At 38.2% G+C, this 72,089-nt stretch overlaps 1 protein-coding gene and 1 long non-coding RNA gene across 2 annotated transcripts; both read right to left on the bottom strand.

The window, feature by feature from the left end:
* Positions 1–8,256: 8,256 nt before the first annotated feature.
* On the bottom strand, positions 8,257–9,359 carry LOC121969936. The gene is made up of 4 exons (XR_006108739.1): positions 9,200–9,359; positions 8,560–8,735; positions 8,371–8,469; positions 8,257–8,285 (listed from the first exon to the last, which is right to left on the bottom strand). It is a non-coding gene; the product is annotated as an uncharacterized LOC121969936 (long non-coding RNA).
* A 20,542-nt stretch (positions 9,360–29,901) lies between these two features.
* On the bottom strand, positions 29,902–59,844 carry LOC121973312 (late embryogenis abundant protein 41-like). Its single transcript, XM_042524821.1, has 3 exons — positions 59,719–59,844; positions 59,399–59,622; positions 29,902–30,107 (listed from the first exon to the last, which is right to left on the bottom strand). Exons 1-2 carry the CDS (start codon positions 59,775–59,777, stop codon positions 59,400–59,402), a joined length of 282 nt encoding a protein of 93 aa, XP_042380755.1. The 5' UTR covers positions 59,778–59,844; the 3' UTR covers positions 29,902–30,107; position 59,399.
* Positions 59,845–72,089: the final 12,245 nt, after the last annotated feature.

Raw genomic sequence — 72,089 nt, 5'->3', positions numbered from 1 at the left:
GATCTGGATCAAAACTTCTGGATCTTCATCAATGGCTTAGATCTGCTCCCCATTAGGTTGGATCGGCCAGATCTTCAATGGATGGTCCAGATCTGTCCTATTCTTGATGAATGACCCATAATGCTCCAAAGCTTGATCTTCTTGTTTGAACTCCGATTCGAGCCCAATTTCGGTCCAAATAGATCCAAATTCAAGATTCTTTGATGCCTACAAAATAAGAATCAAATATTAGCATCAAATAATATAAAAATAAAGTAATTTGTAATTAAGTCCAAAAATACACACAATGCACAAAATGTGATGTAACCATGATTTTAACCTATGAAATCAACATCAACATATATGAATCAAAATAATGCAGTAAAATCATGGTTATCAAATCCCCCACACTTAGTCTTGAACGTCCCGTGAAAGTAAAGAAAACTCAAAATCATCTCCATAGAAAATTCCCTAGCAATATCTAAAAGATAGTAAAAAGAATTTAACTAAGACCATCTAAAGATCACTAACAATTATGAATACAATACAAACAATAATCAGTATGTATGGTAGTTTCAATCCAATTGAAAAATTAAGCAAGATGCAATCTCACAAGGGATTTATCTAATCTATCTCTCACACTCAAGCATGTGTATAAGTGGAGCTCACTCAATGCAACTCACAACATTTCACTACCATAAGTTTGCTCATTTTCTAATTCTCCACCACTATAAAACATAGCATACATGAATCAAAAGGAATTTATCATGAAGAATTGAAATGGAAGCAAAAAGAACAAGTGAAATGTATAAAATAGGCAAAAGAAAAGGCATAAATGAAGAAATTTAGGAGATGAGAGTATTGGAGGAGTGTACTTGATGAGTTGACCATTTTGATGTAAAAAGCGATGAATACCATTTGTTTTTATCAATTCAAAAGACCAAGCTAACCTCCTCTTCAATTTAATAGCAAACCGAAAATCTTGATACTCTTTTGATACACTCTTTTGATGTGCCATTTTTCTCTTCTCTTCTTCACTGTTTTTTTTCCTATCACTGTTCTTCCACTTCAATTCTAGCATTTGAAGGAAAAAACAAACTCACATTAGCTAATGGAAAATAGATCCCTCCCCCACACTTAAAATTTGGCCGTCTCGGACAATAAAGAACAACATGCTTTCCAATTCTTAACACACTTTAAAATCACTGTTTTCATTTACTTTCCAACAGAAATTTCAGAATTAAGGTTGCTTTCAAAAATCCTGGTTTCGATCTGAGTTCCCAAACTCAACATCATCATTTTACATTCTCCAATCATGATCAAGTGTTAAACAAAATGAACAACAAGCCAAAATCCTATTGGTAACTCAAAATCAGATCTGCAAAGACAGCAACCTTGTAGTAAAAAGTTTCAGAATCTGTAAGGGAAAGGAATTCAGCTTATGACATGGAGATTCCAACATATCAAACACTCCCATTTATCACTGAGATAATAAAAGGTTGATTTCTAACTTAGGCTATTCAGAATCAACAAATTAACTTGACAATAAACAGGGCTTGGAGCTAAGAACTGCTGCAATTGATTTCAGAATCAGATTCTAGGTTTAATTGTGCCATTGCAGAGATTCAGAGTTAGAGGAACTTGGCACGCAAACTGTTGACACTTCAGTTTCTACCGGTTCTTGATACCTCTTCTCTGTTTCAGTGACTCCTCACATCTTTTACAATAACAACTGAAGTGAAGTAACAGATTCAGTTCAACCTTTTCAGATTCAGTTCAATTCTTAACACACTTTGAAAACCACTGTTTACTCTGTTACTACTGCAGAATTCTTTACTTTCTCTGCATATCCGAATACAACATGAACAAATAACATTACAAATTGGGCATTTAACTTGGATTAGTCACTGTCCAAGAAGTACATAAGAGAAGGTGGCACAATCTTTACTCCTCAAGGGCAGGACAACACAAAACTGACTATTCCTGCACTTGTAGTACTGAAATTCTGAACAAGTGTTCAAACATCAGAAATAATTTCTTGCATTTCCAATTCTAACAATAGCAAGAACAATAACTTGATTCATCTGTTCATACTTCTCTTGGAATCAACATCTTTAGCTCCAAATAATTATGAAGTCAAGCTTCAATGAATACATCCAGCAGTAAGAACAGATATGACTTCCTGATTCAAGTTCTAGATTTTTACAGTTAAGACAGTTTCAGCTTGTATCATGGAGAATTCAGTTTAACATAGAATGAATAAGAAGTTCAATTTCATTTACTGCTGATCAAAATCCACACAAAATTGGCACTAAACAGTGCAGTGCAATTTGACAACTCCAGATTCAACATCTTCGGAAATGCATGCTCTACATCATGGTACTGGTTCTGAAATTCCTTAGAAGAAATGTAGGAGCATCCTCTTAAAGTATTAGTATCAAAATTACAAAAACATTTGATTGCAGCTCTTAAACTCCAACTCCAGCAATTTGATTTAGCTGCAGTTCCCAGATTTCAATTTCATAATTCTGTTTAAGCAATTAGAATTCTGTCCAATCCAATTCCCGGAAAAATATGAAATCTTTGTTGATAGTGTGATTTCTGCGCAATCTGGGTATTCAAATTGTTGGAATTCTTATTCTTTGATAGCTGTAATGAACTCAATTCCTGCTTGGTTACTTTAGTTCCAAAAGAATAAAAAATAGAGAAAATATAACCTACAGCAGAAAAGACATAGCTTCCAATTTTTCAGTGAATTCCATATATTATGAGAACTTTATGACTTAATTTCGTTCATCAATTAGCTCTCCATGTGTCTCCAAAGTTTGATTAGAAACTGCCTTAGTTGAAAACTGCTCATATTCAGATTTAGCACTGAAATTTCTGCAGGACTGACTTTGTATCAACTATGCCCTATTTAGCCACTGAAATTCCCAATACTTCTTCATCTTATTTCTTAAAACCATTACAATTCATGTCTGAAGGTCTTTCATTTTCCAGCAGCTCTTTTTCTTCACATTTCTCTTCCCAATTTGGCACACAAAGGCCTACTTCATTTTACAAAATCTGCATTTCTGGAGTTTCTGCACTATGTTAATTTCTGTCATTACAGCAAACGTTCCCTTTTGTTTTCATGTGTTCATTCAGATTGGAAATTCCATTCCTTGGATTGAGTATCACTTCACAAACCAACAACCATCAATGTCTTCTTTCATTCTTCTCATTCAACTAAACGCAGAAAATGAATTCTGATAAGAACTATTGATGCCAACATTCCATTCACATTACAAAAGCTCATGTAAGCCTTTCCCCTACATGATTTCATTTCTGAATTCTTGATACTCCCACAGCTCTCAACTTTTACAGAATTTCCTAGTACTGTAAATTTCTCACAGAATTCTGAATTCAGATGGTTCACTTGATATCCACAACTGATGTTACTGCTTTTTCACTTCAAGCTTCAACAATTTATTCCCATAAAACTTTACAACCATTTAATCAAATACTAGCTTGATCTCCATCTTGTCTCGGCTTATAACATCAATTATAAGGTTTACTGCAATTTCAGAATTCAAGCAACTTGTTTCCATATGTTTCTGAATTCTGTTTCTAGCTTTTAAACTCACTGTTTTGAGTATCAAGTGTTGCCCTTTTCTTCAACTTTTCAGAGTAAACGATGCAATGCTCAAGTGCTGTGTTGATAAAATACTACCCACGAATTGAATTCTGAATTATGGTTCATGAAAATCCCCTTCCAGTGGCTATAAAACTCACTGCTCTTGCATTGTTTTGTGTCCATATGGATTCCTGAATTCATCTCTGCAAATGCTATAAAAGGTAAGCATCCATTTGTTTCAGCATATTCTTAATTTTCAACTAAACTCCTACTCATTTAGATTTACATTCTGAATTTTGATACTAAGATGATACAGAATTCCCCACTCTGCTCTTCAGCTTCTGCAGATTTCCACAGCCTTTCCTTTGTGTACAGTTTCAGTTTCTTGCTCCTGATCAGAGAAAATTCTACACCAGTGCATTCCTGCACTTCATCACTTCTAATTGTTAACGAGAGGGCAAAGTTTGCTTTAAAAGAAAACCTCACTTTGTCACTGAAATGATAGAGGTTAAACTTCATGTTACTGCTGGTTGAAAAGAGCATGCATCTTGGCACAACATTGTCACTAAGCTCTTCATTTACATATTACTGCAGCCTCATTCTCAATAAACCTCTTTCACTTCATATTTCAGGACCTTGTAACTGTCCATAACAAGCAAAATTCAACAAACCGAATTGCTGAAATTAATAGCAGACAACTTCTCTTCAGAACAAACCATTGTTGGGTTCAAAGATTGTTCTTGTACAGAATTGTAATAGCAAGGTTAGGATTAAATGCAGTAATGATTCTACATCTTAGCAATTTATAATTTCTGTTACAGCAATTGCTTGTTCTGAAAACCGTACAGTAGCAATGCTAATCTGCATTCCTATTGTTAAACACATTCTTCTTAAAGGTTATAGCACATCTCATGGCAGCAACACCAAAAGAATGTTTAGATTCCAGCATTTCAAAACTTCAAACAATATATCCATCAACTTGGATTCTCAATTTCAGAATTTCCAAACCATTTGAAGTAAGAAACCTCAAGAATCTTAAGCATATACAATTCTGCCCTGCACTTAAATCTTTGTTCATGTAATCAAGCTAACTCATCAAGCAATTAATCCAAAACTCTCAACGAAATAACAGAAATATGACAAGCAAACATTATCAAGAATTAAAATGCTAGATGAGAATATATAAAGGAAATTGTGAGGAAAGGAATTGGAAAGTATGAAGGGAAACAAAATTGATAATATCCTTTATCTCCATGCACACATATGCCATTGTGACTTTGAAAAAAAACTAAGCAAGTTCTAGAGTTTCAATTGTTATGAGTGCATGTCACACAAAAGAAAATAATAGTGTATAGGCTCTAAGTAGACCTCACTAGGTAATATTATGCAATCAAGCTCAATTAATCAAATTGATATCCACCACCATTTTAACCAATATCATGTAAGTAGAGCACCCAATCATGTCAAATGACCTAAATTTGATGATCAAATTTAAGAGACTTTTACCATCTTAAAAGTATCACTAAACAATTCATGGAGACTTTTATTCAAATGACATGCTATGTATACCAAACTAAATGCAAAGTATGGAAGCAAAATGACGAATTTATTAGAGAAAAACTAAACACAAAGCATGACTCAAAATGCAAGGGAAAGCAAAATTGGAACTAACTCCCCTTTAATTCCCGGTGGTTGAAGAAGGTCTAAAAGAAGAAGCCACCCCGGAAGTGGAGTAATCATGGTTCCACTCAAATTCTCCTTATTACTCATTTGTCCCTTCAAAATTCTTTTCGGAGGTCTTAATCGGTTCAGTTTTAGCACCCACTCCGGAAGCTTATGTTCTCCTACAACATCAATAAAACAAAACACCTCCCACACACATGTGGGGCAAAAAGAAAATAGGAGAATATCAGTGTGGGCAAAATATATATCAAGAATTGCATCACAACTAATAAAATCAACAATTGGTACCTCAATAAAATTCTCTGAAAATTTACACAAAATACTCACCTTATCGTGTTGAAAGGTACCTAGAGTGGTGATTATTACCTCTTCATCATCAACTAAATGCTCAGACTCTATTTCTGGTAACTGTTCAACTTCATGTAGTGATTCTTGGGTGTTTGGCTCCATAGCACAAGTCCCTACACTTACATCCTCTTCATCATCATCAAAGTCAGGTGATCCTTGAGGTATTGCTTCCAGTAAGCAATCCCCTACACTTAAATCATCTTTTGCATCAAGACCTGCATCATTCACATCATCTACAGCAACATTATTAGTAGAGTCAGAAATTTTAACAACTACATCATCATCACAAATAAAATTAGAAAATTGTTATGAAGAAATAGAAGTAGTGTCAGGCCTGACAAGATCTCCACAATCCACCTCTTCACTGGCTCTTTGTGCTTGTAACTGATTAATAGATGATGCTATCTGATCTAACTGACTCTGTATATTCTGTATCCTTGCAAATTGCTGCTCTTGATGCTCTCTCATTTGTTGCATAACTTCATTGCATTTCCACATTGATTCTTCAATTTGTTCTTGTGCATCCTCATACCTATTCCGTTGCTCCATAGGTAGGTAGGACTGATAGGACTGAGTTTGAGGCTAATAAAAATAATTCTCCATCCCATCTCTAAAATACTGATGATATGGATCCATGGTCACATGAATTTCCTGTTCTTACACTGAAACACTAGAAAATAAAATCAGAAGACTCAGGAACAAATAAAATCAACACATGGATATATAAACATGAAAGCAATCAAAATAACTATCCTAAAATTACAAAACAATGCATATTACAATCTCCCCGGCAACGGCGCCAAAATTTGATATAAGCGAATCTGTCACATCCGCTAATTAAATTGATAATTGTATTTATTCACTGAACCCCTTAATTTCACAATAACGTTGTAGTAACGAGCCCAAGATCGCTCTCGAGGAACCAACAGTATGATGTAATCTAGGGTTGTCCTTTTATTTCTATTTTTGGGGTTTTCGATATAAAAATGGAGTTGGGGGTTTTAAAGCTTTGAATATAAATCTACAAAGGAAAACACAGCAGTAAAGAAATTAATCTAAAGCATAAGAGTGAAACCTAAATAAATGAAATCTACTTGTGTGCCAACAATCAAACCATAATGCATTGTCACCCTACATTATAATTAAATCATCAACACACATCAAACGAAGATTGAAATAAGAAGACTCAAGTAAATCTGATCTAAAGCAAGATGTAAACCCTAGCTTAGAATTTAAACACTAAACAAGTAACCAAGCATCAACTAAAACTTAAACTAAGCTTCAACAAGGAAAGAAATGCTAACTACTTGCATAAAAATATAACAAAACATAAAAGTAATCTGTGCTAAGCTATAAAAACAATAACAAAAGTGAACTAAAATGTAAACCAATCCATTCTCACAATCATCTACCAAGCTACACACTCAAGCCGTCACACAAGAGTGCCAAAATCGAAACCACCCAATTTCGGACCTCAGTGGAGCATCTAAGTAGCATATCAGCTCGAGGAAGGTTCAGCTACACCGACAGACCACCCCCGACGAGCTGAAACAACCCGGAACCCACTCAAGTGCTGAAAATCTGGAAATCTGCCTCTGGATCTGATGGAAGGCTGTGGAACGCGGATGAACGTCGAGTGAAGCTCAGGAACACCGGAAGACCACCTCCGAATGTTGTTGATGGGAATCGGAGCTTAGATTTGGAGGACCACCGCCAAATCGAGCTGGAAAAGGAAGATGCCGCGAGCCAAATTCCACCAGAGAGAACACTCTCCGATGGCTCCAGATGATCGGGATGTCGCCGCCGAGAAGCTCACCACCAAGATAGAAGCTCGGGAGATTGATCGGAGAAGGAATGGGGCCGAAATCCAGAAAAAACCGCGCTGGGACGAAGCTACTGTGCGTGGAGGAATCGACGAAGAAGAAAGGGAACTGTAGCTTCTGTTTTAAATCTGATCCAGTTTTGAACGGACGGCTAGGAGCAATTTGGAGCTAAATCAATGGTAAAAGCTTGTCCAAAATCCTATCCGAAGGTACTGATCTTGATCTAGAGATTGGATCTACCCTCCCTTAGGTCGGATCGATCAGATCATCACTGGATGGCCCAGATCTGCTGATCTTCAATGAACGGCCCAGATTAATCCGACTGGATCAATGGCTGGATGAACTCAGATCTGGATCAAAACTTCTGGATCTTCATCAATGGCTTAGATCTGCTCCCCATTAGGTTGGATCGGCCAGATCTTCAATGGATGGTCCATATCTGTCCTATTCTTGATGAATGACCCATAATGCTCCAAAGCTTGATCTTCTTGTTTGAACTCCGATTCGAGCCCAATTTCGGTCCAAATAGATCCAAATTCAAGATCCTTTGATGCCTACAAAATAAGAATCAAATATTAGCATCAAATAATATAAAAATAAAGTAATTTGTAATTAAGTCCAAAAATACACACAATGCACAAAATGTGATGTAACCATGATTTTAACCTATGAAATCCACATCAAACCATGCATATATGAATCAAAATAATGCAGTAAAATCTTGGTTATCAACCACCATGCATGCAGATAACTTTCTTCTCCATTAAAGCAGCTAAAGGCAACCAATTAAACAATCTGTTAATACAGCGCCATGCCCAGATTCTGTCTTGTTCTCCCTGTTTCCAAACAATAAACAATGATATGGAACATAATTTTTTCTTGATAAACTAAATAATGATAGCAAATAGAAATTAGTGGTACCATTCTCTCGATGCACTCGGTACGAAACCCAAATAAAGCATTAATGTCTGTTGCCTCATGGTTTCCACGAATTAAATGTATATTATGTGGATATTCAATCTATAACATTGATTCAGAAAATTTTGAAAAGTTTAAAGATACAACATATTTGTAAACATAAACCTGTACAAGAAGAGTGCAAAGTAATACCTTCAAGAATTCTTTGATGCTAAATATTTTCATAAAAATATTTGCTTGGATAAGACTGATCACATTGACAAGCTTGAGGGGAAAGTAATACCTTCAATGCAAGGAGAAGAGTAATAGTTTTCAGGCTATGTTGGCCACGATCAACGTAATCACCCAAAAAGAGATAATCAATATAACTGAAAGTGGCAAAAACATAAGACAGTGTCACAAGCGGATAAAGAAAAATATGAACTAAAATTAACACTACAAATTTTAAAAAAAAAGATGCACCCAAGTGTGTAGCCAAAACTGTGTATCAACATCTATTTTCATGCTACAATATATGAAAATAGGCCAAAGCAAACTTAAACCTAGGATCTAAATAACTGAAGTCATAGAGTACAAGTGCAAACCAAAATACTACATGTCAAAAAAAGTTGCACATTATCATCTGGGACACTTTGAATTTGCAGAGCTCAATCCTAAGATGCTTCACCAATTAAAGGAATTCAAGAACTATCGCTTATATGTACAAGCCTGAACAACCACAACACTTGTAACAAGGATTTAGTACATGTCGATGAAAAAGTTATGCTTTACAAAAGCATCCAACAATTACAAAAGATGACAATGCATATTGTAAGAATAAGATGAACTATACCTCTACATCGAGCCCCAATGAATTCCTTCGAATCACATCTTTTAGATGTAATATATGCAACCGGTGTAGTATCACTTCGAATTCCTTCAATTTGCACCTTCCCTCTAGCAACCTTGAAGAAGGATGATGGAGTGACATTTGCTCCTATGCCTCTCACACGTCCACCATGTTTGTTAGAATTCAAGGCCTTCGTGAGAATATCTTCACGAAGCGCTGATGAAAGTCACGAGCTTTTCCATCACGAAGAATGCCAAAGCGGAGATTTCCTTTTCAATTATGTTTAATTGAAAAGTATAATTATGTTTAATTGGTGTTCCTTTTCAAGAGACGTAATCATCATTATAATTTTTGTAGTTATCGACAAAATCTAACACCAAAGTCAATAAGGTTTAACTCTCTTTTACCTATCAAATAACATTCCTCTCCATCTAACATAATTTTTAACCAACAGATCAATTTCTGGTTAGTCATCTCTATTTGGATTATAACAAACATCTCAATTTCTGGTTTATTCCCAAAGATCATATTGAGTTAACAAACAACTCAATTTCTGCTGTAAATTTACAATGTCGTATGGTAAAATTTGTTTAATCAATAATATCTCTATAAGGAACATCTCAAAACTCCAAGTGAAGAAACTCTCAGATATGAAAACAGAGATACTTCAGAGTCCAGTGAAATAAAAATGATAGATTAACAAAAACAAAACTAACTTTAGCAGAAAGGGCAAGCTAGCATGGAAATCAAGCAATCAGTAGTTGGGGTTCTTAAAGTAAAAGGACATTTCAACCAACGAAAGCTGCACTTTACCTTGTATTAGATAATCACTAAAAAAGTTGACAAGGAAAGTTACGTGTGTTGGTGCAATATCCCTCAGGTCAAGGTTGACCTGGGTAACCAAGCTGAGTCTTGGTTTGGGTTTAGATGTTTGACAATAAGATATTGATTGAAGAAGAGTCAAGTAGGTCAAGGTTGACTGGATACTTGACTGGGAAGTCCTAACAGGGATGTTAGGCAAAATGAAAGTCCTGGTGAGTGAAGCCAGGCAGAAGAAAAGTCCTGGTGAGTGAAGCCAGGCAGAAGAAAAGTCCTGGTGAGTGAAGCCAGGCAAAAGAAAAGTCCTGGTGAGTGAAGCCAGGCAAAAGAAAAGTCCTGGTGAGTGAAGCCAGGTGAAAGTCCTGGTGAGTGAAGCCAGGTGAAAGTCCTAGTGAGTGAAGCTAGGTGAAAGTCCTGGTGAAGCCAGGCAAGGGAAAATCCAGATGGATCAAGGATGATCGGACATCTGGTGCTGGGAAGTCCAAGTAGGTCAAAGGATTGACTGGATACTTGGTATAAAAGAAAAGTCCAAGTAGGTCAAAGGGATTGACCGGATACTTGGCACAGAGAAAAGTCCAAGTGGGTCAAAGGGATTGATCGGACACTTGGTAAGGGAGTCCTAGCAGGTCAAGGGAGTGACTAGATGCTAGGCATGACATACCAACAGGTCAAGGTTGACCGGATGTTGGTTTGGGAGGTTTAGGACTTGGTTTTGGATAAAAATCAAGTGCTGGATTGATCAGTGGATCGATCCAGGCTCTGGATAGATCAGTGGATCGATCCAGACCTGTCCCAGCAAACAGAGAGCTTCTGGATCGATCCGTGGATCGATCCAGAGGTCCCAATCGATCAGTCAATCGATTGGGACGCGGCTGCTTCGCGCGATAAGCGCTGGATCGATCCGTGGATCGATCCAGGCGCGTTTCCAGAGCACAGAGGCGCTCTGTTTGATCCGTGGATCGATCCAAAGCCTCCCCGATCGATTGGGAACATTTGAATCGATCGGGATCCGACCGTTGGCGTCGTTTATAGCTGCAGGCGTTCTATGGCTGCGGTATATCTTCTCCGATTCACTCCAGAGCTCTCGCCAACTCCTCCACAGCGCTCACAAAGCTCAGATCGTCAGTTCTTGAAGGATCTTGGAAGCTCTCCAAGTCAAGAGGCGGATCAAAGCCAAGAAGAGAAGCTAGGGTTAGGGTTTTGTACTCATTGTAAGCTTGTAAGCTTGTATTTCTTGTATCCTTTCCCTCTCTTCTTGTATTGAGTCTTGTAGGGCTTCTCCGCCCTCGGTAGTTACCGAAAAGGAGTGTTTTCATAGTGGAGGGTGCGTGCGTGGTGTGGATCCTTGGATTAGTCACCTCTTGTGAGGTGGATACCAAGTAAACCAACCGTGTTAGCGTTGTTGTATTTGTTTCTGTATTTTCCGCTGCACATCTTTGAAGGAACAAGCAACGCCGAGCACCGAGCGAACGCGACGAGCTATTCACCCCCCCCCCCCCCTCCTCTAGCTACTTTTGGTCCTAACAACGTGAGAGGTGAAGGATTGAGCATCTATAGCATATCTCGTACTAAATCAGAATTACAAAAAAATAATAAGAAGAAAGATCTTGGTGCCTTAGAGAAACAAGGGAAGTTGAAAATTGATGGCAAAGCAATGGTATAGAATCCCTCACCTTTCAGCTTCTCAAAGAGCCATTTAGCCTTCTCCTCCACTATGCTTGAAAAAGCGCTGATGAAGTCAAGATCAGATCATCATAAGACATCAATCGAGAAAAGATCGGATTAAAAAGGTAAACGCAGTCATGCATGCAATTTCTCCCTTGTATGAACCAGAAAAGGGCAAAAACTAGAATGTAAAAGACTCAAGCATCACGGTTGTGTGGCGAACGTCAGAAATATGATCCACGAGATGACCTAAAAAAATCCCTCGGATTGGGTAGGGAACATCCTGGATCTCAACACACACACTACTCTTCCTCATCTCAAGATCGACATTTGGGCGAAAATGCTTTCTTTTACACTGCTTCTTCCATGAGATCAAAGACACCGGTAGGGCTCACAGAGAAAATCTGAGAAAATACAAAAAAGGAAAGGTTCTGCTTACAGAAAGGTCATCGCTCATGGAGGAAATCTCTGCTTTGGCTTTAAAATGACCGGAATGCGAAGAAGGTCTCCTCTTCTCGAGTTGGAGGAGATGTGGTGTGGTTGGACGGAGAAGCAAGGGCGTCGTGTCTTGATCCTGATCGAGAGAGGAAGGGGCATCGATCTAGGAAGGGGAAGAGGGAGATGAGGCTGAGAGAGATGGTCGGACGACCAGCGGCTAGGAGGAAAGTCGTGGTGGTGTCGCGACGGTATATGGTGGACGGCGGGATATAGGTTTAAGTTTGGAGGGAAGAGTGAAGTGTTGCAAATTTTGGCTAAGTATTGGTGGGAAAATTAAATTATTTTATTTTGGTTCATTAACACCGGGTTTTAAAAATCGTTGTTAAAACTGGTATCTATTAACGAAAAAAGGCGCTCATAGACATCGGCTAAAAAATCGATGTCTATGAGCGAAAATCTGCGCTCATAGACACCGATTTTTGGAAAAATCGGTGTAAAATACTCAAAGACATCGATTTTTGCTTAAAACCATTGTTGTTCCACCGATGTCTATGAGGGTTTTTCTTGTAGTGTATTCTCTAATATATACCTATGTGTCAACCTGATATCTCATATCCATGACTTATGAGATTAAGTTATCTGTTGACCTACATGCTAGTCTCAACACATTAATATTATCCTTGTATATTAATGCTTGACTAGCAATAATTAAGAGTAATATTCTATATATATCTATAATATTCCACCATCAATTCAACTAATTGATATATTGACGATTAGAACCTACTACCCTAGAATATTATTATATTTATTTATTCGCCATTAAACTAAAGTAAATATAATAACCAACTTTGCCTTTTATTAATTAGTGAAAATGATACAAAAATACCCTTATCAATCATCTCATAACTTGTACTAGGGTTAATACTAACAATCTCCTTGTGTTACTAGTGGCAATCATTGAGATATCTAATATCCATTAACCTAGTGTGACCATCATGCTTCCTGTGTGCCAAAGTATTAGTTAAAGGATCCGCAATGTTAGTATCGGTCGATATTCTACATAGTCTCACATCTCCTCTATCGATGATCTCTCGAATGAGATGGAACTATTGTAGTATCTAATACCCAGCATCACCATTTAAGTAAAATACATACCCTGACTATGATATGAAATCATCCTAGTCAATTTAGAAGCTGGCATCAGTGTAACCCTTTATAGAAAGCTCTTCATCGCCTTCAAAGATCAAGAAATAATCTTGAGTTCTTCTCAAGTACTTAAGAATATTCTTGACTACTATCTAGTGATCTTCACTTGGATCTGATTGGTATCTGTTCGTTATGCTTAACGTATATGAAACATTAGAGTGAGTACAAAGCATGGTGCCCATGATAAACCCTATAGCAGATGCATAAGGAATCTGATCCATTTGGTCCGTTTCTTTTTTAGAAGAGGGGCATTGAGTTTTCGCACACCATGTGACATCGATAAGAATCCCTTCTTGGAATTCTATATGGTGAAATGATTAAGCACCTTGTCAATATATGTACTCTGACTTAGGCCAAGTAATCTCTTAGATCTATCTCTATAGATCTTGATGCCTAAAATATAGGTTGTTTCGCCTAAGTCCTTCATTGAGAAATAATTCCTAAGCCACAACTTCACTAACTGAAGAGTAGGGATATCATTTCCAATGAGAAGTATGTCATTTACATACACTATGAGAAAGATGACTATGCTCCCACTAACCTTCTTGTAGACATAAGGTTTATCTTCATTCTTGATAAACCTAAACACTTGGATTGTATCATCGAATCGAAGATTCTAGTTTCTAGAAGCCTTCTTTAATCCATAAATGAATCTTTGTAACTTATATACCTTTCCAACATGCTCTTGATCGACAAAACCTTAGGTTGTGTCAGTACATATATTCGATTAGATTCCATTAAGAAATGTAGTTCTGACATCCATCTACCAGATCTCATAATCATAGAAAGCTACAATAGCAAGTATGATCCTAATAGACTTGAGCATCACAACTGGTGAAAAGGTTTCATCATAGTTTACATTATGAATATGCTTAAATCCATTAACCACAAATCTACCTTTATAGGTATGTATAAGACTATCCATGTCAGTCTTCACTTTAAAAACCCACTTATACCCAATGGGTTTGATCCCTTCAGGTGGATCAACCAAAATCCATACTCGGTTAGTGTATATGGATTCTATTTTGGATCTCATGGCCTCTATCCATTTCTCATAATCTAGGCCTTATACAACTTTCTAATAAGATGTAGGCTCATTAAGACCAATAAGCACTACATCACCATGGGTCAGACAAGAGAAAAGAATACCTCTCAGGTTAATGACAGGTCCTATCAGATCTACGTAGAGGTTGTTCTACTTGAATAGGTTATTTTTTCACAACTTGCGGTGTAATAAAATCATGACCCGTAATATCTTGTGGTACCTTTTCAATTTCCATTAAGGCTTTGATGTTAATTTGTGTATCTTGAATTTCTTCAAGATCGATTTTACTCTCGCTAGTTTTTCTAAAAATAAATTCTCTTTCTAGAAAGACGCCATTTCTAGCAACAAACACTTTGCCTTGTGTGTGATTATAAAAGTAATATGCCTTTGTTTCCTTAGGATATCCTACAAAATAACACTTGTCTGATTTGGGTCCTAGTTTATTAGAGACTTGTTATCGAACATAAGCCTCACATCCCTAAATTTTTATAAAAGACATCTTGGGACTCTTCCCAGTCCATATCATATATGATGTCTTTATGATGGCTTTAGATGGAACATAGTTAAATTTCTCAAGTTTTAATCTCTAAGTCTAGTCAAGTCATCATATAGCTGTGTTCCTTATACTCTTAGCAAGAGACACTTACCTGCCACATGCATGGTTCATATCTCTAAAACTACACAAGATCTCAAAGGATTACTCAAAATCAAGAGAAACATAATATTTATTTCCCTAATAACCTAATTTGGTCTCAAATGGGTAAATTATTAGTTTCCACTCACGACAATTATTTTATATCTCTTATTCAAATGATTTTTTTGTGCTTTAAATGTGTAGCACTAACACAAATACAAATATAAATAAAAATGCAGGGATTTTGATTTTTCCAAGTGAGTTGCCATGATCTAAGATCATCTAGTAACCAAAATGTAATTGAGAGGTCATCTTAGAAACACAAGTAGTAGTCTAGCTCTATGAATGATAATTATTTTTAGAGTTATTTACCATTAAAATTAGGCAAAGTGTATAGAGATCCTAAAACAAGGACAACACTCAAACTCCTATAGTAAAAATATTGCTCACTTCATACTAACATGGATAGGAAAAGATACATTACTAGACATACTAGCACCATAAGTCAATAATAAACCACATGAAATCTAGAACAAGCATACTAATATTTTTACATTAAGGACAAACAATCATAGTGGCAAAAGGCGATTTACTCATGCCCAGAGCCTCCACCAGCCCATTCTCAAGCCAACACGAAAGGAACAAATAATCATGACATTATGTATGATAGAACTAGAAAAAATTTTATTATACAAAAAGAAATATTGTCGGCGTTGGGAGTTTCGTTCTATGTAAATCCCCTGTACAAAAATTTGTACAAGCACAGAACCTTTCTTGGCAACCCACATGCTCAATCAGACATGTGTTTGATCAATCAAGTAAGTTCTTTATTGATCAAAGCACACCTTGATCAAAGCATAAGATCGCTGGCCTCTTATGTTGGTGTTCAGGATCCATACGAAAAAGAACAAACTAATTGCGTTGTGGAATAAGAATTAGTTGTACCTTTCCTCGTATGCTAAGACCTCTTGATCTTCTGCTGTATTCCTCTCCTCCTCTTGGATGTCATGTGGGTGATGATCTACCAAGACAAAACTACCCGACTCCTTCTTCTTGTTTCTAATCTTTCGACCACCAAGAGATGCTAGAATAGGATGCCTCCTTCTCTTCTTCTTCTCCTCCAAGCAACCAGCCATAAAGTAAACTCTTCTCCAAAGGGGTGCAGCCCTAATGAAGAGGAAGGGAAAGATGCCGCCGACCCTAGGGAAAGAAGCAAGGGGAAACTAAGAGAGAGGGGCGCCGTCCACAAGAGAATAGAAGAGGATTCTTAGGTTAGTTTTTGGGCACTACCCTCTCTTCTTTTATAATCTTTGCTGGCGGCTAAAAAGGAAAGATTTTAACAAAAATTTTGTTTTAAATAAAATTTCCCTTTTATTCCTATTGTGGCTGGTTACAAAAAAGGAAAGATTTTAACAAAATTAAAATCTCTCTTTTAAACCATTGTAAATAGCTATAAAAGGAAAAATTTTAACAAAATTTTGTTTTAAATAAAATCTCCCTTTTATTCCTATTGTGGTCGGCCCCTTGCTTGGGCACCAAGCAAGGCTTGGTCAACCCTTATCTTGGGCACCAAGCAAGGCTTGGTCGATCCTATGCTTGGGCAACAAGTAAGGCTTGGACATCCCCTTGCTTGGGTAAGAAGCAGGGCTTGGGTGGATGTGAGGCTTTATATATATAGAGGCTTCAGCAGGGGCCGAGAGGAGGAATTGGTTTTGGCCTCCTGATGGACTTGAGCTTCCTTTGCTCGACTCAAATGCTCAACTCAAGTTTATCAATAATAACCCATACCACTAAAGGGTCATTATTGAACTACTGCACCAATCCCATATTACAATATAGGCTCCTACTTATCATGAGTGCATTAATCTCCTTGTGTTTAAGATATCGTATGTCCGTTAATTAAATAAGTTACTGACAACTTATTTAATTAACATCTGACTGTAAGAGTAGTATCACTTAACTTTATTATCATGTAAGACTAAGTCAACCTGCAAGGTTTACATGATAATCCTTATTAGCTCCTCAAGGGGACATCATCAACCTAGATAAATAGGACACCATTTCCCTTTATAATCAACAACACACCATATAAATGGTATTATCTCCCAACTTATCGGGCCTATTGATTTAACGAATAAATCTCACCCATTGATAAGTTAAAGAAATAAATACTAAGTATATGTGTTTGTTATTATATCGGGATTAAGAGTACCATCCATAATAATAGAGGTTATGTTCTTTTATATAGTCAGTATAAATCGAACAACCTCAAATGGTCCTGCTCAATACACACATAGTGTACTAGTGTAATTATATAGTCAAGACAAACTAATACCAAATTACACTACAACCATTCCAATGGTTTGCCCCTATCCATCTTGGTTGTGAGCTACTATTTATAAATTATAAGGAACCGATAACATGATCTTCTATGTGGCACCACACACCATGTTATCTACAATATAAATTAAATAGACAACTGCATCGACATATATATAAATATAAAATACAGACATTTGACCAAAGTGATTCTCATTTCAAAATATCTTAAAAACAGATGTTCATACAAAAGCTAGGCTTATAGTATACATCCCAACAATCTCCCACTTATATTAAAAGACTATACTGCCATATATGCTGTCATACATCTGATTCCCATCCCCTCAACATGGCCATCAAAAGCTCTCATCGGAAGGGCCTTAGTGAAAGGATCACTATGTGAAAATAGACAATAGACTTCGGTACTATTTATTTCGATAATCAGTAATTACGAAGTAATATATGATAATAAACTTCAGTAATAAATTTAATGCAGTAAATATGATTTTAGACTTTGTAGGTTTAAAAATATGGACCTCACTTCTAATTTTATTTGATATTTTATTTTATAATATATATTCAATGAAGTAATAAGTTATAAAATAAAATTTATATGGGTAAGTATTGAAGTAATAAGTTGAATGGGTTAAAACCTAAGTTCCGCCGAAAGGTTGTTCTCCTTCGTGTTTTCTCCCGACGCGCGATACAGCAACCTTCTCTAGGTTTCCGCTGAAAGGTTTTTCTCCTTTGCATTTTCTCCTGGATGTGCAATGGAAGCCTTCTCCTTCGCATGCCACCCCGGACAACAGCCTTCTCCTTCATGTTTTCCCCTAGATGGCAATCTTCTCATTTTTCCTCGATGCAAAGCCTTCACGTTGAGATGCTTCATCTCCTCTTCTCTCAGCACGCTAGGTTTCTTCCCTCTCCACCCCCTTCTTTCCTTTCCTCTCTACTTCACTGCCACTTAACTTGAATCACTGCCGCTTGAGGAACCTGCCTCTTTCTACCCCCAGCCCCTTGGAGGTGCCCATTTTCTCCTCGCTCCTGGTTGTTAACTTTGTCGTTATTTTAAATTTCTTATCTTTCTTGTTTTGTCTTGCTTGATTTGTAGCATTGAATTTGAGGGTTTTCATCGGTTATTCCATTTACAAAGGGAAGGCAACACTCACAGTGGATCCATGAGCCCCTGAATTCACCCCTCTTGAAGTGAGTTTTTTAGTTTCTACTAAGAGTTCGTCAAAATTTGGTTTTTATATATTTGTAGTCAGTGTGGTGATTTTATATCATATCGTTGTAGTTTGGAGCTTACAAAGTCTCTAAGGAAGGATTTACTCTCCTCCAATTTGCTCATGTTGTAGGTACTCAACAATATGATTGGAGCAGAAAGCAAGTATGCCAAATTGTTTTTTTTATCATTCTCTGTGTGTGATTGTAATGTCATGACTCTTAGATAATTTCAATCCTTCCCTTCTTATCACATGTCATGAAAAAAATGAATTAAAAAGGCTTTTCTATTATCTTTCTAATGATACTTGCCACTAGCAAGAGCCTCAGTCAAACTGTTAGTGACCCATTAGAGCTATTTATTTAATTTTATATAAAAATAAAAAGTTGTCATTAACGATGCTGAAATTTGAGCCTTTGACCTCATTATAAGCAAAATAACTCCTTTACAAACATAGAAACTTGATACATATGACACAGTGATAAGACTACTTCAACCGTAACTCATTCAATGTCTTTGCTTAAGTGCAACTTTTATTATTATTATTATTATTTTACAGCAAGGAAGGCAAGATAAGGAAGATTTTAAAGGTTGAACCTCTTGTAGATGGCATCGGATATTTCTTTAATCTCAATAATTCATTAGTTTCTTATATTTTGAATTTAAACAGGATTTTTTTTCCATATGATGTAATCTGTCAGGCCTCGATAGTTACTCTTTAAATACCCTTGTGTTTCTCATTTGTTATTAACACAAGAAATGTTCATCTTTTAAATCCTATATGTAATCTAATTGTGTTATTCAAGCTTATGGTCGTACATCGGATAAATGTTCTTTGGTTTGTGCCTTTGAAGCCTCAAACTAGTAACTAGTCTTGCCTGTATACAAACATCCATAAAATTTGCATGAAACAATTTTATAATTTTCTTGTTTTAGTTCATCCCATTTCTTTGGATCAAATTATTCCATTCATTCATAATTTTTTATAGTTTTGTTATGGCTAATCCTACTAAAAAAAAATCTCCATTTGTTCATAATGTTCACATGTCATTGTGCTAATTGATAGTATGTATTATGAATATGTATTTAGGTATCAATTAATAATTTTTATTATTTAGACTGTGACTAATTGTATTACGTTTTTAATTTCATTAGGGTAATTTAAAATAAATGATGATGTTGAATGTGGATATTGTGTAATGCGATACATAAAAGAGATAGTCTTGGATGAATATCCATAATTGGAGATGAAGGTGAATTTCTTTTTTATAAAATATCTTCTTTATGAAATATTGAGTCATTTTGCATTGACCCTCAAACTTCTGTTAATGTTTCAGTTTGCAACATAAAAAAATAAACAGTATTATAATCAATCTCAGTATGATGAAGTTAGAAGTGAATGGAGCAAATTCATCTATTTCTATATAGGTGCTTAAATGTAAGTTATGATATAAATTTTGGATTGTATTTAGAGATTTATGGATTAAAAAACTTTTGGGTTATGGTTAAACATGTCTTTCATGAATACACTAGGATTGTATTTAATACATATTTGTGATATATTTGTACAATTTTTGTGGTAAAAAATATTGTGTTGTAGCAAAATATTATAATATACACTTTGTCAATTAAAATTATATTATAGTAAAATATGGCCAATTACTTCTATGCTATGAATAAATGATAGAGTAATACAAAATAAAAGACTTCAATAAATTTAAATAGTGGTGTAATTAAAGAAACTATTTACTTCATTACTAATCAAATTTGTGAAGTAGTTTGTATGAATTACTTCGCTACATTGAATTTTTTATTGTAATAAAATATACTCTATTACTTCTATACTGCGATAAAGTAATAGAATAATAAATACTTCGACCAAGTCAAATTATACAGAAGTAAAATTAAATATTTACCCCACCAAAATTCAAAAATTGTGAAGTCGTATATACATATTTTACTTCGTTAAACAACATAACCTTTGAAGTAATATATCATCAACTACTTCGGTATTTTTATTGGCCTTAATGAAGCAATAGAACTTTTTTACTTCGAAAATGACTATTTTGAACCAGTTTTGGACCGGCGATATACTTCGGTAATCGTGTGGCGAAGTAAAAATTTGACCCTTTTACTTTACATGCGTCTACTTCGGTAATTATTTACCTATTACTTCGGATAATATCCAAAGTCTATTGCCGATTTTCACATAGTGGATCTGGCAGGTTATCTGCTGATGCAATCTTAGCGACAACAACTTCTCCTCGCTTTACGATGTCTCATATCGGTGTTACTTGCGCTCAATGTGTTTACTTGCCTTATGGGCTCGTGGTTCCTTCGAGTTTGCTACTGCACCACTATTATCACAATAAATTGTGATAATTTTGGGCAAATCAGGAATCACATCTAAGTCCATTAAGAAGTTTCTGAGTCATACAACTTCTTTGGCTACCTCAGAGGCTGCCACATACTCAGCTTCCATGGTGGAGTCTGAAATGCATTTCTGCTTAACACTCCTCCATGTTATGACTCCACCTCCCAAAGTAAACATATACCCTGAGGTTGACTTACTATTGTCCCTATCTGATTAGAAGTCAGAATTCGTGTAATCCACAGGGAGCAAATCTGTAAAATATCGGAAAATAGGCGAATATTAATAAGGGAATTTTCCGGAATTTTTGGAAATTTTTCGGGAATTTTTTGGAGTTCGTATGGACAAGTTAACGGGGATAAAAACGGGGCCCGGGAAAGCCTATTTAGGCTACCCCATTTAAGAGAGGAAAAGTTTGTTTTTCTTTTATTTCTTTTCTTTATTTGTTTTTATTTTCTTTTCCTCCGGTTTTATTTGTCGTTGTTTCCCTCTTCTCCTGCCCGAGCCCTCTTCCTTTCTTCTTCCCGACGCCGCTCGTTTTCCCCTCTTTGCCCTAACCGCCGGCCACGGCAGTCTCCTCCGCCGCCACATCTTCCTTCTCTTCTCTCCCAAGCCGAACCCCACTTCTCCTCCGCCCAGCCGTGCCCTAGAACGAGCGGCGGAGCCGATCCTTAGCCGCGTCGCTGCCACTCCTTCCCGACGCCTTCCTCTCCTCTGCCCGACGCCGACGACGCCAGGGAATAGAGAGCCGACGATTGAGTGTCTTCTCTTCCCCCTGTGCTCGCATACCGCCGACCGCCCCATGCCCTAGCTTCACTGCCCGACGCTTACTTCGATCGCCGATGCCCTAGCCGTCTCCACTGCCGATCCTCTGCCCTATTTGTAAGTCGAGGCTTTTGGATTTGGGTCTTCTTCTTCCTCATTGTGGTCACACTTTTGTTGCCACCGTGCTTTGGATCAGTGACACCGAGTGGGGCTCAGAGCACCAAGGCGAGAATCGAGATCTGGCGATGATCTCTGGAGGTGGCTAATCAAGGTAGGGCAGTGATGAGAAGATTAGGGATTTGAGGATCTTGTTTGATCTTGGATCAGTTTTCTTGTGACCTTCCTGTTTTGTTCGGCTTGATTTGTAGATTGTTTTGGGATTAGGATGTTAACAGGTATTGTTTGATTTGTTATCTTCTTGCCGGATCTCATCTTGTTTTGTTCAATGAAGGAATCCAACGGGAAACTACTGTTCTGTGGATTTTCTGGTGTCGGCAGCAATCTCATTTCCAACAGCAACATCCACTTCTTTCCAGCATCTCGTTCGGCTGTGAGTTTAAGGTAAGGCATAGGAATTTGATATACGCTGTTGATCATGTATGGGTTGAATTAGGTTGTTGTTGGCTGTGATGAACTCTTGAGCTCCCTTTTGATCCGAACAGTGAATTGCAGGGCGTTACTTGGGTTTACAGTAACTACCTTTGTTCAGGCAGTAACTAGCTTTGGGCTGTGATTTGAGGTATGTTGTAGGATGTTGGCTACGCATTGTAATTAGATAATGAATCAGGTGCAGATTGATTAGATTTATATGTTGATTAGGTTTATGTGTTTTTGAATTAGGGGTTTGCCCTAATTTAGGATTAGAGATTTCATTTAGCTATTTATGAGAATTGTAGTTAAATGAAATATATTTACATTGGTATCACAAGACTTTGATGCGAGACGAGTATCTCGGAGTCAGATTGGACCTTTCTATTTTCGGAGGCGGGTACTTTTGACTTATTGTCTTTGATATGCTTAGTAATGGAATTAACATGTTTCATTAATTATGTTTCTTATCTATTCCGGTTAATCACTACCCAAATCTTGGTACATGTTTGATTGATTGATTTGTTTTGCATCCCATGTATACTTTACCTGTCTATACATGCTTATAGGGGTAGTGATATGTCATGCTTGACCATGTTCAGGACCTAGGTTTTATACCTTCTGTATACCTTTGGATTGTTTTGGATTCGTTGACCTATGATGCATTTTTATATATATGTGGATTAGGTCAGGATATTCTTGTGGTTAGTGCCATGCACCATTTGCATGATTGCATGCTGTGCGATAGTCCGTTCCATTATTGTTGAGCACATCGCCAGTTACATGGATCTGCACACACCACCACTCATGGGTTAGTGGTCGATTCAGGCAGAGTGTGTTGCAGCAGGGACTCTGTTAGGCACCGTTGGTCCGCTCATGGGTAGTGTGACACAACGTGTTATCCGGCAGGGATTCCTCCCCGTCACTGTGTACCGGGAGTTGAGAGCATTGCGCTCCCCCATTTATGATTTGGGGTAGGAGGATAGGTGTACTCCGACAGCATCCCGTCCACTCGGTCACTCATCGGGGAGTAGTAGAGTGCAGTTGTCACCCTACCCACTCGGCCTCACTATTGTGTGTGAGATGATCGACTGGCGTCAGGGGTGACCAGGACGCATCATTGGCATCATATGCATGATGCATTTATTGCTTGTGTTTGTGTTTGCTGCATTTATATGCTGCATATTGTTTGGATACCTATGTTTGACATGCATACAGGATTTCCTTATCCCTCGGACTGTTTGACCTTATACTCAGGACCTGGTTAGTACAGTATTCTCCTGTTTACTTCAGATGCATTTTTATCTTTCTTATCAGGAGACTGTACGCATGATTAGTGCTAGGTGTTGTTTCTTTACTTTGCATATCAATTGTACCTGCTGAGTGTTGGACTCACCCCGCCTCCATTGTTGTTATTTTCAGGTTGATGCTGTCCGAAGGGAGTTCCAGTCGCTAGTCCTCACTGCACGTAGTGCTGGTCCCTGCAGACCTCGAGGATATGTTTGGTTTTTCTTTGGTTTCTTTTCTGTTCTAGACTGTTTTGAACATGATATGTTTTGGATTATTCTGCTTATGGATATTGTACGGATTTTATTATTGCGATGGATTTGGATTTGGATTTTATTCTACTACATGCCTGCCTGGATGGCTGAAGAGGTGAGTTCGTCGGATTTGAGCTTTACGAGTGTAGTGGAGTAGGGTGGATTTCGAGTCAGAGTATTATTTTACTGTTTAATTATCTTAACTGTGTGGTTGTGACAGCCAGAGGATGAATAGATTATATATAACTGCGTGGTGATGTTTTATTTTGTTGTTATTATTCCAGCCGCCTGTGGCTGAGGTATTTGTAAGATGTAGAAAAGTTTCAGATTGTCCACCGTACAGGGGAGATGCTGCCGAAATTTTCTCGGACAGGGACTCCTCTGGGGCGTGACAAAATCATCTGGCTGATAAACCAACATATAATTTCTAGTCCTTTTCAGGTACTTTAATATATGTTTTACGACAGTCCAATGCCCCTGTTCTAGGTTAATTTGATATCTGCTCACCATGCCTATGGAAAAATAGATATCCAGTCTCGTACATAGCATCGCATACATTAGGCTTCCTACAGCCGAAGCATAAGGAACTGCTTTCATCTCCTCTATCTCCTTTGATGTTTTAGGACACATCTCTTTAGATAAAGGTACTCCATGACGAAAAAGTAGAAAACTTTTCTTGGAGTTTTGCATGCTAAAACGAGCTAGGATAGTATCGATATATGAAGCTTGGGATAAGTACAATATCCTTTTCTTGCGATCCCTTATTACTTTGATCCCAAGAATATGCCCACTTTCTCCCAAGTCCTTCATATGAAACTTCTTGGACAACCATACCCTTACATCTGACAACACTTTGACATTGTTGCCAATGAGCAAAATGTCATCTACATATAGTACAAGAAATACCACCACGTTTCCGTCACTTTTCTTGTATACACAAGACTCATCTGGACACTGAATGAATCCATAAGACTGGATCACTTTATCAAACCAGATGTTCCAAGATCTCGAAGCTTGCTTCAGTCCATAAATGGGCTGATTGAGCTTGCATACAAGATGCTCTTTGCCCTTCACAATGAATCCCTCTGGTTGCTTCATATAGATGTTTTCTTCAAGACTTCCGTTAAGGAAAGCTGTCCTGACATCCATTTGCTAAACCTCATAATCTATATGAGCAGTAATAGATAAAAGAATCCAGATAGACTTGAGCATGGCTATCAGTGAAAAGGTTTCCTCATAATTGATTCCCTCTTCCTGAGTATACCCCTTCGCAACAAGCCTTACTTTAAAGGTTTCCACCTTCCTATCTGCCCCTCTTTTCCTTTTGTAGACCCATTCACATCCAATGACTTTTACACCATTTGGTGGTTCTAAAAGCTCCCAGACTTGATTAGAATATATAGATTCTATTTCAGAGTTCATTGCACTTTGCCAAGATACTGTATCTTTATCTTGGAGTGCTTCATCATATGTCCAGGGATTAGGTTTATGCTCACCAGGGATCAAGTCCAAAGACTCTCCCAAAAATATGAATCTATCAGGTTGCCAAAAAACCCTTTCACTAAGACGAGGCACTACCTGTAATTGTGCATCATTTGTGACACATGTTGTAGTTTCTTGTGGTCTCTCATCTTGTACCGTTGGTACTAAATTAGACGTTTCCTCTCTTATTTCCTCAAGAATAATTTTACTCATGGGTTTGTGGTTCATTACATAATCCTCTTCTAAAAATCGGACATGGGTGCTAACAATAACCTTCTGATCTTTGGGACTATAAAATAAGCCACCTTTCGTTCCTTTAGAATAACCCACAAACAAGCAAACTTCTGTACGTGATTCTAACTTATCAGCATCTCCCTTCAGCATATGTGATGGACTACCCCAAATTTGAATATGTCTTAGACTAGACTTACACCCATTCCATAATTTTGAGGGAGTAAAGGGTACTGTCTTAGAAGGTACCAAGTTCAGAATGTACGCCGCCGTTTCTAGAGCATATCCCCAAAACGAATTTGGTAATTCTGAATAACTCATCATTGATCTAACCATTTCTATAAGAGTCATATTCTTTCGTTCTGCCACGCCATTTTGTTGGGGTGTACCAGGTGCAAATAATTGGGATTGAACCCCGATCTTTGATAAGTAATTCCTAAACTCTCCTAAGAGGTACTCTCCACCATGATCTGACTGTAGTGTCTTGATACTTTTACCATAGCGTTTCTCTACATCAGCCTTGTACTCTTTGAACTTATCAAAGCATTCAGACTTGGGGCGCATCAAGTAAATGTACCCATATCTCGAATAGTCATCTATAAAAGAGATAAAATATTTGAAATCACCTCTCGCCTGGATAGTCATAGGTCCACACAAATCAGAATGAACCAATTCCAACACATCTTTGGCTCTATACCCCTTGGCCTTAAAAGGTCTCTTGATCATTTTTCCTTCCAAGCAAGATTCGCAGGTTGGAAAATTTTCCACCACCAATGAACCCAAAGGTCCATCAGTTATTAACCTTTGAATCCTACTTAAGTTAATATGACCTAGCCTTAGATGCCAAAGATATATTTGGTTCATTTCCGAAGGTTGCTTTCTCTTATTAGAATTAGAAGATGTGTTATTAATTTCCATTTGTTGCATCGTGGGAGTTATTGGATTAAGAGTGTACAAATTGCCAACCAACGTACCAGAACAGATAATCATCCTATTTTTCTTGACAACCACTTTGTCATCAAAAGAAACAAAATATCCATCCTTAAATAATTTAGAAACAAAAATCAAGTTCTTTCTAAAACATGGTATGTAAAGATAATTTCTCAAAATCAATGTTTTATTTCTATCAAAAGATAAATAAACATCTCCCACTGCAATAGCCACCACTTTTGTAGCATTGCCCATGTAGACGGTGATTCCCCCTTCATGTAGTCGTTGAGTTTCCTGGAACCTCTGCAATGAATTGCAAACATGATCAGTAGCTCTCGTATCTACACATCAGGTACTGGTAGATAACACCGCTAAACATGTTTCAATAACTAATGAATGAGATATACCTTTATTATTCTCCTTTCTGCAAGGATAGTCCACCTTCCAATGTCCAAACTGCTTTCTTGTGAAGCACTTGTCTTTCAGCTTCTTCACACCTGCTTGCGGTCCAGTCCCTTGAGGTTGAATCACTTTCTTTGTTGAACTAACATGTTTCTTTTTCTTCTTCCTACCTTTCGCTTAGAAGTAGAAATGTTTTCAGCAATGTGAATTTGAGAACTTTGACGAAATAGCCCTTCTACTGCTTGGAGTTCTGTCAGAAGTTCCGCCAATGAATAAGTCCTTTTGTTCATGTTATAGTTCAGACGGAACTGCTTAAAACTCTTGGATAGCGTTTGGAGAATGATATCGACCTGAGTTACCCTATCAATTTCAGCTCCAAGGATTTGTATTTCGTTCAAGTGAGCCATCATTTTGAGGATATAATCCCTTACAGGTGTCCCTTCAGTCATGGTGGTCATCATTAGGTTTCTCATAGCCTCTTTCCTGGCGGCCCGATTCTGGTGTTCGAAGAGTTCTTTGAGATTGTACATCATGTCATAGGAGTAGGCATGGCCTGATGTTGATGTTGCAGCACATTTGACATAGAAGCGAAAATGTAACACCGCGCCATCTCATCTGCCTTGGCCCATTTCCTATGTCTGTCAATCTCCTCTTCACTAGAATCGCTATCAGGCACATTAGGATAGAGCTCAAAAAGTACGAACTTGTATCCTTCAGTAGTTAAGATAATGTCCAAGTTTTGTTTCCAATCAATATAATTGGGATTAGTAAGTTTGTTTTCTTTTAAAATAACATCAAGAAGATTGAAAGCTATTTTGAAATCCTAAGAATCACAAAATAAAATATTTGGTCAAAACTTTAGAATTTAAAATAATATTGATTCCTCGAATAATATAATTTAAATTTACCAACACCTCAAAACAATGTGAATTTCGTATCCTATGATAGTGTGGACGTATACTAATTCAAACATTTGTAAGAGGAGGTTTTACCCATTAATTTTATTATCTTGTCAATCTAACTTTATGACAAATAAAATTAATAGTTGGTTTATCTTTGGTCACACAAATAATAGCAGTGACTCTGATGGGGAGGATACTATTAAATGCTCCTTAGTGTATACCATTACTTGATACTTAGTCCATTAATTAGAATTGTGCCCCTTCAGATGGAGAAGATTACACAAACGTAAATAATTTCCTATAATCATCCATAGAGGAAGTTTGATCTAGTGATCTGCAAACAAACTCATCCGATATGGAGGAAGGCACTTAAAGCCAATACACAAGTTTGTATGCATCACTTATAAACCAGCAATAGAGACCGTGGAATTTATTTAAATAATTCCTCTCCCACTTAGTTATTTAAAATCGAGGAATTTTAACAAGCACACACATCACACATGCACACAAGCACATAAACACAACATATAATGACAATAAATATGAAAAATAAAATTTCAACTATTATAGCCTCATCCATTGCTGTCCTCTATATGCCACCAACCCTAGCCAGGTGAGGAGGAGAAAACCTAGCTATCGGCCCTAGGGTTTATGTCGTCGTGTCTATCTTGTTTCCTTCTTTGCCGCGCCTCTGGTCCTCAAGGTAGCACCACGCATAGCAAGCCGCAACAATAAGAAATAAAAAATTACATTTATCGATCCTATATTTCATGAAGGAATATACATGTAATCTAGATCGAACAAAATGTAAAATAAACTAATACAGCTCCGACTGTATTTAATAATTACAATCATGCACACATAAAATACCCTCGACATGCCCGAGGGTTCAAATCACATACATGTTGGTTGCTATTCAGAATATCGTACTGATTCCCATGTACAAAAATTTTATACAAGTCTTGAACCATTCCTAACAACCTATTGTGTTCTTTAGAAATTAAATTTGGAATCGCAAACAGAACTTAACATTATTGATTCCAAATTCAACTTATATGTTCTTAAAGGTTTAGACTTGGATCACAAATGATGCTTAACATTATTAATCCAAATCCACCTATGTTACAAATTTGATTAAATATTTATTTCAGAGATCGGCTTCCAAGTAAACATGGCGCGACACTAGGCCTTCTTGGGTATGGGATCATCCACCACTTCCTAGACAAAGCCTTTCAACGAAATTCAATATTTAATCTCCTTATAGTAACCCTAGGTTTAACCATTAAGAACAATCGAATCACAAGATTGAAAAAACAAAAGAAACCCAAACTCGAATCATAAATTCGAAACCTAGAATCATTAGCCTCTTGTGTTTGGTATTTCAAAAATCCATTCAAAGAAAACTAGTATGATGTGGAATAAAACTACTAGTTATACCTTTCTTTGTAAGCAACAACCTCTTGATCTTCTATTGTATTCCTCTTCTTTTCTTGGACGTCATGTGGGCGACGATCTACCAAGAAGAAAACTACCAAAACCTTCCTTGCTTCCAAGTTTCGGACACCACCACAATGCTCCAAGGGATGCTAGAAAACAATGCCTCCTTTCTCTACTTCTTCACCTCTAAGCTACCGACCACCAAGTCATTACAACAAAAACTGCAAACGACAACGGATATTATCCGTTGTCGTAGGGTCAAAAAACCATTGTAACTGAGGGCGTTGTAGAATGTATTTCCCTACGACAACAGTTTTGAATCCGTTGTCTTTGTAGGCATTTGACAACGGTTTTTATCCGTTGTTGTTTATATGCTCAAAATTTATTTACGAAGGATACGACAACGTTTTAAAACCATTGTGGTAGATAATTTCAACAACAGAAATAAACCGTTGTGGTAGATAATATTTATTCCTTTTACTTTTTTTACAACAATTATAAACTATTGTGGTATATAATTTTAATATATTTTACAATGGATAAAACCGTTGTCTTTTATCACTTTTTACAAAAAAAATCCGTTGTGGTTTACATAGTTTTTACAACATTTTTAACTGTTGTCTTTAATATTTATTAACACCAAACAACCAATCTTATTTTTATATAAGCAAACCACCAATACAAAACTAAATATTTACTACATTAAATCCAAAATAAACATCCATATATAATTCATCTTGTAGCCACACATATACAAGATGAGTAGTATCAAACCATGCATAAATCACATGTTTTCCAGTACTGTTCTCCATGTGACTTTTACACATTAGTAAGGCAATTTACAACCTAACAAAGCTCACTCCTTGCATCAAAAGTCTCAAGCTACATGAATTGACTGAGTTACGTACCTGCAACAGAAAAATTAAACAAAACTTATCAATTCCAGATTTAGATTTATTCATATAAATCTACATAAAAACAAGCAATATAACCAACTTATGGTCTAAGAAATAAAACTTATGCAATATAAACTTATGTAATACAAACAATTCCAGGATTTCGCATAGCTCTAATATAAAACAATTCCATGACAACGGGCAATACTAGAATTCCAGAATTCTGATTTAGATTTATTCATATAAATCTACATAAAATACAAGCAATATAACAAACTTATAGTCTCAGAATTTAACTTATGCAATACAAACTTATGCAATACAAGCAATTCCAGGATTTCACATAGCTCTAATATAAAGCAATTCAATGACAATGATCAATACCAGAATTCCAGAATTCTGATTTAGATTTATTCATATAAATCTACATAAAATACAAGCAATATAACCAACTTATAGTCTCAGAATTTAACTTATGAAATATAAACTTATGCAATACAAACAATTCCATGATTTCGCATAGGTCTAATATAAAGCAATTCCAGGACAACACTAATTTCCAGAATTCTAAAATTAGATTTATTCATATAAATCTACATCAAATACAATCAATGTAACCAACTTATGGTCTCAGAATGTAACTTATGCAATACAAACTAATACAATACAAACTAATACAATACAAGAAATTTAACCAACTTAGAGTTGTCTTGGTAACTTCCATTGGAAAACTTATGCACATAGATTTAAATTTGCAGAATAAGTTTACTCTGTCTGTGCCTGTCTATTAGATCAATGAATGCCATTGACCTTGCCATTGAGTTTCTAAATAATCAGTCAAAAATATTCTTAAAAGATACTCGTGACAATAAGAAATTAACTAAACCTGTGGAAAATGCATCTAAACATTGATTTAGGATGCGGACTTGTTGAGTTATAGGCAGGATTGACAAAATGACAAGAATTCTCCAACTGGTTGTCCAATTTTGTTGAAGCTAACATGCTTTTTAATTCCTTGGACCCTTAGCTTAACAAGCCTATCCATACGTGTACGCCCCCTTGATGTTCTTGTTGACTCTATTTCTATAGATTCCATTACTGTTGGACCCTTGCAACTATTGTTAGTGGCAGAATTTGAAGTACTTCCATTTCGAGATGATGAGTGGCCAAATCATTCAAGCTTTTGTCATGCTTTTCCCATAAGCCTAGAGAAACTAGAAACCAATAGGCTTTCACTAATCCTCTTCTATTTTTTGCGTGTGTTTTGTATCAAAGGATATACAAAATCACTAATAGCATTAGAAAACAAAACTAGTTTGATTACGGTTGGTTGACTTATATACAACATGCTGAAAAATTAATCTAAAGATGTATATTTTTTGATCAGAAAATTACCAGGTACAAATATCTTTGCAGCTTCCCTAAGAGATCCTAAATTTGTAATATCTTTTGCCTGTAGATGTTATGTGAAAACACAAGCAAAAGACAACTCTTTTGCTCCATTAGTTAAGGAATACCCTTGATTTCCTATGCTTTGGATGTCGATACAACAACCTAGAAAGAAAGAAAAACAAGCATCATCAAGAACAATATATCGAAAAAAAACCCTTAAAATATTCTATGAGAACAGTTTCTATGCATCTTTATGAAGGTCTTAACCAAAAGATAGTTTGATCAAATCAGTATCACTGAATTATCGAATCTGCAATCTGAGTTATCGATGCTCACCCGCTATTTCAAGCAACAGAATGCGTAGATCTTCATGCCGAATAGAGCACGAATGGTACTGCAAAGCATGTAAACAAAATCAGCTACTAATGCATTGTGTATAGTAAGAAGAGGCATTCACCATTTGTTGCAGTCCCGATAACTTGCATAGTGAGGTTAGTATCTAAATTAACTTTCTACCTACTCCCGCCTTAATGATTCTTCTAGGTGATACAACTAAAGGAATGGAACATATCAATTCCTAAAACCTTTTTCTAACAAAATACTGGAAATTGGCTTGTACACTTTTTGTTAACTCTAGAATATTCCAACTCCTAGCCAAAGGTTAACCAAACTGCACACCAGACTAGCTCTAAGTTTAAGTATACCAAATAGCTTCCATGATTAGGAAGCTGATAAGTCCTTCTATCTAGTTGCATATTGACTAATAAAACTCATGTTGGCTCACCTCCCACTCCTAGCACTAATAAAATACCTTATAGCTTACTTCTGTAGTGAGTGGGGAGGCAACCATTCCTGTATTGCTATGTCTTGTGCAAATTGATGACAACTAGCAAATTATCACTTACCATCTTTCTATACCATGTATCACTTTCAGTGCAATAGTAGTAGTATAAGCACAGTGAGAACTTCGGACCTTCATGAAGAGACAAGAAGAAAAATCATAAACAAAAATATAACCAAAAATGGCTATTATAAATGGACCTTTTGTAGAGATTCCTTTCATTAAACATCCTGCATCAAATTTCTCTTGGTTAATTGCCACATAGACTGATTTCACCAGATCAATATCCATTGGCTCTAGGGGATGACTTGCTCCATTGAAAGAACTTCTTCCTCCTTCAAAGGAGTCAACACTCTTGAAGCTATCAACCTCAGGGGTTGATTCATTTTGATCAACCAATGTGCCTTATATTTCAGATTCCTTTAGAACAAGTGCATCAACATTTTGAGATCCCTAAACAACATCCACACATTGTTCATTCCTTGAGCTACTTGCATGATGAATTCTAGAAGTCGAGCAGTAAATTCTCCACTTTTCTCTCCAGTAACCTAAAATACCAAAAAAAGAAACACTTATTAGAACAAATCTGATTAACTGATCTCCACACCCAAATCAAAGCGCTATATCAGCCTTTGCAACTTGTAGAAATGGATAATAAAATCATAAATAGGAATGTAATTAGACATTTTTATCTGTGTTCCCTTCCTAATCTTTTTGAAATAACCAGGTAATTGCAAGCATGCCAAAATTAATATTGAAATAATAGTGTATACAAAGCATTCACTATAGGAATGATTTTATATGATGCACCCATCCTACCTTGATGCTACTTCCTTGCAAACAGTGTAACGTATCTTCTTCTCAAAGCTATGCTCTTTTCACTTTTCTCGGAACCTCATTAAGGATGCAATTCTATGAGGCACAAGGATACATAATAAACAACTCAAACTATTCTCAGGAAACAACTCAGAACATATAGTTTGAGATGTGCCGACTACCTTTGAAATTTCTATTTATAAGCAATTCGATCTCAATGTCCGAAGTCCTCCGACGTTATACCAATACATCAGCATATAACCTACCTCAAGCTTCACTATTTTCCAATACCAACAAGCTCCATTTACATCTTAACATAGACATACAAAAACAACTATTTCCAGATAATTTTCTTGACAAAAAGTGGATATGTTAATACTTAATCCACAAGAAGATACTTTCAGAATAAAGTCACTCCGATCACCAATTGACTTTATGCTCCTGAATAATCATCTTTGTTTTTATTATCTCACCTAGAACCTAAGATCCGTGAAAGATTTTAGTTCTGATATAAATTTCAAATCGTGATGAAAAAAAAACAAGAACTGAAATTTACATATCCCTCTTTAATTTAACGCGACAAGGTTCAACCAGCAGATGGCGTCTGATAATTCCAGAGAGAGAGAGAGAGAGGGAAAAAACTAAAACAACATCCAACCTTGGAGGAGCTGCTGTGGGAATCAATGTCATCGAAGGATGACCTAGTGGAGGCGGCGACGAGGACAAGTGGGCGAGGCCTGGATCGAAGCCTTGACGGAGAGAGCCGGAGCTGAAGGAAGCTCCCTCGGATAGCGAACGGCGGGAGGGGCGGAGGAGGAGGAGGTCGGAGCCGCGGGAAGAGCAGTACCCGAGGTTGTACGATGGCGGCGGTCGGCATGCCCCGTCGAACCATACAGTCCATCTGCCTTCATCTCCCCTTTCTCCACTGCTCCTACGCCTTCCTCCTCTATCCCGTGGCTACCGCTGCTGCAGTTGGATCAGAAAAAATTTAGGAACAGAAGTTCAAAGACAACAGAAACAAGTCAAGTTTAACAAAAAAGCAGAATGGGGGAAAAAAAAGAGGACATCGTCATGGAGGAAGATCCAGCAGAGGCGGACGATCGGTCGACAGGACGGCGTGAAGAGATTGTATGAGGAGAGGGAAAGAAAAATGGATAGGGTTGAACGCAAAGGGGAAGACACGTCGCCGAAAAGATATTCAGAGAGAGGGAAACAAAAACTGCGAGCGAGGGGAAAAAAAGACCGAAGTCAAATACAACGGTTTTATCAAAACTGTTGTTGTAACCCCTAAAAACGCAGATAAAGACAACGGTTTATAAAACCGTTGTAAAAAGTGTTGTCGTTTTAAAAAAAAGTCGCTCAAAGACAACAGTTTTCACAAAACCGTTGTCTTTTATATTTAATGGGGAGTTTAAAGACAACGGTTTTGGCAAAAACCGTTGTCTTTGAGCAAATACGCAACGCTTTCTCTTAAAAACGTTGTCGTAGGGGTGTTGTCTTTTAACATTTTTGTTGTAGTGAGTGCCCCACAAGGGAAGATGCCGCCGGCCACAATGAAGAAGAGAAAGGGAAGAGGTAGGGATGACCACCAAGGATGGAGGAGAGGAACAATAGAATAAGTTGTGTGTCTCATAAAGGTACCCTCTCCCCCTCTTTTATATTCCTTGGTGAACCCAAAAAAGAAAAGTTTTTGTTGGTGCAGGAAGCATCCGACAATCGAACTAGTATTTTGATAATGACAAAGGATTCAAAGTTAAGGTTATGTTGTGATCTAACAGTTTGAATGAGCTTGCAGGAAAGTCCTAAGTATACTTAGGCAAAAGTCCTAACTGAGGTTAGGCAAGTGAAAACGCTAGGGGCGGTAACCCTAGGTCATAGGGAGTGGCAACCCTATGCGGAAAGTCTTGGTGGGACGAGGGCTTCAGGCAAAAATCCTAGGGGTAGTAACCCTAGGTGGAAAGTCTTGGTGTCGTGAACCAGGTGGAAGACTGGATGGGTCGGGGAGAAGGCGTCCAGCAGAAAGTCCAGAAGCATTGAGCATTGAGCAAAAGTCCAATCGATCTGTAGGATCACATTGGCAATAGGTAACTCTCCGGAGAGGAGTAGGTGAGGACGCGTTCCCCGCAGAGGGAACAGTAGGCGTCGGGTCGACCTAGGGTTTTCGGTTGAAAATCCGAAGTCAGCCTCGGACAGCCCAGAGACTATCAAACACCTTTCTTATCATATTTATGTGTGCTAACCTTGTCTTGCAGGGTATATGTGTATTTTGTGGACTAACACATTGTACAGGGACAAAAGAGCACACTTCACCTTGGATGAACAATGTCCGAGGCGCCTCCATGGAGCTTGGAGGCGCCTCGGGTGCAAGCCAAAGCCAGCTGTGTAGAGGAGCTGGAGGCGCCTTCATGGGGATTGAAGGCGCCTTGGACTGCGGCTTGGAGGCACCTTGGAGTGGCGTTGAAGGTGCCTTCAGGTAGATAATGAGCAGCGGTCAAAGCCTGATCAACAACGGCTGAGTCGGAATAAAACCTTGGGTTGGAGGCACCTTGGAGCTTAATGGAGGCGCCTTGAACACCCTTTATAAGGGGGTTTCGACCAGCAGTCTAAGACATCACCTTCTAAGCGATCCTTTTGCGACAAGATGCCAACGAGAAGTTCCCGAAGTGCTGTAGCAACATCCCAACAACTCGGAACTACAGATTTGATATTCTTGTTGTCGGTATTGCTTTCTTTACAGTTCAAATTGTAATTAGTTTGTAATAACTTTTCGAGCTTATAGTTGTTGCCCACCGGAAGTGATCAACGATCGCGGGCTTTGGAGTAGGAGTCGCCACAAGCTCCGAACCAAGTAACTCCTTGTGTCTTTGTATGTGATTATCCTTTTAATTTCTGGTGTGTTTATCACTCGTGTTTTAAATCGATCAAAATAGCCACGAGCGCTATTCACCCCCCTCTAGCGCTTCTCGATCCAACAATTGGTATCAGAGCAGGGTCGCTTCAATTTGGTGCAACCACCAATCAAGCATTTTTTGTTGTTATTTTCAGTTTTACGAATTCAATTAGAATTAGCTTAATAGCTACATTCTAATTCTTTTTACGAATCGGTTTTTGCTCAAAATTGGTGTAACACCACTCGTGCTTGTTATTTTAACTTTTTCTCGCACTACTAATTCAAGACTTAGTCTTGGGACATTTTTTTTGTGTTTTGTATTTGCATATTAATTAAATGGCCCAGCAAGAGGGATACAGTACCGTTCGTCCCCCGCTCTTCACCGAAGAAGATTTCGGGTACTGGAAAGGACGGATGGAAACTTTCCTAAAAATCCAATTCGAGACGTGGATGATCGTCAAGACTGGATTACAACTGCCAACTGACGAAGATGACAAGCCTACACCCTGTAAAAACTGGGAACCAACTCTAATCAAGAAGGTGGAAGCCAATGCTAGAGCCACCTGCACCCTCCAGTGTGGCCTGACCAAGGAGGAGCTCAACAGAGTTGGACCGTTCTCCAGCGCAAAAGAGCTATGGGAGAAGCTGATCGAACTCCACGAGGGCACCTCCGACACCAAGGTAAGCAAAAGAGATCTATTATTTAATAAATTATATGATCTAAAAATTCAGGAAGGAGAGATAGCAAGTCAACTCCACGCATAGATTCAAGACATTCTCAACTCCCTCCACGCGATCGGGCAAAAGGTCGAGAACAGAGACATAATAAGGTACGCTCTCAACGCATTTCCGAGGAGTACATTGTGGGCATCAATGGTAGATGCTTACAAAGTCTCCAAGGACTTATCTTCCATTAGATTAGATGAGTTGTTTTCTGAATTCGAACTACATGAGCAGACTAATGCACAACCAATCGAGAAGGGCATCGCTTTGATTGCAGGTACAAGCAGAACACGTGAACCAAGAACATAGCGAAGAACTGAACCAGAGTCGGAAGAAGAACCCGACTCAGACGATGAAGACGAAGAACTAACAACATAACTTGTGTACATTGTGAAGAAACTGTACAACAAAAAGAAGGGTTTCAACAAGAGAGACCTAAATAAGGTAGTACAATCCAAGGAGAGTCAACCAAGCTCAAAATTCAAGTTCGAGGTAATTTGCTATGGGTACAATCAGAAGGGACATATCAAGGCCAACTGCCCAATTCAAAAGGAAGCAAAGAAGCAGAGAAAGAAGAAGGTACTGAAAGCAACTTTTGAGGAATCTTCAGAAGAAGATACTGACGATGAGCTCAACCAGACGAGCCTCCTTGAACTGATGGCCCGGGATCAAATCAACGTGTCCGAGAGCGAGAGCGAATCAGAAGCTGAATCGGAAAGAAGCCACAGATCCGTATCCATTTCCGAAGGGCCTGAACCCACTGTAAGTATTCTGTAATTAAATAATTTAGTTAATTATTTATTACGCAAATTAGCAAAATCAAACATTTGGGTAAAATCACTTCTAAAGGAAATAACAATCCTTAAAGAAGTGACTAACTCCAAAACCTTGCCTGACCCAGTTCAGACTGGAAATTCAACTCAAGTCCAAAAGCTTGAGGAAGAAAATTCTAGTCTGAAAACTCAGGTCAAGGATTTGGAGAAGACCTTAGAACGGTTTTCTTTGGAGTCCAAGAACCTTGACCTAATTCTTGGGACACAAAGAGTTGTTTACAATAGAACTGGATTAGGTTTCAAAACCAAGAAGAAATATCGATCCTATCTATCCTTAGTCAACAGACCAAATAGTAAACTAGTCTAAGCATGGGTTCCCAAGTCCAACTTGGTCAATCAAGTTGGACTTGGTAAGTATTGGGTCTCCAAGGATCAAGTACATTACCTTGATATACCTTATTGAGGCTATGATCCAGGGGGAGCAAAAATAAAAAATATTTTAATTACTAAATAATTAAATAAATAAATAAAAATTATCTTAACAAATAAATTTAAAGGAATATAATTCAAAATTAGAACTTTAAAAACAAGTTAAAAGGAAAATCAATAATGAAGGCTCCAGAATAGTTGGCACCTCCAAAAGGAATCAACCTGTAACGCACGAAAATTCTCAAACTTGCATTAGAATAATTCTATGATTTTTCTGGAATTTTTAGATATTTTTCCGGAATTTTCCGAGTAGCGGAAGTAGCAAAAGTAATTAGATAAGCAAAATGGTTTAAGCGGGAATCGAACCCGGGACCTCTCGGGTCCGCTAAACCTTTAGTTAGCCTTAGTAACCGGTGAACCCAGCAGGGCCGTGCTGAAAGAAAGAGGAACCAATTATATTTATATTAGAGTTGGGTTCAATAATCCACTTAATATAAATTAAGAACTTAAGTTGGGTTTGGTTTAATTTAGTTCGGCAGCCTCTCCTCACAAAACCTCACGCCACTTTCTTCCTCCAAACCCTCACGCCGAACACCTCTCTTCTCTTCCTCCTTCTCTCGGCGCCACACCAAGAAGACCTAGGGTTCTCTCCCTAGGGCCCCAAGGTCACTTTTCGGCGATGATTTCAGCACAAGGACGTTCCCCTCCGCGAGTAGAGCACGTGGACGCGAGCGAATCGTCGAGAAGTCGTCTCCACCGGAATTTCTAGCGATTAGATTTGTAAGAAATCTAGCACACAATGTAAGAAACCCCTCACCTGCAGTATAATAGCTTACGTTTGAGTTTTTATGCTTTAGTTAGGATGTATGCGGATTTTTATCGATATCTAGGCTGTATTTAACTCTCTTCGTAGATTAGGGATTTAGTTGAGCACCTCTAGATGGGTCGGGCACGTCTTCCCTCTTCAGATAGGAGGTTAGACGTTGTCAGGTGCCTAGAGGTGGTCTCCCTAATGGGGGAGAAGAGTTAGAGCATCCTAGGGGTTCGATTAAATGTCTAGCTCAGTAATAGACAATTTAAAGAACTTATTAAATGCACTAGAAGCATTTAAAACAACAAGTTAGTTTATTTCAACTTATGTAGGACTACAGTCCAATGGGTAGGCTCCCACAGTCGCCTCTAGGTTCAGACAACCTAGTTCTAGGTTCAGATAACCTAGATGCAACAAAATAAGTATATAGCATTCAGTATTTTACTTTCAGCAGTGGCACTGTACTGGATTAGATATCCACTGGGCTGGACTCCCATAGTCGTCCCTAGGTTTAGCTAACCTAGTAAACCCTACTAGATTCGGAACTTGCAATCCCAGGTTTGGATAGGGATGCGCGTATAGTAAGTACAGTTGTCAGGGCCCATCAGCAGCATGTTTAGTATTTTCACTTATTATATGTATAGTTTTCTTCAAATTCACAATCAGTTATGTGAGTTCAGCTTAGTTTCAGTACCAGCTCAGTTAGTTTAGTGCAGATCATGATCAGCTTAGTTCAGTTCCATGATTTGTATTCAGTTTCAGTTTTCATGCGCAGCTCTATTTTTGCAAGTATGATTGCTATGTTCAGTTTAGCACCCGTACTCAGTTTTTAATAAATGCCATGCTCAATTTTTGTTCATATGAATAAATGGCATGCCATGCCATGTACAGCATCTACTTTCCAACAGCATGTTTTTAAAACATATCTGCATCGTATGCATGTTTTTGTGAGGTAGATGGTTTCTTACTAAGCTTTTTAGCTTACAGATACTACTTTTCTTATACTGCAGATACAGGTAAAAGAAAAGTGGACCAGTAGCGGAGGCTGGAGGGCAATGCTATCAGGATGTGTGTGGGCAGGAGTTGGAATAAAGATCTTTGGGATCTAAACAGTTTTACTTCAGTATTAGTACTTAGTGGTTTCAGTTGTTACTATTCAGTTTTTGATTTGTTAAGTGTTATGAAATAGTAAACCATGCACTATGTAGTATGCCAGGTTTAGAATATTAGTAGTTTTATAGTAGTGTGATTTGCATTGATTTATAGTGGTTGCAGGTGGTTTTGGCACGACAAAGTGTCGAAATCAGCATCTCTAATTTCGTATCAGGAAATCAGACGCTGGATCGGTCTGCCGACCGATCTAGTAGTGTACCAGGCTTCTGGATCGGTCCGTCGACCGATCCAGACAGATACAGTAGATCCAGACAGATACAGTATGCTACTGTATCCTCCTGGATCGGTCAGCCGACCGATCCAGCACGATACAGTAGCGTTCCAGGAATTTCAGGAGGTGGATCGGTCTGTCGACCGATCCAGACAGATACAGTATGCTACTGTATCCTCCTGGATCGGTCAGCCGACCGATCCAGCACGACACAATAGCGTTCCAGAGGTTTCGGGTACCTGGATCGGTCAGCCGACCGATCCAGCCACACCTGGATCTGATCTGCCGACCGATCCAGCCACACATGGATCGGTCTGCCCGACCGATCCAGTTGGGAACCGAATGCCCCATAGCTTCGATCGATCTGCGGATCGATCGACAGGTCGGTAGTTAGTTGGGAAGTGTAGTTTCTAGTCCCTAGCCGAGTTGGGATGTTCAGTTTCCCCTCCTTAGCATATGTACACCAGCAAAGAAGGTCTTTAGACCTTTCTTAGCAGTTGTATCCGTCATTAGTAGAGTAAAATTTTAATTAGCCCAGCTTTCCGCACAGTATAGTTTAGCATAATTGTAGCGACCGGCCTTACAGCCAGTACCCAGAAGGTGGGTACTTCCTACACATACATCAGCATTGACCTACAGCTTCCCAAGTAAGAATACCTCTACTCTCTTTATTGTTCTTGCTTTCTAGTTACTGTTCATTTTATATGCATACCGCTTTGTTATTATGGGTTAGTTTTAAACATGATATCAGTAGTTATATAACTGTGATTACATTAGTTATGTTATGTTCTCTATGTCTTTAGAAATGGCACGAGGACGCCCAGCTAGAAGGGCACTAGCTACTGAGCCCCAGCAAGAGGCAGGCAGTTCAGTGCCTCCTCCGGACCTTACAGCATTAGTGGCTCAGTTACAGCAGCAGCTAGCTGAACAGCAACAGGAAATAGTCACCTTAAAGGCTAACCAGCAGAATACCGACTCCAGAAGTCTTAGAGGTTCCACCAGCCCAGCCTACAGCGCCAACGCCAGCACCAGTACCAGCACCAGCGGTCCCAGCAGCTGAGCCAAGAAAGGAAGCCTATCTGATCCAGTGGCAGCGAGTCAAGCCAGAGAACTTCTCAGGCACTAGTGAACCATGGGATGCACAAGCCTGGTTCAAAACACTGGAGAGCACGATGGAGCTTCTGGACTGGCCAGAACACGAGAAGGTGAAGTGTGCCTCCTTCTGCCTGACAGGAGACGCACGCATGTGGTGGGAAAGAATCAGAACGAAGTGCCCAGTGAACCAGATGTCATGGGCTGACTTCGAGAAAGAATTCTTCGAGGAGTTCTTTCACATACGGGTTACAAACCGCCACTACGACGAGTTCACTGAGTTTCGTCAGGGCAACCTATCAGTTGAGGAAGCCGTGAAGAAATTCAACAGGTTGGCTCGTCTATGCCCAGAGCTAGTCAGCATAGAAAAGGAACGAATCCGGTTGATGCTCAAGATGCTGAGGCCAGAGATAGCAGTGAACGTGGCTGGTGGCATACATAGGCCACAAACCACAGAGGAGTTAGTGAGCAGTGCCTTAACTACAGAGCATTACCAGAACAGCATAAAGCAGCAGAAGCAAGTCTCCTCAAAGTCCAAAGGCCAAGGAAACTCTCACACTCAAAAACAGCAAGGCCACAGCTCTAACTGGAAAGGGAACTCCAACAGCAAGCGCAAATCAGGAAGTGACCCAAAAGGAGGACCATCTAGCAAGCGACCCAGTTACCCAAAGTGTGCTACTTGTGGGAAATTCCACCCAGGGGTTTGTTGCAAGGGCACACGAGGATGCTTTGAATGTGGACAAGAAGGGCGCATGGCCAAGCAGTGCCCAAACAAGACCGGTCTTCCTCAGCCACAGCAGATTCAGTATGCAGGCCAGCCAGCTCAGTTATATCAGATGCAGGCCGCTCTAGAAGGTCCACTTATCAGCCAGGGCAGATTAGAAGCCCCTCCAGCTATGGCGAATGCGAGGATCTACTCACTCACCAGAGAGGACGTAGCCAATGCCTCGACAGTTGTCACAGGTTAGATTAGCATTTTACAGTATAGTGCTACTGTTCTATTTGATACTGGGGCAACCCATTCATATATAGCCAGGATGTTCGCCGAAAAATTAGAAATACCCTCAGAAGTACTCAGTGGACAGTTTTTGACGGCACTACCTTCAGGAGAGATCATGGCATCCACGCACTGGCTTAGAGCAGTGCTAGTCATCATAGCAAGCAGAGAGCTCTTTTGTGATCTGATAGTGCTAGAAATGACCGACTATGACGTTATCTTTGGAATGGACTTTCTGATCAGATACGGTGCTACCATAGAGTGCCGTAAACAGAAAGTTATCTTCCAACCTGAAGCAGCAGTGCAATTTGAATACAGCGGGGAACCAAAGAGAAAGGCCAAGAAGTTTCTCTCAGCTATGAAGGCACAGAGGTTGATGGATTCAGGATGTACGGGGTTCTTAGCACACGTAGTCAGTACCCGTCAGGACAAGGACCAACAATTAGCAGAGGTCCAAGTCGTATGTGACTACCCAGCCGTCTTCCCTGAAGAGTTACCAGGCCTAGAACCAGACAGGGAGATCGAATTTGAGATAGAGCTCATTCCCGGTACAAATCCTATCTCCAAAGCGCCTTATCGCATGGCTCCAGCAGAACTGAAGGAGCTTCAGGAGCAACTACAGGAGCTGCTTGACAAGGGTTTCATACGCCCGAGTCACTCACCATGGGGAGCGCCTGTATTGTTCGTGAAGAAGAAGGATGGAAGCATGCGACTGTGCATAGACTACAGATCACTGAACCAAGTCACAATCAAGAACAGGTATCCCCTTCCCAGAATCGATGACCTGTTCGACCAGCTGAAGGGGGCAGCAGTGTTCTCTAAGATAGATCTCAGATCAGGTTATCATCAGGTGAAGGTTAAAGAAGGGGATATACCCAAGACAACATTCAGAACCAGATATGACGAGTTCGTAGTCATGCCCTTTGGCGTGACCAATGCTCCAGCTACATTCATGGATCTCATGAACAGAGTATTCAGAGAGTATTTAGATAAGTTTGTTATTGTGTTTATCGATGACATTCTTATCTATTCGAGAACTCAGAAGAACATTGAGCACTCGAAACTAGTATCAGACCCTTCAAGAAGACCACCTATACGCCAAGTTCACGAAATGTGAATTTTGTTAGATCAGTGTCCTTCCTGGGTCACATCATCTCAAAGGAGGGTGTCATGGTAGACCCCATAAGATAGAAGCTGTGAGCAATTGGAAGCGACCCAAGAACGCTAGCGAGATCGAAGCTCGGGATTAGCGAGCTATTACGTAAAATTGAGAGGACTTCTCCAGATAGCCTCCCACCGATGCCTACCGTAAAGAATGAAAGTATCAGTGGACCGAGGATCAGTGAGCAATGAAAAGGAGATTGACCAGGTGCTCCCATTTTGGCTCTACCAGACAACACAGCTTTGACATCTATAGTGATGCCTCTAAGTTGGGACTAGGAGCAATACTGATGCAAAACGGCAAGCGATATGCCTCCAGACAACTCAAGGATTATGAGAAGAATTATCCTACTCATGACCTTGAGCTTGCAGCAGTAGTGTTCGCTCTCAAAATTTGGAGACATTACTTATATAGAGCTCAGAGTGTATACAGATCATCGGAGTCTGAAGTACTTCTTCACTCGAAGGATCTGAACATGCGACAACGCAAATGGCTTGAGTTGGTCAAAGACTACGATATAGACATCCTCTACCATCCAGGGAAAGCCAATAAGGTAGACGACGCACTTAGCAGAAAATCCAATGCTACCTTATTATCTCTTACAACCATGTCACCGCCCCTACAAGGAGATCGTAGATTTCGGTCTCGAGCTCATCGTTGGGCTCTCTACTATGACCTTAGAGTCTACCTTGCTTGGTGATATTCACCACCAGAGCAGGACCACGAAATTCGTAAAATCAAGCAAGGGCTAGCGTAATCGAAAGTAGAGAATTCAGAGTGTCCGATAGAGGGTGTTGTATTTTGGTGACAGACTCTGTGTTCCAGATCGGGAGGAACTATGGAGATTTTAGATGAGGCTCACAGGACTCCTATGCGATGCATCCGAGTTCCACCAAAATGTATCAAGACCGAAGAAACGTTTTTGGTGGCCCGGATGAAGCGAGACATCGCCAGATATGTTAGCATCTGCCTCACCTATCGAGGGTCAAGGCGAAACATCATCGACCGAGGAGTAGCCTATACAGATTCCAGAATGGAAGTGGGAGGATATCTCTATGGACTTCATAGTGGGACTACCCAGAACCACGAATAGTTTGGATGCCATCCGGGTAATAGTCGACAGGTTGACTAAATCAGCCCACTTTTTAGCTATCAAGATATCCTACTCCATGGAGAAGCTAGCTCAGTTGTATCTCCGTGAGATCGGACTTCATGGAGTCCCACGTACATTATTTCGAGACAAGAGATTTACATCACACTTCGGGAGTGTGTACAACAAGATTGGGCACGGTTAAAGTTCAAGACAAGATTCCATCCTTATGATGGTCGACAGAGCGAGTAAACCTGTACTCAAGATATGCTCCGAGGCGTGCCCTAGATTTCAAGGAAGTTGGTGCAAATATCGAGCTTAGCGAATTTGCATACAACAATAGCTATCGTGCCACTATCGGCATGACACCTTACGAGGCTCTCTATGGGCGGAGGTGTAGATCTCCAATCACTGCATGAGAGTGGTGAATGTAGGAACTAGAGCTTCGATGATCTAGTAGCGATACCACAAGCAGCTATATAGCGATCCGCCAGAGGATAGAGGCAGCTCGAGCCGTAAAAGCTATCGATACACTGAGACCCTTAGAGTTTTCAATTGGGGATTCAGGTTCCTCGGGTAGCTCCCATGAAGGGGGTAATGCGTTTTGGGAAGAAGGGCAAGCTAAGTCCCAGATATGTGGGACCATACCTTATCAGCAGAAGAGTGGGCAAGGTAGCATATGAGCTAGAGCTACCCTAGGAAATGTCAGTTGTCCACAACGTATTTCATGTCTCTATGCTGAAGAAGCATATCCCAGATGCCACCCAGGTGATTGAGCCCCAGTCGGTACAAGTCCGCGAAGATCTCAGTTATGACAGTCGGCCTATTCAGATAATAGACCGAGCAGTTAAGACATTGCGGAACAAGGAAGTACCGTTAGTAAAAGTCATTTGGCAAAGTCACACAGCAGCAGAGGCAACTTGGGAGACAGAAGCCAGCATGAGACAGAAGTACCCAGAATTGTTCTAAGTTCGAGGATGAACTTTTTATAAGGTATGGGGGATTGTAACACCCGAAAATTCTCAAACTTGCATTAGAATTATTCTATGATTTTTCTAGAATTTTTAGATATTTTTCCGAAATTTTCCGAGTAGCAGAAGTAGCAAAAGTAATTAGATAAGCAAAATGGTTTAAGCGGGAATCGAACCCGGGACCTCTCGAGTCCGCTAAACCTTTAGTTAGCCTTAGTAACCGGTGAACCCAGCAGGGCCATGCTGAAAGAAAGAGGAACCAATTATATTTATATTAGAGTTGGGTTCAATAATCCACTTAATATAAATTAAGAACTTAAGTTGGGTTTGGTTTAATTTGGTTCGGCAGCCTCTCCTCACAAAACCTCACGCCACTTTCTTCCTCCAAACCCTCACGCCGAACACCTCTCTTCTCTTCCTCCTTCTCTCGGCGCCACACCAAGAAGACCTAGGGTTCTCTCCCTAGGGCCCCAAGGTCACTTTTCGGCGATGATTTCAGCACAAGGACGTTCCCCTCCGCGAGTAGAGCACGTGGACGCGAGCGAATCGTCGAGAAGTCGTCTCCACCGGAATTTCTAGCGATTAGATTTGTAAGAAATCTAGCACACAATGTAAGAAACCCCTCACCTGCAGTATAATAGCTTACGTTTGAGTTTTTATGCTTTAGTTAGGATGTATGCGGATTTTTATCGATATCTAGGGTGTATTTAACTCTCTTCGCAGATTAGGGATTTAGTTGAGCACCTCTAGATGGGCCGGGTACGTCTTCCCTCTTCAGATAGGAGGTTAGACGTTGTCGGGTGCCTAGAGGTGGTCTCCCTAATGGGGGAGAAGAGTTAGAGCATCCTAGGGGTTCGATTAAATGTCTAGCTCAGTAATAGACAGTTTAAAGAACTTATTAAATGCACTAGAAGCATTTAAAACAGCAAGTTAGTTTATTTCAACTTATGTAGGACTACAGTCCAATGGGTAGGCTCCCACAGTCGCCTCTACGTTCAGACAACCTAGTTCTAGGTTCAGATAACCTAGATGCAGCAAAATAAGTATATAGCATTCAGTATTTTACTTTCAGCAGTGGCACTGTACTGGATTAGATATCCACTGGGCTGGACTCCCATAGTCGTCCCTAGGTTTAGCTAACCTAGTAAACCCTACTAGATTCAGAACTTGCAATCCCGGGTTTGGATAGGGATGTGCGCATAGTAAGTACAGTTGTCAGGGCCCATCAGCAGCATGTTTAGTATTTTCACTTATTATATGTATAGTTTTCTTCAAATTCACAATCAGTTATGTGAGTTCAGCTTAGTTTCAGTACCAGCTCAGTTAGTTTAGTGCAGATCATGATCAGCTTAGTTCAGTTCCATGATTTGTATTCAGTTTCAGTTTTCATGCGCAGCTCTATTTTTGCAAGTATGATTGCTATGTTCAGTTTAGCACCCGTACTCAGTTTTTAATAAATGCCATGCTCAATTTTTGTTCATATGAATAAATGCCATGCCATGCCATGTACAGCATCTACTTTCCAACAGCATGTTTTTAAAACATATCTGCATCGTATGCATGTTTTTGTGAGGTAGATGGTTTCTTACTAAGCTTTTTAGCTTACATATACTACTTTTCTTATACTGCAGATACAGGTAAAAGAAAAGTGGACCAGTAGCGGAGGCTGGAGGGCAATGCTATCAGGATGTGTGTGGGCAGGAGTTGGAATAAAGATCTTTGGGATCTAAAAAGTTTTACTTCAGTATTAGTACTTAGTGGTTTCAGTTATTACTATTCAGTTTTTGATTTGTTAAGTGTTATGAAATAGTAAACCATGCACTATGTAGTATGCCAGGTTTAGAATATTAGTAGTTTTATAGTAGTGTGATTTGCATTGATTTAGAGTGGTTGCAGGTGGTTTTGGCACGACAAAGTGTCGAAATCAGCATCTCTGATTTCGTATCAGGAAATCAGACGCTGGATCGGTCTGCCGACCGATCCAGTAGTGTACCAGGCTTCTGGATCGGTCCGTCGACCGATCCAGACAGATACAGTATGCTATTGTATCCTCCTGGATCGGTAAGCCGACCGATCCAGCACGATACAGTAGCGTTCCAGGAATTTCAGGAGGTGGATCGGTCTGTCAACCGATCCAGACAGATACAGTATGCTACTGTATCCTCCTGGATCGGTCAGCCGACCGATCTAGCACGACACAGTAGCGTTCCAGAGGTTTCGGGTAACTGGATCGGTCAGCCGACCGATCCAGCCACACTTGGATCGGATCTGCCGACCGATCCAGCCACACATGGATTGGTCTGCCCGACCGATCCAGTTGGGAACCGAATGCCCCATAGCTTCGATCAATCTGCGGATCGATCGGCAAGTCGGTAGTTAGTTGGGAAGTGTAGTTTCTAGTCCCTAGCCGAGTTGGGATGTTCAGTTTCCCCTCCTTAGCATATGTACACCAGCAAAGAAGGTCTTTAGACCTTTCTTAGCAGTTGTATCCGTCATTAGTAGAGTAAAATTTTAATTAGCCCAGCTTTCCACACAGTATAGTTTAGCATAATTGTAGCGACCGGCCTTACAGCCAGTACCCAGAAGGTGGGTCGTTACACTACCCGACAGGGTAACCAAATGCAACCTACCCGGTAGGGTAATTAGGGCTAGAATAAAAAGGGCTAAGTTTAACTTGACCCGCGGTACTGATGAAGTATTGGATGATAGTACGTTAGGAAAGCTTAGTCTATGCATGTCAGGAAGATATGGCTTCGACCTGGTGCATTTGGCTAAGTGGAACTGACCGAAGCTACCCTTTATGGATCATAACTAGTTAGACCAAGGTTTTGTACTAAGTTTAGTGGATAGGACTATTTGGAAAACCTCGAAGGTATGGTTACTTTAATGATGTCCAGATGACTCACCATAGCCCAGAAGTTTATCCAAAGAATGCCTATTTGTTGAGCCCAAAGCTAAACTTGAATCTAACACAAAGTTAAACCTAACCCTATAACTGAACCAAATTCATCTCACAAAAATTATAGGATCCTCTGATTGAAAAATTTAGATTGGGTGAGATGACTAAGGACAAAATTAAAATTAAAATTAACATTAAAAATTAAAATTAAAATTAAAATTAAAATTTAAATTTAAATTTAAAATTTAAAATTTAAATTAATTTAAAAATGTTTAAAAAAACTTATATAAAAACTTATTTAAAAATGTTTTTAAAACTTATTTAAAAACTTATTTAAAATGTTTTTTAAAAAAAAACTTATTTAAAAACTTGTTTAAAAATGATTTAAAAACTTATTTAAAATGTTTTAAAAACTTATTTAAAATCTTTTAAACTTATTTAAAAATCTTATAGTTAAGAACTTATTAAATTAAAGTAAAATTTCTCAAAATTACTTACCTTACTTAACTTGAAACAAACTTAACCATCTAAATGCTAACCTAAACTAGGTGAGATGAAAAGGAACTTAATTCTATAAAACTATCTTTTGATCCATCAAATAGAATCCAATTCAAAAACTTTATGTGTAGGAATTGAATCATTAGATGTTGGATAGTGGATGTTCCAAACATATGACTGGAGATAGAATGAAGTTCACTAAACTCAAATGCAAGAACTCAATTTTTTCTTAGGCTTACAAATTAAACAAACCAAAGATGAAATCTATATTTTTCAAACTAAATATGCTAAGGAACTAATTAAAAAATTTGGCATGGAAAATTCAAAAATTATAAATACACCAATGGCAACTAATATCAACATTGATTCTGACCCTGAAGGAAAACCAGTAGATCCAAAACACTATAGAAGTGTAATAGGTAGCTTACTCTACCTAACTGCAAGTCGACCCGACATACTATTTGCAGTAGGTATGTGTGCAAAATACCAATCCTGTGCAAAAGAGTCACATCTAATATATGCTAAAAGAATACTTAGATACATTAAAGGCACCCTAAATGTAGGACTCTAGTACCCTAGAACTTGCACCTTTGACCTTTTTGGCTATTCTGATTCAGACTATGCCGGGTGCAAACTAGATAGAAAAAGCACAAGTGGTAGCTGTCAAATTCTAGGTCAGTGCCTAGTAAGTTGGTCAAGCAGAAAGCAACACTGCGTTACTTTATCCACTACTGAAGCTGAATACATAGCCCTATGAGAATGTGCATCTCAACTTTTGTGAATGATGCATACACTAAAAGACTATCAACTAGAATATAAAAATATAAAAATTTTAATTGATAATATAAGTTTAATTAATCTGACCAAAAATCTAATTCACCACTCTAGGACTAAACACATAGAGATAAAACACCATTTTGTAAGGGATCAGGTAGCTAGAGGTTAAATTGTACTTAACCATGTTGAGTCCAAATCAAACATAGTTGACATTTTCACAAAACCCTGAACTGAACTCGAGTTCAGTGCACTTAGAAGACAAATAGGAATGTGTTGGCTAGAATAGATCTTGATTTTCAAACCAACTTCTTACATCTAATTTTAAAAATTTTTTGTTGGTGTTCAAAATTGCTTAATCTTAAAATTATCTTTTAAAATTCTAGGAAAAATAATGCTTTTAAAATCCCAATCTTATTAGTTTTTCAAAATTTGGACTCAGCCTAGGATCTTCCCCCTAGAAATCATGTTCCCCTAGTTTCATCCAGAGCATCTCACAAACACACTAGGCATAACCTGTTTGTGTTTGAAAGAAACTTAGAACGACATGAGATGCATAGGGTAGCCTGGACTCCAGAATGCCTATTTCTGTGCATCATAGTGAGTCTGAGCGTTAAAAACTAACTTTACATTAATCAAGTTAAATGATCCAGCCCTAGTCAAATCTAACTGGATTACTAACTTAACTTGACTAACCAAGTGAAAACTTTTGACCTCTAGGAATTCAGCCAGTAGCTAAAGGTTAGACAGTTGGTTAAGAATATTAAAATTTCAAGTTGACTCATGCTTGCACCTTAGGGCTCTGATAGCTCACTAAAGGAAATTGGTTAATTTGAAATCCACTTAACTTAACTCATGCTTGGACATTAGGTTCTTAAATAATTTCTCCTCCTTTGCCTTAAAACTCCTTATTCGTCTAAATATTTTATGATTTCTATAGTCGTCTTCAAAATTAACTAAGTCAAATCAAAAGTTTTTTTATTTAATATTATTTTAAAAAAAAATCCTTACAACTTAGCTAACTATTTTCTAAAATGTTCTGTTCAAGCATTTTACAAAAAGTCTCAAGGTTACCTAATTTTTTTTTAAGCTTTTAGAAATTATTCGAAAAGCTTTTCGAAATCAATGTCTTTTAAAAAGGCTTTAAAAATTTAACGAAATATTTTTCAACAAAGCCTTTCGAAACTAGCTAAGTCATTTTTTCATCAAATCTAAATTTTGGCTAAATTTAAGCTAAATTTGCACAAATTTTGGCTAAGTAAAAGGAGTTGTCCAAAACTAAAGTAATTTCAATTTAGCTATCTTTCAGTTCAAAGAAAAATCGTTTTAGCTAAATTACTAAACTTAGTTTTCTTCTGCATTAATTTGTTTACTTCAAAAACAAGTTTTTACTTAGCAAATGTTGTTTTAAGAGTGTAACCTTTTTGTTGAATACGTAACTTATTGGTTTTTCATCTTGTCTTTTCCCTACAAAATTTTTTTGATATATGGCAAAGGGGGAGAGTAGGACAAATTCAAATTAAGGATAAGAAAAAGAGCTCTTATTAAGGGGGAGCCTTATGCATTTAGCTTATTTAGCTTGCTTACATTCTCACTTAAACTTCTTACTTAAAAAGCTTGCTTATATTCATTGATACATCCGTTTACTTATGCTTGTTTTACTTAACTTTGAATTTAAGTTGTCATAATCAAAAAGGGGAAGATTGTTGGTGTGGGAAGCATCCGACGATCGAACCAGTGTTTTGATAATGGTAAAGGATTCAAAGTTAAGGTTATGTTGTGATCTAATAGTTTGAATGAGCTTGCAGGAAAGTCCTAAATATACTTAGGCAAAAGTCCTAACTGAGGTTAGGCAAGTGAAAATGCTAGGGGCGGTAACCCTAGGTCATAGGGGGTGGTAACCCTATGCGGAAAGTCTTGGTGGGACGAGGGCTTCAGGCAAAAATCCTAGGGGTGGTAACCCTAGGTGGAAAGTCCTGGTGTCGCGAACCAGGTGGAAGACTGGACGGGTCTGGGAGCGGGCGTCCAGCAGAAAGTCCGAAAGCATTGAGCACTGAGCAAAAGTCCAATCGATTTGGAGGATCGCACTGGCAATAGGTAACTCTCCGGAGAGGAGTATGTGAGGACGCGTTCCCCGGAGAGGGAATAGTAGGCGTCGGGTCAACCTAGGGTTTTCGGTTGGAAATCCGAAGTCAGCCCTGGACAGTCTAGAGACTATCAAACACCTTTCTTATCATATTTATGTGTTCTAACCTTGTCTTGCAGGGTATATGTGTATTTTGTGGACTAACACATTGTGCAGGGACAAAAGAGCACACTTGGCCTCGGATGAACAATGTCCGAGGCGCCTCCATAGAGCTTGGAGGCGCCTCGGGTGCAAGCCATAAGAAGTCAGCGCAGCAAGGCTTGAGGTGCCTTGGAATAGGCTGGAGGCGCCTTGAACCAAGCCTTGGAGGCGCCTTGGACCAGCCTTGGAGGCGCCTTCAAGTGGATGAGGTGCGACCGGATCAGTGCTGATCCACGCGGCTGACTCGGCGGGTTGGAGGCACCTTGGATGAGCTTTAAGGCACCTCCAGCAGCGTATAAAGAAGCTCTCGAGGCAGCACTCATGACATCACCTTCTAAGCGATTCTTTTGCGACAAGATGCCAACGAGAAGTTCCCGAAGTGCTGTAGCAACATCCCGACGACCCGAAACTACAGATTTGATATTCTTGTTGTCGGTATTACTTTCTTTACAGTTCAAATTGTAATTAGTTTGTAATAACTTTTCGAGCTTATAGTTGTTGCCCACCGGAAGTGATCAACGATCGCGGGCCTTGGAGTAGGAGTCGCCACAGGCTCCGAACCAAGTAACTCCTCATGTCTTTGTGTGTGATTGTCCTTTTAAATTCCGTTACATTTATCACTCGTGTTTTAAATCGATGAAAATAGCCACAAGCGCTATTCACCCCCCTTTAGTGCTTCTCGATCCAACAAAGAGCATCTAGTGTGCAAGCTCAATCGGTCCATTTATGGACTAAAGCAAGCTTCAAGATCTTGGAACATCCGGTTTAACGAAGTAATCCAGTCATATGGATTTATTCAGTGTCAGGATGAGTCTTGTGTATACAAGAAGTGTAATGAAAATGTGGTGGTATTTCTTGTACTATACGTAGATGACATTTTGTTAATTGGCAACAATGTCAAAGTGTTATCGGACGTAAGAGTATGGTTATCCAGACAATTCGATATGAAGGACTTAGGAGAATGTGCACATATTCTTGGAATCAAAGTCATAAGGGATCGTAAGAAAAGGATATTGTGCCTATCTCAAGCTTCATATATAGATACAATCCTTGCTCGCTTTAGTAAGCAAAACTCCAAGAAAGGTTTCTTACCTTTTCAGCATGGAGTAGCTTTATCTAAAGAGATGTCTCCGAAGACATCAAAAGAGATAGAGGACATGAAGGCAGTTCCTTATGCTTCGGCTGTAGGAAGCCTAATGTATGCAATGTTGTGTACGAGATCGAATATCTATTTTGTCGTGGGCATGGTTAGCAGATATCAAAGTAACCCTGGACAAGGACATTGGACTGCTGTAAAACATATATTGAAGTACCTGAGAAGAACTAGAGATTATATGCTAGTTTACCAAGCAGATGATATGCTCCCTGTGGGTTACACGGATTCAGACTTCCAATCAGATAGAGACAATAGTTAGTCTACATCAGGCTATGTGTTTACTTTAGGAGGTGGAGTCATTGCATGGAGGAGTGTTAAGTAGAAATACGTTTCAGACTCAACCATGGAAGCTAAGTATGTGGGCAGCCTCTGAGGCAGCCAAAGAAGCTGTATGGTTTAGGAACTTCCTAATGGACTTAGATGTGATTCCTGGTTTACCCAAAATCATCACAATTTATTGTGATAATAGCGGTGCAGTTGCAAACTCGAAGGAACCACGAGCCCATAAGGCGAGTAAACATATAGAGCGCAAGTACCACCTGATACGAGACATCGTCAAGCGAGGAGAAGTTGTCGTCGCCAAGATTGCATCAGCAGATAACCTGGCAGATCCTTTCACTAAGGCACTTCCGGCGAAAGCTTTTGATCGACATGTGGAGGGGATGGGAATCAGATGTATGGTAGCAGATATGGTAACTTAGTCTTTTAGTATAAGTGGAAGATTGTTAGAGTATATACTAAAATCCTAGCTTTTGTAAACATTTATTTTGAAATAAAGAATCACATTGGTCAAAAATGTCTACATTTATATGCTAAGTGTAGTTGTTCAATTAATTTATATTGTAGATAACATGATGTGTGATGTCACACACAGAAGATCATGTTATCGGTTCTTTATAAAATATAAACAGTAGCTCGCAACTAAGATGGAAAGGAACAAACCATTGGAATAGTCATAGTGTAATTAGGTATTAGTTTATCTTGACTAATAAATTACACTAGTACACTCTAAGTGTATTGAGCAGGACCATTTAAGGTAAGTTTCTTTTATTCTGACTTAATAAAAGAACAAGACCTTAGTTATTATGGAAGTATGTGCTCTTAATCCTAATATAATAACAAGCACATATATTTAGTATTTATTTCTTTAACTTATCAAAGGGTGAGATTTAGCTCGATAAATCAACAAGCCCTATAAGTTGGGAAATGATATTACTTATAGTGTGTGTTGTTGATTATAGAAGGAAACTGTGTCCTAATAATCTAGGTTGATAATGTCCCCAAGAGGAGCTCATAAGGATTGTCATATTAAACCCTGCAGGTGGACTTAGTCCAACATGACGATAAGGTTGAGTGGTACTACTCTTGGACTAAGATATTAATTGAAGTGAGTTGTCAGTAACTCATTTAATTAGTGGACATTCGACATCTTAAACACAAGGAGATTAACACACTCATAATAAGAAGGAGCCCAAAATGTAATTTGGGATTGTTGCGGTAGTTCAATAATAATTCTTTAGTAGTATGAATTATTATTGATGAAATTAAGTTGAGTGTTCGGGGTGAACACGGGAAGCTTAATTTCATCGGGAGACCAAAACCAATTCCTCCTCTCGGTCCCTATCGTAGCCTCTTATTTATAAAGAATTATACCCACCTATACCCACCTTTATACCTATCCTAAGGTGGCCGGCTAAGCAAGCTTGGAACCCAAGCTTGGGCAGGCCAAGCAAATAGGATGAGCCAAGTTGTGTCGCCGGCCCTAGCTTGAACCCAAGATTGGTGTGGCCGACCACATTAAATTAAAAGGATTTTAATTTTTAAAAATTTTTCTTATGTGGATTTCATGATTTTAAAAGAGAGTTTAAAATTATAAATCTTTCCTTTTATAGTTTTCTATAAAAGATTTGATATCTTTCCTTATTTGTAGATTAAAAGGAAGATTTTAATTTTGAGAAAACTTTCCTTTTTTGTAACCATGTTCATGATTTAAAAAAGAGTTTTAAAATTATAAATTTTTCCTTTTATATGTTTCTATAAAAGATAAGAAAAGATTTGATATCTTTCCTTATTTGTAGATTGAGAGGAAGATTTTAATTTTAAAAGATAATTTTTCTTTTTGAAAATCATCCACATGTTTTAATAGAGAGATTTTAATTTATAAAATTCCTTTTATAGCCAACCATGAAGGGATAAATTATTAGAGAAATTTTTATTTTAAAATTTCTGGAAACAAATTAGAAAGTTTTAATTTTATGTTAAAACATTCCTTGCTTGGAGCAATAAGGTGGCCGACCATGATATTTAGGAAAAGGAAATTGGTTTTAATCAATTAAAATTTTCCTTTTCTTGGCAAAGAAAATAAGGAAGGTTTTATTTAATTTTTCCTTATTTGCCAAGACTAAGAAATATAAAAGAGGGGGTAGGAGTGCCTTCATGAGACACAACTCTATTCTATTTTCCTCCCTCTCTTCCTTGGTGGTGGTCGGCCCTAGACCTTGCTCTTCTCCTCTTCTCTTCTTCTTTAGTGGCCGGTTTCATCCCTCTCTTGGAGCTTTTGTTGGTGGCCGATTCTAGCTAGGAGAAGAAGGAGAGAAAGGAGGTTTTGTTTTGAGCATCCCATGGAGCTTGGTGGTGGTGGCCGATGTTAGTTAGAGCCCTAGAGCCAATCATATGATGATTGTTGTATGGACTCGATGTATCATATTCCTATATGTTTATAAAGGCATTTCTTTTATGGTTATTATACTTACTTGTATTGGTGCCAAATAACTAAGTATAATAGCGTCCTTGAGTAGAAGGTTCTTATCTATATCAATCGATTGGTTGAATCAATAGTGAGATGATATAGAGAACACTACTCTTAATCATTCCTAGTCAAGTATTAACATTCAGGGACAATGTTAATGCGACGAGACTAGCATGTAGGTCAACTCAATGACTTGATCTCATAAGTCATGGATATAAAGATATCAAGTTGACACATGGGTATGCATTGGAGAATGTATACTGAATGACCCGCTATGAGAAAGTATCATGGATCGTTATATGAGTGTCATATACTTTCTTATGTGACTATTAGTATGACTATTAGTCCTTAGACCTGAAGTCACCATGGCTCCCTACATAAGGAGTTGCATACTGGGTATGTAACAAATTATGCGGAGGGATGTGAGTGATGTAGATGGGATCTATCCCTCCTATATGACGGGAGCGACATCATTATTCTTGATAGAGTGAGACCACTAAGTGCATGACCATGCCCAAATGAGTCAATATAAGATATTGAGCTCATTTGATTAGAGTGAGTCTACTTGGATTTCAAGATTTAGATTGATTAGAGGATGACACGGTCTATGCCTCAAATTGATCAATCTAGATGTCAAGGATAGAATGACATTATCATATATTGTGAAGGGTCACAATTAGTAGTCACAAGGTGGTGTTGGATCTCAACATTTTTGTAACTTGGGTAGTAATGATGTGTTGCTAGATACCACTCATTACTTATGCTTCTAAATGGGTTTATGAGCATTGCCAACGTTACAAGAACCTATAGGGTCACACACAAAGGGCAATTAGATGGAGAATAGGTTCATATGATGAACCAAGAGGATTAGGTTCATATGATGAACCAAATTAGATTAAGAGTAATCCAAATTATACTAATTGAGTTGGGCTCAATTTGATTCATGTATTGAATGAGTCTAATTTAGATTATGACTCATTGAATCAATTTAATTTAATGGATAGAGGTTCACTAAATTAAATTGACTTGAACCAAAGGTTGAATTTGATCAACCATGGGAGAATTTAAGTAAAGTTTGACTTGACTTGAGAGGGAAGATGAAGAGTCAAGTTTGACTTAACTTTGACTTGACCAAATGTCATGTCATTGTGACTTGGCATAGGGCCAACCAATGATGGTGTTACACATCATCAAAGCCACATCATTTAGTCAAGATTGACTTGACCAAATGCCACCTCATGAGGGAGACCAAGAGCCATGACTCTTGGTATCCCATGGAGGTTTATAACCTCTCCATGAAGTGGCCGACCACTTGATTGCAAGTGAATGCGATTGTGTGCTCATTCACTCCTTCTTCTTCCTCATCTCTTCCTCTCTACTCTCCCTCTTCCTCCATTGCCATGAGCCACAAAGAGTGCTAGCACACTCTAGTGTCTTTTCTCCATCTCGTTGTTCGTGTGGATACATATAGAGGAGTGTTCATTTGACACTCTCGAGGTCCGACAACCTTGGACGAGCGAGATAAGCGAAGGGCTTCGCATCAAAGGTATAAAATCTCTACCATGTAGATCTAGAGTAGATCTAGAATAGAAACAAGTATATGAATTTATTTTAATCTTCGCACAGATCCGGTGACAAGACTTCGGGGTTTCCGCAATGTCAAAAGCGGTTTTTGCGGCACGAAAGTCCCAACAATAGTATCAGAGCCATGTGTGAAGCGTGTACTTGTTTTATTTTAATTTTTATGAAAAATTATAGATCTGTAAGTTTCTGTGATTTATTTTTATGGATTTTATGTGTATTTTCTCGTAAAGACGAAGCAACAAGTGTTTGGACACTTGTAGGGTTCGACTACCGAGAAACACCTTCCGAAACGGCAAGGTCTCATCCAAAATGTTTTGGGACAGCGGCTTAAGGTGCTGTTAGATCGTCGTGGGACACTCGTGAGACTCATTTCACGAGAAGGGCATGTAGTTTTTTTATTTTTTTATAAGGTATATACCGATCCCAAGATTTTAGGACCGGTTTATAAAAAAAAATTATAAACCCGTTTCATGTAGCGGGGATGAGGTTTATAATGAAAGGCTTATAATATAAATCCTATGCTATAAATACTCCATTACAGATGCCTTAATACAAAATTAATATTTTTGATAATTAAATATAAGATCTAAAATAAATATAATTTAATAAATTTTACGAATAAAATAAAAATATTTTGCCCTTTTAATTTTCATGATTTATTATTAATATACTCATATAAAATTAATACTATACTAGAAAATTTTCTAAAACTAAATAAGGATAATAAATACTATGTACCACTAGGAGGGGAAAAAAATCTACTTGGACTTTTTAATCGCAAGTTTACTAAAACATAAGTTTTTATAATACTGCACCTCTTTTTTTTAATTTTTTTTATAGATATACTACTTTCCTAATACTAACTAAAACTCATTGATAGCTTAAAAAAAAAAAGTCTAGAATCAATTTGTTTTTTCTTTTTTACATAATCAGGCTCAAAAGAGTGTCAAAGAGATTATGATGTTGGGTTTAAAGTGATATTGATAAGTATATTATTCCCATGAATGACTGTCGAAACTCATTCATGGTTAAATATCTTTTTTAAGTTCTCATTGATAGCTAAAGAAGATATAAAATCAGAGAATTTGAGCATGTTTAAATTTAAGAAAGTGTTATGAAGAGATTGATCTAGATTTGGAGTAAATTCAATTTGTTTTTGTTGAATTTAAGAGGAGATTAATTTGAGCATTAAAAACTAAATTTTTTTCCATGGATTAAAAGGATTTAAAATTAGAGAATTTAAGCATGTTTAGAATTATAAGATTATCGTGAAAAAATTGATTAAAAAATAAATCAGATTTGTTTAGGTTCATTAATGACTTTTAGCTAAATCATTAACAGAAGGGTTAGAGTAAGAGAATTTGAATAGTTTCAAACTTAGAAAAATATAAAAAAAGAGTCATTCAGGTTTAGAATAAATTTAATATATGTAGACTTATAAATGAATTTTAATCAAAAATCATTTATAATTGATTTTTTTTGGAAATTATAAAAAATAAAATTTTTAACTCAGGACCATTGATTGATGTTAATTTAATATAAAGCTAAGATTTTTAAGATAAGTATGTTAAATAATTTATTTTTTATCTTATTTGATTCAAATAAGATTTTTTTTACTACTTTACACCCTTTAGTGCGTGAATTAAATATTTGTAAAATGATTTAAAAACTATAGTTATATTCCTCTTTTAACTATTATAAAATAGAAATACAAGCACCAAATTATATAAATAAAAAATTCAATTTATCACCAATAAATTAATGTTAGAAAAAAATGATTAAACTAAAAAAATGGATCCAAATTTTTAATAAGCAAATCTAGTGGAAAAAAACATACATGGGATGAAACGCCCTTTTATCAATAAATTAGAAATATAAAAAAACGGTATTTTAATTTTTGGTCTTTTGGCAGAATTGCAAAAGCTCGATTTGAATCAAAGAAAGGAACTTGGCAGCGAAGAGGATTGAGTCGGCCAATGAAAAACCTCAAGTTCGCAGCTTGCTCGGCTTCAGCAGCATCTCACGAAGATCCGCCGGGTCGATGCCTCCATGCTCGTTCGCAGGACGATAGTAGCCCGTCACCGGATCCGGCACCCAGGAACGCGCCACCTCCCCATCATCTGTCGCCTTCCCCTTCTTCGCCATCCATTCCCCCCGGAAAAAGGCCTCTCCTCCCTCGTGCGCCGCGGCAGACGTCGAGCACAACCTCCTGTATCGACACCCCCCACTGTCAGTACCAGAAACACAAATCTACCTATCGATCGACCACTACGCTGATAAGAAGAGGGAGGAGAAGAAGAAGAACCTGGCGGTGAGGAAACAGAGAGAAGCGCGAAGGTTGACAATGGAAAGAGCAGGAGCCATCGCAGCCGCCTTTACGACTCAATCCGTCTCCTCTTCTCTCTCCTCTCAAGTTTACCTTGCAAAATAGGGTTTGAGAAATAGGGGAGCCAAGGGAGGCTGCTTATTTATAGGAGAACAATCGGATCCGGATCGCCGCCGATTGGAGAAATCGTTCAGGAGGGAGGCGCCACGTGTTTTTTTTCAGTTTATTGAATTCAGGCCATTTAATTCTGATAAAATGTTTTAAAATATTTGCTAGAAGAAAAAAATTAAATAAATGTTTATGCGTTAATATTATTAAATAGAGATAGGGGTGTAAATGAATCAAACCATTTGTAAGTTATTCGAATTTTGATGATATAAAAGTTCGTTTGAGCTCGTTTAATGAGGTTCGTTAAAATAAACAAACCAAGTTCAAGCTTCACAATATTCGGCTTATTAGCTTGTGAACATGTTCGTTAAGCTTATGAATCAATTTTTAAATAAAAAAAATAGTTTTGATATTGAATTTATAGATTTTACACAAATATATTAAATTTATTTATTAGAATAAAATTATAAATTTTAATAAAAATATTATAATTTTCTCTGAGTATATAATTTAATTTTTAATAAATATTTAAATTTATAATTTATATTTATTAAATTCATTTAGACTCGATAAAAGCTCGAATAAACGCGTGAACTATGAATATATTTGTTAAATAAAATTCAAAATCGGCTCGATTATAAACAAATTAATTTCAAATATGTAAATATTCGATTTGACTCGGCTTGATTACATCCTTAGACAGAGAAGATGTACAATTTGCCATAGCAATCACATTAAAAATGGTTAATGGGTTTTGAATTACCATATTAACTTAAGCAGATATCTGAATAGAATTAACCACTGTCCTAAATTAAATAGCCCATCAAATATTAGATGGAGTTTAAATTTAATTTTTAAAATTTAACTACCAATAAATATACGTATGTAATATGGTATTCTTTATATATTGACACTTTATCAAAATTAAACTGCTGAAAATAATAATGTATACAAGAATTAGGAATAAAATAAATAACTCCATATAGAAAAAAATAATTAAAAATTATATTAATTCAAAGACAATTAAAATATAAGATTTTGAATCTACATATACTCAATTCACTAGTAAATATAAAATTTAAATATTTAAAATAAAGAACTTAAATTAATGATTATAATTATTCCCTATTTATTACTTAAATAAAAAAATTAATTATGAAATAATAAAAATTAAATTTCTAATTTATTATAGATCTACTATTTTGAATATTTCTATTTTATTTTATATTTATTATCAATATTAAATATTTTCTAATTTTTCTTGTGTGAATTTTGATTCTCTATTATTGAAGATTTTCAATTTCTTTCCATGTGATTTTTTATTTTTATTTTTATTTTTATTTTTTTTAATGCATGATTGGATTCTTTGGATAATTCCCAATTTAATTCCTTATTTTTTCACGTGATCCCAATTTCGTCACATATTTTTTCAATTGACATAATTTAATCATCCAATTTTCGAATGTTTTTTCAAATCCAAATCTCTATTAAAATAGACGTGGAGACTGTTAGCTAGAGCCCTAGAGTCAATCATTTGATGATTATATTTTGGACTTGTTGTATCATATTCTATATAAATAAAAGGTATTTGGTTTTTTGGTTATTATACTTACTTGTATTGGTGCCAAATAAACTAAGTATAATAACGTCCTTGAGTAGACGGTTCTCACCTATATCAATCAGTTAGTTGAACCGATAGTGAGATGATATAGGGAACACTACTCTTAATCATTCCTAGTCAAGTATTAACATTCAGGGACAATGTTAATGCAATAAGACTAGCATGTAGGTCAACTTGATGACTTGATCTCACAAGTCATGGATATAGAGATATCAAGTTAACACATGGATATGCATTGGAGAATGTATACTGAATGACCCGCCCTGAGAAAGTATCATGGATCGTTATATGTGTGTCATATACTTTCTCATGTGGCTATTAGTATGACTACTAGTCCTTAGACTTGAAGTCACCATGGATCCCTACATAAGGAGTTATGTACTTTGGTTTCGTTAAACGTCACCCGTAACTGGGTGGACTATAAAGGCGATTACTGGGTATGTAACGAATTATGCAGAGGGATGTGAGTGATGTAGATGGGATTTATCCCTCCTATATGACGGGAGCGACATCGATATTCTTGATAGAGTGAGACCACGAAGTGCATGGCCATGACCAAATGAGTCAATATAGGATATTGAGCTCATTTGATTGAGAAAGTCTACTTGGAGTTCAAGATTTAGATTGATTAGAGGATGACACGGTCTATGCCTCACATTGATCAATCTAGATGTCTAGGATAGAAGGACACTTGTCATATTTTGTGAGAAGTCATAATTAGTAGTCACAAGGTGATGTTGGATCTCAACATTCTTATAACTTGGGTAGTAATGATGTGTTGCTAGATATCGCTCATTACTTATGCTCCTAAATGGGTTTAGGGGCATTGCCAATGTTACAAGAACCTATAGGGTCACACACTAAGGGTAATTAGATGGAGATTAGGTTCATTAGATGAACCTAAATAATTACGTCCATATGATGAACCAAATTGGATTAAGAGTAATCCAAAGTAGGCTAATTGAGTTGGACTCAATTTCGTTCATGTGTTAAGTGAGTCTAATTTGGACTTAGACTCATTTAATTAATTTAATTCAATGAATAGAGATTCATTAAATTAAAATTAACTTGAACCAATGGTTAGATTAGATCAACCAAGGGAGAGAAGTGGTCAAGTTTGACTTGACTTAAGTAGGAAGATGAAGAGTCAAGTTTTAACTTGACTTTGACTTGACCAATGCCACATCAACAAGGCTTCTTCATTTGGTCAAGTTTGACTTAACCAAATGCCACCTTATGGAGGAGATCAAGAGACTTGACTTTTGATATTCCATGGGGGTTACATGCCTTGAAGTGGCCGGCCACTATTAGGTGGAATGAAAAAATTGATTTTTCATTCAAGTGGTTGTAACTCCATCTTCTTCTTCCTCTTGAGTTTTCTTCTTGCTCTCCCTCTCCTCCCTACTGATCTCTAAGGTTGCTAGCACATCCTTAGAGATTTTTCTCCATCTTTTGCTTGTGTGGATACACATAGAGAAGTGTCTACTTTGACACTTTCGAGATCCGGCGAACCGAGGACAAGCGGGATTGCGAAGGGCTTCGCATCGAAGGTATAAATCTTTCTTCATGTAGGTCTAGGAGTAGATCTAAGTAGAAACTCGTACTCGTATTTAAATTTTGAAATCTATCATGCGCACGAGATCCAGTGGCATGGGTGATTCGGGATTTCCGCGACGCGAAAACGCGGTTTTCGCGGCCCGAAAAACCCAACAGTGGTATCAGAGCCACATGCGAAGTGAGTACGAGTTTAGATTCGTATTTTTATGAAAAATATAGATCTGTAAACTTTCTGTAAATTCATGTTTTTATAGTTTTAATGGGTATTTTTCTCGTAGAAGCGAAGCACAAGTGTTTAGACACTTGTAGGCTTCGACTACCGAGAAGAAATTTCCGAAACGGCAATGTTTCGCCCCAAAATTTTTGGGACAGCGGGCTTAGGCGCTGTTAGATCGCAAAGGAACCCTCGCGATGGTTAGATCGCGGGTAGGGGCGCTGCCCCTGGCCCCGCAAGGGGATTCGTTCCGCGATTGCGCCCGAAAACGCTAAACGGGACCGCCGGGAAAAATTTACTCATAAAATTGTAAAAATTATGAAAATTACAGAAAATTATGAAAAAAATATATATAATTTAGAATTATATATTAATTTTGTGATAGTCATGGCCCAAACGACCAAAATTGGATTTGGAAATGTGTTGTAATTCATAATACGGCCTGCGTGCCGTTATGTGATGTGCGTGCTATATTTATTTTTTTTATTTTATTTTCACGACCTGCGCGTCGTGTCTTTCTCTTATATTCTGGTTGTAAATTAGATTTAAACTCGAATATAACTCGAGTTTCAAAATTGTAATGTAAATTTTGAAGTGGTGGAAGGTCCACACGAGACGGAGTTACGAGGAGGGCGCGAGCAACACAAGGTGGTCAAACGAAGAAGCTTGAGAAGCTGTTGACCATAGGTTGACCATCCGATCTTCTCATTGGCTTGAGAAGATCGTAGTAGGGTCATGACACAATCACAAAATAATTTAATTAATTGCTTATATGTATGTGATGCATGTTTAATTAAGTAGTTAATTAGTGTCTAGCGATTATATTAGATTTATATCGTGCACATGATGCACCCCATGATTAGATTAGATCTAAATCAAGTATTTGATACGCATCATCGTTTAGATTAGATCTAAAACGCGTCAACTCGTAATGTCTACCATGCCGTGATACCTACCACTACCTCGATCACATGATGTTGTTGAATCTGCCAAAGCAAAGCAACACATACTATCTTGGTAGGGTACGGAGGGACAATGTTTGTCCCGCCTATCAACACATGGGTGAGTACAACTCAATTAGATTGAGTATTCCTAGTTAACTCGGTTGGATCGAGTATAACTATAGGCATTCTTCCAACGGTTGGAAAGATAGGTCAAAATCACATATATATTAACTCTCGGGCGTATTAGCCAAAGCTAACTCGAGTTTTAATATAAATGCGGATATTGATCCTATAAACAAGAGTTGCATAGAGATGTAATTGGTAATCGTTACCTATCGATCATACTAAGTCTTGGGCGTATTAGCCAAAACTAACTCAAGGGTTAGTATGATGTGGATCTTGTCCCACAGGAATTATAGAATTCAGTGGGAGCATCATTTAGTTAAAGGCCTAATTAAATGATTAAGAATATGATATTTATTTCTGCTTTTATTTCTGTTGTAGATTACCATGACGTCGAATACGAACACCTTCTCCCTACGATCTGTCCTCGAGAAGGACAAGCTCAACGGAGCAAACTTCCTGAACAGGAACCCGAGAATAGTTCTCACCCAAGAACGTAAGAGCAGCCCATTCCGGAGGCTCCTCCTGCCACTGCCCCGCGAGCTGACCGAGATGCTTTCAAGAAGCATCAAGATGACGCATTAGATGTGTCTTGTCTAATGCTCGCGACCATGAACTCTGAGCTTCAGAAGCAACACGAGTTAATGGGCGCTTACGATATGGTTGAACATCTTCGTCAACTGTATAAAGGTCAAGCGAGGCATGAGAGATTTGAGATCTCAAGGGCACTGTTTCAGTGTAAGATGTCAGACGGGGCTCCTGTAGGCCCATATGTACTCAAAATGATTGGGTACATAGAGAACCTACAAAGGTTGGGGTTCCCACTTGGCCAAGAGCTAACCACTGACCTGATCTTGCAATCCTTGTCGGATAGCTACAGTCAATTCGTTCTAAACTACAATATGAACGAAATTGACAAGTCACTGCCCGAGCTGCTTAGCATGTTAAGAACTGCTGAGCTGAACCTTAAGAAGGCTAAGCCCAACACTGTTCTGATGGTTCAGATGTTAGCTAGAGCCCTAGAGCTAATCATTTGATGATTTTATTTTGGACTTGTTGTATCATATTCTATATAAATAAAGGCATTTGGTTTTTGGTTATTATACTTACTTGTATTTGTGCTAAATAAACTAAGTATAATAACGTTCTTGAGTAGAAGATTCTCACCTATATCAATCGGTTAGTTGAACCGATAGTGAGATGATATAGGGAACACTACTCTTAATCATTCCTAGTCAAGTATTAACATTCAGGGACAATGTTAATGCAATAAGACTAGCATGTAGGTCAACTCGATGACTTGATCTCACAAGTCATGGATATAGAGATATTAAGTTGACACATGGGTATGCATTGGAGAATGTATACTGAATGACCCACCATGAGAAAGTATCATGGATCGTTATATGAGTGTCATATACTTTCTCATGTGGCTATTAGTATGACTACTAGTCCTTAGACCTGAAGTCACCATGGTTCCCTACATAAGGAGTTATGTACTTTAGTTCCGTCAAACGTCACCCGTAACTGGGTGGACTATAAAAGCGATTACTGGGTATGTAACAAATTATGTGGAGGGATGTGAGTGATGTAGATGGGATCTATCCCTCCTATATGACGGGAGAGACATCGGTATTCTTGATAGAGTGAGACCACGAAGTGCATGGCCATGCCCAAATGAGTCAATATGAGATATTGAGCTCATTTGATTGAGTGAGTCTACTTGGAGTTCAAGATTTAGATTGATTAGAGGATGACACGGTCTATGCCTCACATTGATCAATCTAGATGTCTAGGATAGAAGGACACTTGTCATATATTGTGAGGAGTCACAATTAGTAGTCACAAGGTGATGTTGGATCTCAACATTCTTGTAACTTGGGTAGTAATGATGTATTGCTAGATACCGCTCATTACTTATGTTTCTAAATGAGTTTAGGGTCATTGCCAACGTTACAAGAACCTATTGGGTCACACACAAAGAACAAGTGGATGGAGATTAGGTTCATATGATGAACCAAGAGGATTAGATTCATATGATGAACCAAATTGGATTAAGAGTAATCCTAATTGGGCTAATTGAGTTGGACTCAAGTTGATTCATGTGTTCAATGAGTCTAATTTAGATTATGACTCATTGAATCAATTTAATTAAATGAATTAGATTCATTATATTAAATTTGCTTGAATTAAATGGTTGGATTAGATCAACCATGAGAGAGATTAAGTCAAGTTTGACTTGACTTGAGAGGAAGATGAAGAGTCAAGTTTGACTTGACTTTATGCCACCTCATTGGTGAGTTGGCATTAAGTAGACCAATGATGATGCTCCACATCATCATGGTTACTTAAGTGAAGTGCCACCTCATGGGAGTTACCAAGAGTTGTGACTCTTGGTATCCCATGGAGGTTACAAACCACTTAATTAGATGAAAAGAGTTTCATTTTGCAAGTGTAACTCTCATTCAAGTGATCTTCCTCCTCCTAAGCTCTCTTCTTGCTCCTTCTCTTCTCTTGGTCGTGGGTTTCAAGCAAGGGAGAAGAAAGGAGAGTGAATCTAATCCAAGAAGAAAGGTTAGTGAAAGTCACATAGAGATTTTAGAGGAGTGTATTCTCTTCTTTTCCTTTCTTCTTCTTCCAATCCTACCCGAGAGCCCTAGAGAGTGCTAGCACACTTGTGGTGCTCTCTTCTCCATCCTTGAGTGTTAGAGAACACATTTTGTTCGTGTGGATATCACTAGAGAGTTGTCTACATTGACAACTTCGAGATCCAGCGTACCTTGGATGAGCGGGATACGCGAAGGGCACGCATCGAAGGTATAAAATGTTTTTCCTTTGTAGATCTATTGTAGATCATTGTTTGAAACTCGTAATTGTAATTTCAAAATTTTTCTTCGCACGGATCCGTTGGCTTTAGGGCTTTCGGGGTTTTCGCGACTCGAAAACGCGATTTTCACGGCCCGAAAAACTCAACATCAGAAACATAAGGCCAAGGGCAAGCCCAAAGGCAAGGGAAAGTCCCAAGCCAAGGGCAAAGGCAAGGCACTGAAGCCTAAAGGAGGGGTCGCCAAGGATGCTACCTGCTTCCACTGCAGTCAGACTGGGCACTGGAAGAGGAACTGCAAGGTGTACTTGGAGGATCTTAAGAAGAAGTGAAGTGAGACTTCCACTTTAGGTATATATGTTATAGAAGTCAATCTATCTATTTCTACATCATGGGTATTAGATACTGGATGTGCTTCTCACATTTGTACTGATGTGCAGGCGCTGAGAAATAGCAGGGCATTGACAAAGGGTGAGGTGGACCTACGAGTAGACAATGGAGCACGGGTTGCTGCTGTTGCTGTAGGAACTTACTTTCTATCTCTGCCATCTAGGCTTGTACTAGAGTTAGTCGATTGTTGTTATGTGCCTGCATTAACTAAGAACATTATATCAGTTTCTTGTTTGGACAAGAAAGGTTTCTCGTTTACAATAAAGAACAAATGTTGTTCCGTCTTTTTAAACGATATGTTCTATTGTAGTGCACCTCTGATAAACGGACTCTATATTCTAGACCTTGAGAGCCCTATCTATAACATAAATACCAAGAGGTTCAAGTCAAATGACATGAACCAAATCTACCTCTGGCACTGTCGCTTAGGTCATATAAATGACAAGCGCTTATCCCAGCTCCATAAGGATGGTTTACTGGACTCATTTGATTTAGAATCATATGAGATATGCGAGTCATGCCTACGAGGCAAGATGACCAAGACTCCCTTTACTGGGCATAGCGAGAGAGCGACTGATTTGTTAGGACTCATACATAGTGATGTATGTGGCCCTTTCAATGTCGCTGCTAGAGACGGTTATAGGTACTTCATCACATTTACTGATGACTTCAGTAGATATGGTTATCTGTACTTGATGACACATAAGTCTGAATCCTTTGAAAAGTTCAAAGAATTCAAGAATGAAGTACAGAACTAGCTTGGCAAGAGTATTAAGATACTTTGATCCAATCGAGGTGGAGAATACCTTAGCCATGAGTTCCGTGACTATCTAGCTGAGTGTGGGATTCTATCTCAACTCACTCCTCCTGGAACACCACAGTGGAATGGTGTATCCGAAAGGAGGAAACGTACCCTATTAGATATGGTACGATCGATGATGAGTCACACAGATCTTTCGACATACCTTTGAGGCTATGCTTTAGACACGGCAGCTTTTATACTCAACCGAGTTCCATCCAAGGCCGTGATAAAGACACCATATAGGTTATGGACTGGGAGAGATGCACAGGTGTCTTTCATGAGCATTTGGGGTTGTGAGGCTTACGTTAGACGTCAAGTCTCAGACAAATTAGGACCCAAATCTGACAAGTGCTACTTTATTGGATATCCCAAGGAAACTAAGGGATATTACTTCTACATTCCCAGTTAGCACAAGATAGTTGTGGCAAAGACTGGAGTCTTTCTAGAAAGGGACTTTGTTTCTAGAAAGACTAGTGGGAGTACATTCGATCTTGAAGAAGTTCAAGATGCGGATCCTAGCACTGAAGCCTCAATGGAAGTCGAACTGGAACCACAAAGTGTTGTGGATGATGTTGTTCCACAAAGAGTTGAGGAACAACAACCAGTTCAAGTAGACATACCTCTTCGTAGGTCTGATAGGGTATGTCGTCAGCCTTTGAGATACTCATTTCTCTTGTCTGACCATGATGACGTTATGCTCATAGATGATAAGCCTACCACCTATCAGGAAGCTGTGATGAGACCAGATTCTGAGAAATGGCTAGAAGCCATGAGATCTGAAATGGAATCCATGTACACCAACCAAGTATGGACTTTGGTTGATCCACCTGAAGGGGTAAAACCCATTGTGTGTAAGTGGGTCTTTAAGAGAAAGACTGACATGGATAGACATATCTATAAGGGGCGCTTGGTAGCTAAAGGTTTCAAGCAGATTCATGGTATTGACTATGATGAAACATTTTCTCCTGTAGCGATGTTTAAGTCCATTCGGATCATGCTTGCTATTGCAGCCTACTATGATTATGAGATATGGCAGATGGATGTCAAAACCACGTTTCTGAATGGAAACCTGCTCGAGGATGTGTACATGACACAACCTGAGGGTTTTTTAGATCCACAGCATACTAGCAGAGTATGCAAGCTGCATAGGTCCATTTATGGACTAAAGCAAGCTTCTCGGAGCTGGAATCTTCGATTCGATGATGCAATCAAACAGTTTGGTTTCATCAAGAATGAAGATGAGCCTTGTGTCTATAAGAAGGTTGTAGGGGATATAGTTGTCTTCCTCATATTGTATGTGGATGACATACTACTCATTGGGAAGGGCATCCCTATGCTTCAGTCTGTCAAGACCTGGCTAAGGAGTTGCTTCTCAATGAAGGACTTAGGTGAGGCATCCCGCATTCTAGGGATACAGATCTATAGAGATAGATCTAAGAGATTGCTTGGCTAAGTCAGAGTACATACATTGACAAGGTACTCCTACGGTTTGCCATGCAGAACTCCAAAAAGGGATTTCTGCCGATGTCACATGGTGTGAGTCTTTTGAAGACTCAAAGTCTCTCTTCTAGAGAGGAGAGAGACCGCATGGATCAGATCCCTTATGCCTCAGCCATAGGATCGATCATGTACGTCATGCTATGTACTCGACCTGATGTCTCGTATGCTTTGAGCATGACGAGCAGATACCAGTCAGATCCAGGTGAAAGTCACTGGATAGCGGTCAAGAATATTCTTAAGTACTTAAGAAGGACTAAAGAATATTTCTTGATATATGGAGGCGATGATGAGCTAGGCGTAAAGGGTTCTGATGATGCTAGCTTTCGGGCACCGGATGACTATAGATCGCGATCGGGGTTCGTATTTTGCATTAATGGTGGTGTTGTCACTGGAAGAGTTTGAAGCGGGATCTGATGGTGATTCTACAACAAAAGTCATTCTTTGCGTCGAGGCGTGAAGGAGGCGTTGGATTCGCAAGTTCATCATCGAACTTGGGGTGGTTCTAGCATCACTGACCCCATTGAGATCTATTGTGACAACAATGAAGTTATAGCAATCGAAGGAACCTCGCTCACACCAATGGACCTTCCATCTCATTCGAGAGATCATCGAGAGAGGAGATGTGAAGATTTGCAGAGTACTTATAGAGGCTAACATCGCAGATCCCTTGACCAAGGCTTTGGAACAGAGGAAGCATGATGGTTACACTAGGTCATTGGGGCTTAGAGCCTACACTGATTGGCACTAGTGCTAGTGGGAGATTGTTAGCTAGAGCCCTAGAACCAATCATTTGATGATTGTATTTTGGACTTGTTATATCATATTCTATATAAATAAAGGCATTTGATTTTTGGTTATTATACTTACTTGTATTGGTGCCAAATAAACTAAGTATAATAACGTCATTGAGTAGACGATTCTCACCTATATCAATCGGTTAGTCGAACCGATAGTGAGATGATATAGGGAACACTACTCATAATCATTCCTAGTCGAGTATTAACATTCAGGGACAATGTTAATGCAATAAGACTAGCATGTAGGTCAACTCGATGACTTGATCTCACAAGTCATGGATATAGAGATATCAAGTTAACACATGGGTATGCATTGGAGAATGTATACTGAATGACCCGCCATGAGAAAGTATCATGGATCGTTATATGAGTGTCATATACTTTCTCATGTGGCTATTAGTATGACTACTAGTCCTTAGACCTGAAGTCACCATGGATCCCTACATAAGGAGTTATGTACTTTGGTTTCGTCAAACGTCACCCGTAACTGGGTGGACTATAAAGGCGATTACTGGGTATGTAACGAATTATGCAGAGGGATGTGAGTGATGTAGATGAGATCTATCCCTCCTATATGACGGGAGAGACATCGATATTCTTGATAGAGTGAGACCACGAAGTGCATGGACATGCCCAAATGAGTCAATATAGGATATTGAGCTCATTTGATTGAGTGAGTCTACTTGGAGTTTAAGATTTAGATTGATTAGAGGATGACACGGTCTATGCCTCACATTGATCAATCTAGATGTCTAGGATAGAAGGACACTTGTCATATTTTGTGAGGAGTCACAATTAGTAGTCACAAGGTGATGTTGGATCTCAACATTCTTGTAACTTGGGTAGTAATGATGTGTTACTAGATACCGCTGATTACTTATGCTCCTAAATGGGTTTAGGGGCATTGCCAACGTTACAAGAACCTATAGGGCCACACACTAAGGGCAATTAGATGGAGATTAGGTTCATTAGATAAACCTAAATGATTACGTTCATATGATGAACCAAATTGGATTGAGAGTAATCCAAAGTAGGCTAATTGAGCTGGACTCAATTTGGTTCATGTGTTAAGTGAGTCTAATTTGGACTTAGACTCATTTAATTAATTTAATTCAATGAATAGAGATTCATTAAATTAAAATTGACTTGAACCAATGGTTATATTAGATCAACCAAGGGAGAGAAGTGGTCAAGTTTGACTTGACTTAAGTAGGAAGATGAAGAGTCAAGTTTTGACTTGACTTTGACTTGACCAATGCCACATCATCAAGGTTTCTTCATTTGGTCAAGTTTGACTTGACCAAATGCTACCTCATGGAGGAGATCAAGAGACTTGACTCTTGATACTCCATGGGGGTTACATGCCTTGAAGTGGCCGGCCACTTTTAGGTGGAATGAAAAAATTGATTTTTCATTCAAGTGGTTGTAACTCCATCTTCTTCTTCCTCTTGAGTTTTCTTCTTGCTCTCC

Source organism: Zingiber officinale, chromosome 4A (assembly GCF_018446385.1).
Source record: "Zingiber officinale cultivar Zhangliang chromosome 4A, Zo_v1.1, whole genome shotgun sequence".
In the NCBI taxonomy this organism is placed as follows: domain Eukaryota; kingdom Viridiplantae; phylum Streptophyta; class Magnoliopsida; order Zingiberales; family Zingiberaceae; genus Zingiber; species Zingiber officinale.
The sequence above is the reverse complement of the archived record's forward strand: the minus strand, read 5'-3'. Positions and strand labels throughout refer to the sequence as shown.

Excerpts from the sequence above, each read along its gene's own strand:
- LOC121973312 (XM_042524821.1), bottom strand. The coding sequence starts at position 59,777 with ATGGCTCCTGCTCTTTCCATTGTCAACCTTCGCGCTTCTCTCTGTTTC. Across the intron at positions 59,623-59,718 it reads CTCTGTTTCCTCACCGCCAG|GAGGTTGTGCTCGACGTCTG; the intron begins GTTCTTCTTCTT and ends GTGTCGATACAG.